The following is a 66,846-nucleotide window of genomic DNA, read 5'->3' as shown; positions in this document are numbered from 1 at the left end:
ATTGTTGCTAGTGCTGGATGACAGTTTTCGACGTGCTGCACCAAGAATCGAGACTTTAATTTTGTTCTATTGTTACTCGCAATGGTTGAAGGGATCTTGTCTCTGTAAATATGTTGCGAAAGGTCATGGGCAAAATTGGCCTTCGCTCATTCATGATATCAATGGAGATCTTGTACAAAAATTTTCTATTGCGAGCGTCCACTGTCTCTTTTTTATGGTGGAAATGATAAATTGTATATGCTAATGCTAACTACAATATTATTTACTAATTCTGATATCCCAACAAGTAATGTTCAAGAAAGTGCCATGAGTACGTGGGCAAACAATCCATTGGACTTGCCTTTGTCTGCACATTTTTATCTTGCATTACTTTTGTTAAATGTAAATATTATTCATTGCTATTATTTAAAAAAATTCATGTTCTGATAAAACTACCTATTCCGAAGTCCTAACCAGCCATAATTGTAACAGTGTATACTTTTGAGTATAAATCTTTAACGTCAATGAAATTGCAATTTAGTCTGTATACTGTATTATTAACAAAGCATGAAAAGGGAATACCTTGTACTAAGCAAATAATGCGTACTGGTTTTGCGAACCAAAATAACAAAGTACCTGCGAATTAGAAGCGTGCTAAATAATAATTTTTAGTAATCAACCACACGTTGGTTTAGCATGCGCATGCCTTTCATTATTGGCGGGAGTTGATTAAGGCAACTTATTTTTAATGTTAAATAGATTTGATTATACAGCTATTTTTTTTACCTAAAATAATTAGTTTTTCATTTTCATTCAAAATGTTTAGACATTTTATGATAGGTTTAGAATATAATAGAAAGTGTTACTGTATGAGAGTTGAGATGAACTGATATGAGACTGTTATAGACTTGTACTTGAACCAGCTTTAAAATTGTCTCCAGCGAGTATTAGTTACAGTCCCTAGTTTTTCGAGAAAAAGAAGAAATGAAGTGAGTTAGAAGGAGAAGGAATCAGCACTCGAACAGCCGCATATACCTTTGTGAATTGCCACTCAGCACCCTTCATACAAAGCCACATCAGAATTTGGACCCACAGTAATTCCCTTAAGTGGCTCTCTCCTCATTCCACCACTTCAAAATCGTTATCTCCAAACCTCATCCACTTCCTATCACCACCTCCACTCATTTCCCACTTGTAACTTCCATGGCAATTGAGAATCCTAACCCAACATAACACAAAACAACTCATTAACACAAGGAGAGGATAAGCCCCTCTCTCTCACTCAAAGAAACAAAACACAAGAAGGAAAAAAAATCTCAAAATAAAGCAACCAAACCCACACACCTAAACATCCTCAATCTCCTCAGAGACGAGATCAACAAACAATGTCTTGCTCCAATCTCACAATGCTTGTGTCCTCCAAACCTTCCCTCTCCGACCCCTCCAACCTCTCCTTCCGCTCCGTCCTCAACCCTTTTCAGCTCCCTTCACAAAACCCAACTTCATGCACCCCTTCACGCTCTTCCTCCACCCAAGTTCAGTGTGGTCTCCGAGAGCTCAGAACCCGAATTGATTCCGTCAAAAACACTCAGAAAATCACCGAGGCAATGAAGCTTGTGGCAGCTGCAAAAGTGAGAAGAGCTCAAGAAGCTGTGGTCAACGCAAGACCCTTCTCAGAGACCCTCGTTGAAGTCCTCTACAACATCAACGAGCAGCTACAAACCGAGGACGTAGACATTCCTCTAACAAAGGTGAGGCCAGTGAAGAAGGTTGCACTTGTCGTGTGCACCGGCGATCGCGGCCTCTGCGGTGGATTCAACAACGCAATCATTAAGAAAGCTGAGGCAAGAATCAAGGAGTTGACGGCACTTGGTTTGGAATACACTGTCATAAGTGTTGGCAAAAAGGGTAACTCTTATTTCCTTCGAAGGCCTTATATACCAGTTGACAGGTTTCTAGAAGGTGGTTCACTTCCAACTGCTAAGGAAGCTCAGGCTATAGCTGATGATGTTTTCTCACTGTTCGTGAGCGAAGAGGTTGACAAAGTGGAGCTTCTGTACACTAAGTTTGTGTCATTGGTGAAGTCAGATCCGGTGATTCACACTTTGCTTCCATTGTCACCAAAGGGAGAGATTTGCGATGTGAATGGTGTGTGTATTGATGCAGCTGAAGATGAGTTCTTCAGGTTGACCACCAAGGAGGGAAAGTTGACCGTGGAGAGAGATGTTGTGAGGACTAAGACTCCGGAATTCTCAGCAATTTTGCAGTTTGAGCAAGACCCGGTTCAGATCCTTGATGCTTTGTTGCCTTTGTATTTGAACAGCCAGATACTGAGGGCGTTGCAGGAGTCGCTGGCCAGTGAACTTGCTGCAAGAATGAGTGCTATGAGCAATGCATCGGACAATGCTTCAGACTTGAAGAAGAAATTGTCCACTGTCTACAATAGGGAGCGCCAGGCTAAGATCACTGGCGAAATTCTGGAAATCGTGGCTGGTGCCAATGCCTTGCAATAGTGCGATTTGTAGGTATTGTTATCATTATCATTATTATATATGGTGTGTTTCTCTAAGACTGAAGAGGAAACGTTTTTTTGTGTCGTTTTTATTTTTTTCCTGAATTATGTATGTAATGAATTAATGATAGATCTATATATAAAGATTCAGTGAGTTCCCTCTCTTGATTTGCTGCACCATGGACATCTCAGGAAGTGGTGTTTCACATACTTTTTGCAAAATGTTCCTCTGCAATGTGGTGATTGTGGGCTGCATAAGCCTATAAGGTGGCCTCTGAACCACGGTGGTCCTCCATAGATAGCTATTAATAAAATATTATATCACTGAATCCTGATTCGTGAATTGAAACTTAGTACTAAACAGATGGACACATAACATCGTATAGATGAAAACATCACACAAACAGAAAGATAAGCCATCTCGTGTTACCTGGACTTTGACATTGCATATCTGCATCCCACTTTCACCAATATTCTGACTCTTTATAGTTTTTCCGTTTTTGGCTTTCGGGAATCTATCCTCTGAAATAAGTGATTCTCAGAGTTTTTGTATTTTTGATTGATTAGAGAAAGGGAGAAAGTAACTTATATTAAATGTAGCAGTGCATATAATTTGTCTTGTACTAACATGTAATAAGTAAACATTCTATTCACATGTTTCCTTGCAATGCAGTTATGCAGCTGAAAATGTTTTCCGATTGATTGACCAACAACATATGTAGCTTAGAAAATGCACATGCAATTGTAAAAGGCCATCTTATATTCTTCCAGTTCTTGTTTCATCTCAGGAGATAAGCACCAAAAGCATAAGAGTGAAGAAATTGTTCTGGCGCTTTCCAAAGGAGGTCTTGTCTTCTCTTCAACTTGGTTCTGATTTCTAAAGCTGAAAAGTTTTTTGTTCTTCAATTCTATGATGGAGCTGTAGGGAAAAGGAATACGAGTACAGAGAACACCAAGTCTGAACAAATTACCTGCAAAAAAACATAACATGCACAATTTGTTATTTGTATAATAAATCATGTGAAAAGTAATATGAACCTTTTGTCATCCATTTGATGTTCGAATTTGTGGTGACATTATATACGCATAAACTTTCTCTTAAACACACTCAAACCAAATTAATCACGCTTTGTTGAATATCATTGGAATGAACACTTCTAAATACCGGAAATCAAAGCTTTAATTGCCACAGAAAAAAAGTATATAGCATTATTTATCTACAGCACCTAAACTGAAAATCTTCACTCAATTTATGGCAACAACTCTTATTGCTTCACGTATTCCTTCAATCAAATATATCTCTATTTCGTAGATATGGATTGCAGGTACTTTCTCCATATTCGCATGATTTTTGAGCGATTGATTAAGATTACAAGATTCACACTTCGGTGTTGGCAGTAAGAATTCTAATTCATCCTTGAGAATTATTAGTCAATGAATTTCTTAAGAATATCAAACCTTGTAAAATGGTTGCTTCTGGTGAATCTTTCTTCAAGATCCAATGCTCTCTTGCACTATCAATGAGGATGATCCCAAAAACTACCATATTATTTGTTAGGTTACTTTCAAGAATCAAATAAAGAAATGTTTTCTACAAGTTGAGCATGCTCTCATTGCTAAACTTAATTTTATTCTTAGAAGACAACATGTTTCACCACTTTACTCCACTTCTACTAATTGTTTCCATGAAAACAAAGCTCACAAGAAAAAAAAATTAACAGAGAATATTTGGATTCTTGAATGAATATACAGATTGTGTAGTAGTAGAAGTGGTGAAATCATCGACCATCTAGATAAAAAGTAAAACCTACCAAAATTAATTTAATAGAGTATTATTTGATAGGAGAAGAAAGAAACTTAGTTATGGTTTGAAAGCACTTTTATTTTGGATTAAAATATAGTTTTTAATAAAAAAACTCTTATAAATCTTTAATATTTTATTTTTATTAAAATGTTAACATTATCGAACTATATGATCAAATTGAAATATATAAAAGATATAATTTTAACAAATTAGGTTAAGTATAAAGATAAATTTTAAAGTATTGAGTCGATTCAGAATTTTTTTTTCATCCAACTTTTTCTGATCAGTAGTGTTCCCGTCTTCATCAGCTGACTCGTTAATCTAATATACTAATCACAAGCTATGACTATCTTATTATTATATATCAAATTAAAAAGAAAAACAATTCTATTATAAGGGTTATATGCGTACAATATTCTTTATTGACCGTTGAAAAAGCAAAAACAATATATTATTCGAAAAAATATTAATTAGCTATTGTTTTTATCAAGACGAAGTCGGTTAGATTTCGAGATCGTTTCTAGCAGTTTCTTTTAAGTTTGGGTGAATTAGCTTCAAAAGAGTAAAGAAACTTAATTTGCAAAAAAATATTTTGATGCTCAAATAAATAAATAATTTATTTATAAATCTTCATAAACTTAATCTTTAATATTGGTTTTTCCATAAATTAACATATCATATATGATATGTTCTTACAAGGACCTAGAAACAAACTGTCTTCGTCTTCCACCTGTTGACCTCTCGGCCTTCGCTTCCGGACTCCCTTCTCGGTGTGATCTTTCGGCTTACTCGTTCTTGGTTTGTATTTGGTTTGAAAATCTTTCACGTTTTATTGAATTGCTTGACTGACACTTCCCGGTCAACTTTAATTTACTCCATTCGATCTTTCAGTTTTTGGTCTCGGCATCCTCTCACAGATGGGTGTGCGTACCTGAAAGGTGCTCCGATGCCAAAGTTAGATTCAGTTTTACAGGATATTAAAATGAATTCAACCTCTCTTACCTCTCAGGATGACCCTCTATTTATACTACTCTTTTATTGGGCCCAGAAGTTATTTGGGCCTTTTCTTTTTGTATTAAACATTTACTATACATACCTACATATTTGGGCCCCGTTTCATGGGCTTTTGCTTAATAATAATTTCCATTCTATTTTATTTCTTTCGTTATTTAGTTTACTTTCGGTCGGCTTAGTACACCTTGCTTTCGGTCGGCTTAGTACACCTTGCTTTCGGTCGGCTTAATACACCTTGCTTTCGGTCGGCTTAGTACACCTTGCTTTCGGTCGGCTTAACACACCTTGCTTTCGGTCCAATCTCTTGGCCCAGTACACTAAGCCCCCCAGGCATAAGGAGGTGTAGACGACGAAATGTCTATTAGAAGATAAAATGCTACCTCTTGTATTTTTTGGAGGGAAAATCAATTTTGAAAGAAAAGAGAGAAAAACTTGAATGGTGTATTAACTATGAAAAGACAAGCTGATGAGACCGCTTGACAGGACAAGCTGGAAGTGCCAACCATCGAATGTAAATAAATCTGATGGTTACTACGCCATGACTCTTCAGATTTCACCACTCTTCCACCACTATAAATCTTCACTTCTATTCACCTTATTTCACAGTTTCTCCCTACATTATATATTAAAGTTGAAGCAAATATTCGCGGAAGGTATAATGTCCATATCAAGTTCTGTTTCCGTTTCTTCTGAGTTTACGGAATTTTCGAGCACGAGTAATGAATCTACTGGGAGAGTGATTGAGACCAATAAGAATGCCAACCCTGCTTTGTCACCTGAAACGGTTTCGTGTCTGAATTCGTCAAGCAAGGATGGCGTAGATGTTGAGGTCGAGGAAAAAGAAGTGGCCGAACAAAAATTAAGCCTTCGGCGCGGGTACGAATGGGTTAATCCAAAAGTTCGGGAATATTTCTCTCGGTACCAATTTACTTCAACCCTTCGTAACTTCCTTTCTAAAATTTATGTGTATTCTCCTGATGCCACTGAGGAAATCATTTCTTTTCGGCGAACTTGTGCCATTGATAATGTTTGTCATGGCCGTGAAGGCGACGAACACGAATTTTTTTATTTTTATGAATGTCTCTTTACTGATCTCCATATTCGGTTTCCGTTAAGTGAATTTCAGATGGGTGTTCTGCGTTTTCTTAATATTGCTCCTACTCAACTTCACCCCAACGGTTGGGCTTATATGCAAGCTTTTAGTATTTTGTGTAGATACCTTTCTTTAATTCCGAGTCCGAAAACCTTTTTATATTATTATAGCTCTCGGCCCGGTAAGAAGCCTAGTTGGTTGTCCCTGATCAGTAAGACAAAAGTGTGTTTCCTTTCTCCATTTACTTCTTCGTATAAAAATTTCAAAGGAGGCTTCTTTAAAATTCTAATTGAGGAAACCGGGAGAAAGTACTTCTTTGATGGTGATATTCCAAAATTCCCTTTTTACTGGACCCGTGCTCCTGTGAAATTCAACTCTTGTTCTTACCATTCGATGACTACCGAAGAGAAGCATAGTATTGCGGTTCTAAGTCACTTCTCCCATAAGATTCCAACTCGTGCTCTGCTTCGGCTATACGTTTCTCGTAAACCCCAAAAGGATGTCATGGGTATGTGATTCTTTCGGATTTTCTCTTTTAGTAATAAGAATTTTAACTTTGCTGAATCTATTGGTGATGTCCAGGTTTAATGGCGGCCACAAAACCGAAGGATCGTGCTTATTTCTCTAAGCTGTTTAATCAGGCTGGAGGTTCAACTCCGCGTTTTGAGAATGAAGCTCCAGGAACAGGAAATGAAGTTGTTGAGCCTACCCCTCGCTTAGAGGTTGAAATAGCCGCGGACGCCGGAATAGGACCTTCTAGAAAGAGTAGGAAACAAGACAAGAATAATAGAAGGTCACACTCCTCTAAAAAGCATCGTCATGGTTCTGGGAGTTCTTCTGAATCGCTTTTTGAAACAATGTTCACATCGTCCACACGCTTTTCAGACTTTGTTGATTGCAACCTTGATTCCTCTGCTCGGGATATGTTCAAAGTGGTTTCTGTTCCTTCTCTAGCTGATTCAATGTTTGAATTGACTAGCCGTGCTTTTTTGATTAGTGAAGCGATAAAAGAAAAAACAAAGAGCCATGTTACTTCTGCTGAATTTGAGAAATTGAAGAGGGAAGCAGCTGAATCGAATGAGAAAATCGCGTTACTAAATTCGCAAATTGATGAACTTTCTGCGGTTAATAACCGACAAGAAACTGAGAAAGAAAAATTGAAGAGTGAAAACGTCCAGCTCTCGGCCCAAACTTTGGCACTTAACTCGGAGAATCAAGAATTGAAGGTAGACGTTGCTAAACTCACTGCTGCGAAGAAAATCGATGCTGAAAGCATTTCTCAATTGGAAGCAGAAGTAAACAAGTTAAAGTTGAGAGTTGGTGAAGCTGAGAGTTTTGTTATCCAACAACACCAGTTGGGTTTTGAGAAAGCTCTTCAACAAGCCGAATATTTCTACAAGATCCCGTTAGATGCCGGTAACTTTGATGTCGGCAAAGACTTCTATAAGGGCAAATTAATTCCAGTTAGTGATATTCCTTATGACGGATCTCCAGAAGATGAGAGGGAAAATGAAGGATGAAAAATGAATGACGAGGCCGAATAGTAATCTAATTAGGATGTTTTTTGTTTTTTGTAATAGCTCCGAGTAAAAACTTTCGGACTTTTTAGGACGTTTTGTCTCTGTAGTAATAGGAATTTTGGATATACGGCATCAAATTATATGATAATATTTGATGTACTTCGTGTCTATCTTACGTGATCAGTTCCAGCTATTTATTATCTTAATTTCATACGATAAATGTATTCTATTTAATCGAACAAGAACGGGCGATCGGCCATTTAATTGTGATCTTTAAGCGAACAACTAAGGATAGGTGGCCAGCTTACTTGCGATGTTAATCAAGCAAATTTGGTAAGCGTTCGACCGGCACTTGAGATGTTACGTTCAGCCAATATTTGCGATGTTAATCAAGCAAATTTGGTGAGCGTTCGGCCGGCACTTGCGATGTTACGTTCAGCCAATATTTGCGATGTTAATCAAGCAAATTTGGTAAGCGTTCGACCGGCACTTGAGATGTTACGTTCAGCCAATATTTGCGATGTTAATCAAGCAAATTTGGTGAGCGTTCGGCCGGCACTTGCGATGTTACGTTCAGCCAATATTTGCGATGTTAATCAAGCAAATTTGGTGAGCGTTCGACCGGCACTTGAGATGTTACGTTCAACCAATATTTGCGATGTTAATCAAGCAAATTTGGTGAGCGTTCGGCCGGCACTTGCGATGTTACGTTCAGCCAATATTTGCGATGTTAATCAAGCAAATTTGGTGAGCGTTCGGCCGGCACTTGCGATGTTACGTTCAGTCAATATTTGCGATGTTAATCAAGCAAATTTGGTGAGCGTTCGGCCGGCATTTGCGATGTTACGTTCAGCCAATATTTGCGATGTTAATCAAGCAAATTTGGTGAGCGTTCGGCCGGCATTTGAGATGTTACGTTCAGCCAATATTTGCGATGTTAATCAAGCAAATTTGGTGAGCGTTCGGCCGGCACTTGAGATGTTACGTTCAGTCAATATTTGCGATGTTAATCAAGCAAATTTGGTGAGCGTTCGGCCGGCATTTGAGATGTTACGTTCAGCCAATATTTGCGATGTTAATCAAGCAAATTTGGTGAGCGTTCGGCCGGCACTTGAGATGTTACGTTCAGCCAATATTTGCGATGTTAATCAAGCAAATTTGGTGAGCGTTCGGCCGGCACTTGAGATGTTACGTTCAGCCAATATTTGCGATGTTAATCAAGCAAATTTGGTGAGCGTTCGGCCGGCACTTGAGATGTTACGTTCAGCCAATATTTGCGATGTTAATCAAGCAAATTTGGTGAGCGTTCGGCCGACATTTGAGATGTTACGTTCAGCCAATATTTGCGATGTTAATCAAGCAAATTTGGTGAGCGTTCGGCCGGCACTTGAGATGTTAATCAAGCAAGCGGGCAATCGTTCTTTCGGGAAGGATTTCACCTGGGGTGAAAGCGTCCAAGACCGAGAGTTTCTAGTTAACACTTAGAACTTTCAACAAAAGATCTTAATATACAATAGTTAGTGTTCTTAAATACAAGCCTTAACTGAAATAAAATTTTAAGTGACTCATATTCCAAGTTCTGGGTATTGGCTTTTCGTCTAACGTTTCCAACCTATAGGCTCCATTCTTCAAGTTTTCTTTTACTCTGAACGGTCCTTCCCAGTTTGGTGCTAACTTCCCTTGTGCTGGATCTTTTCTTGCATCAGTTCTCATTCTCCATACCAAATCTCCTTCACTAAAAGTTCTCGGTCTTACCTTCGCATTGAACCTCTTACATGCTCTTCTTTTCACTGCTTCTTCTCTGATTTTGGCTTTCTCTCGAAGTTCTTCAATCAAATCTAATTCTGCCTTTAAACATTCATTGTTAACACTCCAATCTTCTATTTGGCTTCGCAATGTTGGTTCAATGACCTCTATGGGCAACATAGCATCTGTTCCATATGTGAGATTAAATGGTGTTTCTCCAGTTGATGTCTGCAGTGTGCATCTATATGCCCACAATATTTCAGGTAACTTCTCGGCCCACAACCCTTTTGCACTTCCCAATCTTCTCTTCAGTTGACTGAGAATGACTTTGTTAGCTGATTCTGCTTGCCCATTTGTTTGCGGATGTTCAACTGAGGTAGTTGTAGACTTGATTCCCAAATCCGCATAGAATTCCAGAAGCTTTTTATCAATAAACTGTCGGCCATTGTCGGTTATAATAGAATGTGGAATGCTGAATCTACAAATTATATTCTTCCACACAAATGTTTGAACTTGTTGAGCTGTTATTTTTGTCAACGCTTCAGCTTCTATCCATTTTGTGAAATAATCAACCGCAACAATCATGAATTTTGTTTGTCCTCGGCCTAAAGGGAATGGGCCGAGGATATCCATTCCCCATTTAGCGAATGGCCAAGGAGAAGCAATGCTCTGCAACTCTTGTGATGGTATATGATTGAGGCTTCCAAATTCCTGACACTTCTTACAAGTTTTAACGTATTGATTGCAATCTTCACGTATTGTCGGCCAATAATATCCGGCACGACAGATTCGTGTTGCCATTGTTCGCGCACCACAGTGCAATCCACATAGTCCTTCATGAAGTTCTCGGATTACATGTTCAGCTTGCTCATGAGAAAGACACTTTAACAAAGGAGTTGAAAACCCTCTCTTGTACAGTTCATCCCCTATGAGGATAAAATTAGCGACTTTTCTAGCCATTCTAACATCAATTTCAATTCCTTGTTCTTGATTGTTAATCACTTCTTTGTATGATCGAATCCAATCATCTTTCTCTGTGGTAACAATCAAACATTCTTCCACTCCAACTGTCGGATTGTGCAAGGTTTGTTGTAAAATGGAGTTGTGCTGAGGTTGTCTTCGTTGACTTGCCAACTTGGATAGAGAATCTGCTTTTGTGTTTTGTTCTCTCGGAATGTGTATGATCTCGGCTGTGATAAAGTTTTCCATAATGCTTAAGACTTTGTGATAATACCTTAATAACAAAGGATCTCTTATCTGGTATTTACCTCTCATATGTCCCACCATTAATTGAGAATCACTTCGGCATATAACATTTTGTGCACCCATGTCTTTGGCTAAAACCAACCCTGCAATTAAAGCCTCATACTCGGCTTGGTTATTTGAAGTTTTGAATTCAAACTTCAGAGCCATTTCCAAATGAAAGTTCCCTGGTCCTTCTAGCACGATTCCTGCCCCACTCCCCTTCTTGCTGGATGATCCGTCAACAAATACAATCCACGCTTCATGATCAGCCTCCATTGTCGGCATTTGGATAATAAAGTCTGCTAATGCTTGTGCTTTGATTGCTCCTCGCGGCTCATATTTGATTCCAAATTCGGACAACTCTACTGACCATGCTACCATTCTTCCCGCAAGTTCAGGTTTTCTTAATACTTTGGCTATCGGGCAATCGGTTCGGACAATAACCTGATGATTCTGAAAGTATGGCCGAAGTCGCCTTGCTGTGTATACAAGTGTTAAAGCAATTTTTTCAACCCGTTGGTATCTAGTTTCGGCGCTTTGGAGAACTCTGCTCACGAAGTATATAGGCTTTTGTTCTGGATTTTCTTGTATCAAGGCTGCTCCTATGGCTTCGTGAGAAGTGGCAAGGTAGACAATGATAGGCAGAGTTGACATAGGTTTGACCAGGATGGGAGGTTTAGCTATCGTCTCTTTGATCGTTGCAAAAGCTTGCTCACATTGTTCATTCCACGTGAACGTTTCGGCCTTCCTCAACAACTTCACTATCGGTTTGGACTTCTCGGCCAGTATCGGCAAAAACCTTGCCAATGCATTTAACCTTCCTACTAACCTCTGAACTTCTTTCAAATTTATCGGATTCCTCATATTCATTATCGCTTCACATTTATCTGGGTTTGCCTCAATTCCTCTGTTAGTCAACATGAAGCCGAGAAACTTCCCACCTTTGACTCCAAAAACGCATTTTTCTGGATTCAATCGCAAGTTATACTTCCTTATCTGTGCAAATATTTCTTCAAGATCTTTCACATGGTTATCTACCGCATGAGACTTGACAATCATATCATCCACATACACTTCCATATTCTTTCCAATTTGTTTTTTAAACACCATATCCATCAATCTTTGATATGTTGCTCCGGCATTTTTCAAACCGAAGGGCATGACCTGATAGCAATAGTTTGCCATATCGGTAGTGAATGCAGTCTTCGGGATGTCAGGTTTATACATTTGTATTTGATTGTAACCGGAATAAGCATCCAAGAAACTCATCATGGCTTGACCAGATGCCCCATCAACCAACTTGTCAATACTCGGCAAAGGATAGGAATCTTTCGGACATGCCTTGTTCAAATCTGTATAATCAGTACACATTCGCCACTTTCCGTTTGCCTTCTTGACCAGAACTACATTTGCCAACCAAGTCGTATATTGGATTTCTTTAATGAAACCCGCCTGTAACAATTTTTCAGTTTCTTCAAGAGCAGCTTTTCGTTTTTCCTCTCCCAACTTCCTTCGTTTTTGAGCTATCGGTCTTGCTTCTCGGCAAACAGATAATTTGTGAGAAATGATGTTATGATCAATTCCCGGTATGTCTGATGCCTTCCAAGCGAACAAATCTTTGTTCATTCTTATCACTGCCACTAAGTCATCAATCATTTCTTCGGGCATACTACCCCCAACATATGTACATTGTGTTTCATCTTCGCCTAATTGAACTGATGTAATTTCTTCTCTTGGCTCTATCCTTTCATCATCATTCATTCTGGGATCCAAGTCCACCATTGCAACCATGTTTCTTGCTTCCATACTTCCGGTCGCCACTCTCGGCTCTCGGACCATCTTCAATCCGGTCGCATAACACTCTTTGGCTGCTTTTTGATCAACATATATGGTTGCTATGTCTCCCCGTTCAGTTGGAAATTTCATTGCCAAATGCGGCGTCGACACTATAGCTCCCAACTTATTCAACGAAGATCTTCCTAACAAGGCATTATAGGAAGTACGAGTATCTACCACCAGGTATCTGATTGTAATTGTTTTCGTTGCATTTCCTCTACCAAAGGTTGTCGGCAAATCAATATATCCCTTGGTGTCAACCTTTTCACCTAAAAACCCAATTATTTGCTCCTTCAAAAGAACCATGTCTTGTTCTTTCAAATGTAATTTTTTGAAGGTTTCCCAGAACAGAATATCGACTGAGCTCCCTTGATCTACTAGAGTTTTCATTACCGCGTACCTGGCAATTTCAATTGTTATCACCATTGGGTCTCGTTGATCAGGATCAATATCTTGGAAATCTTCATCAGTAAATAACATAGGTGGCAAACTTCTTCTTTTGAAAACATAATTCACGGTCATGGCACCTCTCAAATATTTCTTTCCTATCGTATTATATGTTTCCTTTTCCGGAAAACCTCCAGAGATGGTATTAATGAACCCCCTGACTGGCCTTCCCAAACTGCGTTGTCGGCTCCTCCTCTCTTGAGAATGGAGGTGGCTTCCTCCACTTCCTAGATCTCTTTTTTCGTCTCTTCCTCCTCTTCTCTCCTTTCGATCGTTTTGTATATCAGTCGTTCTTCCAAATTTTTCTCCTCTACTCCTGACATCTTGTTCTGGACTTTGACTAGCCTTCATTCTTCCGACTCTAACAAAGCGTTTTAATTGCCCTGTCTGAATCAACTCTTCAATTCGGTCTTTCAGCGCTATGCATTCTTCAGTGTGATGGCCATGATTTTTATGGTACTGGCAACGTCTGCTATGGTCAGCTCGATCTGGGGTTCGTGCTTTCCTTGGTGGCGGTATTACTGCGGTTGCCATCGCCTCTTGAAGTATTCGGGTCCGAGTTGTGCTCAATGGTGTGTATTGTTGAAACTTTCGGCCACGGGGTTCCTCTCTGAAACGTCTACTTTGATATCCTGCCTCTCTTTCATTTGTTTTCTTCTCGTTCTTCACATCCATCCTTGCCTGATTCCTGAAGTCCCTTAACTCCTCCATCTGCATGAACTTTGCTGCGCGCCGTCTTAATTCATCAAGGCTTACGGCTGGTTTTTTGCATAAGCTATCGGCAAATGGTCCCGGTCTCAAGGCAGTTATCATATGATGCATAGAAACTTCCGGACTGAGGTTTCTAATGCTTAAAGCCATCCTTCCAAAGCGTTCCATAAAAGCTCGCAGTGACTCATTCTGTTCTTGTCTTATGTTTACGAGAGCTATAGATGTTAAGTGATGTGGTCTACTTGTAGCGAATTGAGCTCCAAACTTTTCTATCAAAGTGTCAAAACAATCAACAGATAAGGGTGGTAGCCGGGTAAACCAGCTTAGAGCCGCTCCTTTCAAGGTAGTTGGGAAAACCCTACATAGAATGGCGTCGTTCCACGTGTACAGACTTATTTGAGTTGTGTATATTGCAACATGTTCATCTGGATCTGTGCTCCCATCATACTTCTCTATTGTTAAACTCTTCCAATTGTCAGGTAATGGGGTCTCTATTATAGTCTCAGAAAACGGGTGTCTTCTGACTGGCGTTTCCACAGCGACACCGGAAGTCTCAGGTATCTTCCTTTGTGTAACCCCGAAACTCTCTTCCTTGTTCTCTCTTTCATTAACAAAGTTTCTCGGGGAAGTATTTAACGCTGTTTCTCCATTCAATCTTTGTCTCAGGTAAGCATTCTCAGCTCTCAACATGCTCAACTCCTCTTCATTACTCTTCTTCAGTGTCTCAAATTCCTCTTGCAATTGCATTAACATGGCCATAGTCATGGCGTTCTGACAATCTTCTTGTTCTCTAGAATGTTCTCCTCTTTCGCTCATTTTGTTTCTCGACCCCACGGTGGGCGCCAAAATGTTTTTACAAGGACCTAGAAACAAACTGTCTTCGTCTTCCACCTGTTGACCTCTCGACCTTCGCTTCCGGACTCCCTTCTCGGTGTGATCTTTCGGCTTACTCGTTCTTGGTTTGTATTTGGTTTGAAAATCTTTCACGTTTTATTGAATTGCTTGACTGACACTTCCCGGTCAACTTTAATTTACTCCATTCGATCTTTCAGTTTTTGGTCTCGGCATCCTCTCACAGATGGGTGTGCGTACCTGAAAGGTGCTCCGATGCCAAAGTTAGATTCAGTTTTACAGGATATTAAAATGAATTCAACCTCTCTTACCTCTCAGGATGACCCTCTATTTATACTACTCTTTTATTGGGCCCAGAAGTTATTTGGGCCTTTTCTTTTTGTATTAAACATTTACTATACATACCTACATATTTGGGCCCCGTTTCATGGGCTTTTGCTTAATAATAATTTCCATTCTATTTTATTTCTTTCGTTATTTAGTTTACTTTCGGTCGGCTTAGTACACCTTGCTTTCGGTCGGCTTAACACACCTTGCTTTCGGTCCAATCTCTTGGCCCAGTACATGATATGTCATAAAATATAAATAAAATGTATATAACTCGAAGTATTTTACAATATAATCAGAATATTATATAAATAAATCAGTTGAAATATATATTATGTTTATGACTACAGATGTTATAAAATTCTGTACATTTAAGAAAATCGAGATATTGTGTTATAAAAACTGATGACGTGAAAATATATTAATTAATAATTGTTTTTATGATATATTTATTCAAATTAACGTTATTATTGATAATAATCACGAGGGGAATTCGTTAATAACATTCACAAAATTTTTGGTTAATTTCATTTAATTATGGATCACCTTTTGTGATTTGGGTTTAAACCCTATTCATCCTAATTGGACTGGATCGGTATCTGATTGACGTTTCAGGTATCATTTTGCACTAATGATTATTCTTTCAAAACCAACTGAAAAACAAATTCAAATAACCGCTTTAAATCACTCCATCACAGTAATCTCATGAGTAACTCCCTCATAATGTCGTATCATAAATTGTGTTTCAGAAGTTTTTAAACTCTCGCAATTATGATGCAATCTTAAATAATAATAAATATTTAATATAGTAATCCCTTTATTTTCTTCCCATATTATTATAATAATTAAAATAACTTAATTTTAAATGGATAATTAACATTTAATATTGAAATGGGTTTCAGTGGTTTTAAACGCTTACGAATATAATAAAATGAAGTAATTTTAACTAACAATAAACATTTAATATCACAGCTCCTTTATTTTCTTTCCATATTATTATAATAACTGAAATAACATAAATTAATCTTAAATAGAAATTAATATTTAATATTGAAAAAAAGGAAAAGCATAACTGGATAAAGAGAATAGATAAAACATAAAATTAACACATGATTAAAATAATAGGAAATCAACTCGGTTAAGGTGAATATTCTAATTGGAAGAAATCCTTCTTAATTAAGACATACATAAATAATCATATATTTTTTTTTATGTAAAGTAAATTATTTTAAGATAAAATACGCACACTGCATATAATATTTCCTACAATAACTAAGAAAGAAAATTTATTAATAGAAGACGTCGTTCCAATTTAGCAATAGTTAGCACCAATCAATATTATATTGAATATTTTTTCTTTTTTTTAATAAAAGTGTGTGATCCCACACCAATCAATCATCATTATTTAGTATTTTTTTTTCCTCTTACATACAAGTGTGGTGTTATCTTATGACCATTATCTAAAAACTCTTAAAATTGTTAAATTAGAATAATAACTTAATTAATTTTTTAATATCATGAAAAAGTAAAATATTAATAATAATAGTAAATCACATGATGCAAAATTAAACATGATTTATTTTATGTTCTAATCCTAATTTTGAGTAACAGAGGTTAAAATTTTTCATTTTAAATATGAGTTTTTAAATATTAGACATGTCTCTAATTTTTTTTCCAATAATTTTTTTTGGAGACAGCCACGGTGAGATTGTTTTTGCTATAAAAACTAATAGATTTTTATCTTATTTGTGATTATATATGTACTGTCTAGGCCGAAAGGTCAACTGAAAGTCTCGACCGACCGAAAGGTTGTACGGCCGAAAGGTCAACCGAAAGTCTCGACGCCGAAAGGTCAACTGAAAATCTCGACCGACCGTGAGGCTCTGACGCCGAAAGGTCAACTGAAAGTCTTGACCGACCGAGAGGTTGTGCGGCCGAAAGGTCAACCGAAAGTCTCGACCGACCGAAAGGTTGTGCGTAAAATTAAATTAGTGATTATAGCAAAGCCCATAAGATGGGCCCAAATATACAGGTGTGTGTTTTCAAAATGTTAGGTGCAAAAAGAAAAGACCTAAGTAACTCTTAAGCCCAATAAGAGAGCCTTATAAATAGAGGTTCAGCTCAAAAGGTAAGGAGAATTTCAATTGATCTGATAAGCAAAAAACTATATCTGACTTTGGCATCGGAGCGCCTTGCAGGTACACACACCCACCTGTGAGGAGAAGAAGCCGAGAGCCCAACCCGAGAAGAAGCCGAGATCACCTAGCTGAAGGAAAAGCCGAGAGCACCTAGGTGAAGGAGAAGCCGAGAGCTCTTAGCCGAAGGAGAAGCCGAGAGCTCTTAGCCGAAGGAGAAGCCGAGAGCTCTTAGCCGAAGGAGAAGCCGAGAGCACTTAGCCGAAGCCGAGAGCTCTTAGCCGAAGGAGAAGCCGAGAGCTCTTAGCCGAAGGAGAAGCCGAGAGCTCTTAGCCGAAGGAGAAGCCGAGAGCACTTAGCCGAAGCCGAGAGCTCTTAGCCGAAGGAGAAGCCGAGAGCTCTTAGCCGAAGGAGAAGCCGAGAGCTCTTAGCCGAAGGAGAAGCCGAGAGCTCTTAGCCGAAGGAGAAGCCGAGAGCTCTTAGCCGAAGGAGAAGCCGAGAGCTCTTAGCCGAAGGAGAAGCCGAGAGCTCTTAGCCGAAGGAGAAGCCGAGAGCTCTTAGCCGAAAGAGAAGCCGAGAGCTCTTAGCCGAAGGAGAAGCCGAGAGCACTTAGCCGAAAGAGAAGCCGAGAGCATCTACCTTGAGGAGAAGTCTAGAGCACCCAATGTGAGAAGAGACCGAGAGAGTCCAGCCCAAAGTTCGAAAGATTTGTATAAGAGTTAATCTTGTCAACCTAATTTTAGTGTTCTTGGTCCTTGTTGTAAGAACAATATATAAAAAATTGATTCATGAATGACAAAAACAAAGTTTATTGAACAGATAGAAACCCTTTATAAAAAAAACTCCTTTGAGATTTCTTCATAGATAGACAGAGAAAGCAAAGCTGGAAAACCGACTTCACTTTTTATTTTTTAGCTCACACTTTCACGTGATTTCTTTTAAAGTTAATATTATAAGTCTGTGAGTATGATTACAACTTCCCATAGATCAATGATCCAAACAAAGAATTTAACACAAACCTTCCCTACCAAGAAATTGTTCTAGCGTTCTCATCTGACATCTGCCACATTCTCATTGGCATGTATCTTCCACTCTACTACTTCGAATCAATCTCTTCTCACTTTAATTTAATTAACAAAAAAAATTCATTACTCAAACATTTCCCAGTTAGAATGTGTTTTCAGATGATTTTAAGTTTTCCAGTTGAAAACTTGAAAGTTTAGAATAGGAATAGCTGGTTACAACTTACAAGTATTAAATTAAGATTATACATGTAATTACAAGCTTTACATAATATTAAAAAATCTCACTTAGCCTTTGCCTAACCGTCCAAACAAAATGATAATAAGATACAGAAATTAAATAATCTGTGGAAACATAAGTGTTTTTTTTTTTTTAGTTGGCAGTGTTTGATAATTAACGTAAATGACAAAAAGACATGGAACACTGGACACCAACATTCGACAATACAATAACCACTCAAATATAAGTGAGTTTGCACCGTTGGATGAATCTTCGAAGTGTCGTTACTTCCATGAACGAGTTATGTGCATTGCGGGGAGCAAAAATAGTAAGAAATGTTATAAAAAAATAACAAGAAATAGGCACACAAACAACACCACTTGACTGTCATATATGTGGCTCAAACTCCGATACTGAAATCAATTGATACCATCGCCGAACTACTGCAAGTACATGTATCATCATCATCGTCATCTCATTTTCATTCTTTATGTTTTCGTAATTTGTTTCTCGTTTTGTATACAATAGACTAATATATATATTTTTTTTTTTTTGCTTTTTTTATGATTTGGCGCACAGATTCAATGGCATGTTGATTGATTTTGGGTCATTGGATTATTAGCACAATTGCATTGATCAAATGGTCGCACCACGGCGCGTATAAAAGAGGAACAAAGAACGAAACGTTGTTCTTGGAAGTGAGTGGTTATGGAGATGTCTTTGCAACTAAACTGCAAAACCGTGTTTCCCTACAGAAGCGGTTGTGTGAAGCCGAACTCGTTTCCTGGGGTGTTACCCCGTCGTTCTGTAACGTTTGGAATTGGTTACATGGTAATTACTAAGTTTTTTCAGTTTGCTCCTGTATATGTTTTATGTTTTCTGCTTTCTGCTTTCTGCCTTGTACTTTCTTTTTTTCTTAAATTGGATTAATATGGTGGTGAATATTAGAGTTTGTGTACCTTGTCTTTTGGATTTCAGTGTTCCCCGTGCAAAGCAGGTTGGGGTGCTTCTTTCGTCCGTGCCAGTGCAGGTTTTTCAGTTATCTTATTTTCTTTTTGTTATTTTGTTGTGTTAAGATTACGAATTTATGAATATGCTTTTCTATTAATTTTATGGTTTGGTAGATTTTTCTCGGAGGAGGCAACAGAAGAAGGTGTCAGTTACAAGGCCAAAAGGCACTGCTGCAAAGGGTTTTGTCCCAAGCAAAAGAAATGCAAGATTGAAGAAGGGGGATTCAGTAACTCCTGTAGTCAGTGAGGTTTCAGGGGGGGATAAGAAACAAACAGTTGATGTGAATCTTGATGATGATAAAGAAGGGGGGGTTGAATTTTCGGAAGACGTGAGGTTTGAGGTTATAGATAGAACTGATGAAATCGTTGGGGATGTGGGGGAATTATTGTTGTTAGATGAGACGGTGAATGTTATTGAGAACAGTCAACCTAACATCTCTATAATTGATGAGGATGTTGAGGTTCTTGAGTTAAAAGAGGATATTCCTTACAATGGAGGTGTTGGGATTGTTGAAGATTCAGAAGAAGGGTTGTTGGATCGTGCAGAAATTGATGAAAATGTTAAAGATACAAATACTGATACTCTTGATGAAATAACCGAGGAAGCTGTTGAGGAATCAAGAACTGCTAATGATGATAGAATAAAGGAGGAAGCTTCTCGGCTGTTGAAGTTAGAGTTGGAAGAAAATCAGCGCCAGCAGGAGATAGAGAGGATTGCAGAGGAAAAACTTTCTCAAGGTACCAAGCTGTTTGTATATCCTCCTGTTGTTAAACCTGATCAAGATATAGAAGTTTTCCTTAATAAGAGCCTTTCAGCACTAAGTGATGAGCCACAGATTCTAATCATGGGGGCATTCAATGATTGGAAGTGGAAATCTTTTTCCGTTAAGTTGAATAAGACACGTCTCAAGGGAGATTGGTGGTCGTGCCAATTATACGTGCCAAGGGAGGCCTACCAGGTAGACTTTGTGTTCTTCAACGGACAAAATGTCTATGACAATAATGACCAAAAAGACTTCCGCATAGCCATTGAGGGAGGAATGGATGCATCAGCATTTGAAAATTTCTTACTTGATGAGAAACGTAAAGAATTAGAAGAACTTGCTAGGGTGCAAGCTGAAAGGGAAAGACAAGCTGAAGAGCAAAGGCGAATTGAGGCAGACAGAGCTGCAAAGGCAGAGGACAGGTCACGGGCGAGGGTGGAAGTTCAGAGAATGCAAGAAACATTACCGCAATTGTTGAAGAATGCTGTAAAATCAATTGATAATGTTTGGTATATTGAACCTAGTGATTTTAAAGGCAAGGACTTGATCAGATTATATTATAACAGAAGCTCAGGTCCTCTTGTACATGCTAATGAAATATGGATTCATGGTGGGCACAATAATTGGAAGTATGGATTATCAATCATTGAAAGGCTTGTCAAATCTGTTTTAAAAGGAGGTGACTGGTGGTATGCTGATGGTATGCTCTTTTACATATCTATGCTTTGTCTTTGTAGTTATTTCATTTCCTCGAAAATAATCTTTTACTATATATTAAAAAAGATGATGAATAGAAAAAAAAGTGCTATTATGTGACTAGACGGAGGTGGAGTTTGCATCTCTTTATTTATAATGGCCACATGTTTGCCGTTTGAAGGAGGACTTACGCTATATATATTGTGGTATATGGTGATTGATTAGGTGAATGGTGTGACTTTGCAGATGAGATTTAGACACATGATTCTTATGTACCTTCTGTATCCACAAGAAAAACCCTAATGAAGTGAAATTAATTTATATATTTGTCATGTCCATCATATAATTTATAGATGAAAAGGTTGCATATTCAAGGGACAGGGATATTTGTGTTTATGGCCATTATTTTGCATAAAATCTTGATGAGAATTTTGAATCTTGAACATTTTAAGTTATACAACCATTTCTAAATTATAGGATTTCTACTATATCTTACATTTGGCTGAAATTTCATAGATTGATAGAAAGAAAGAGGCAGAGAGAGATGAATTTCTTTCACGAAGCATTAGATGTTTAGTCCTAGAATAGGATTTAGACATCAACTCTTTAAACTTTTTAGGTGTCAAGGACTGTTTGACAGTCAGTGAAAGAATTATGGTTCAGAAGACGGATAGAAGCTTGATATTATCTTTAGGATTAATTTGAAGAATGCAACACCTTTTCTTGATCAATTATTATATTTTATGCAGTTATTGTACCTGACCAAGCTCTTGTCTTGGATTGGGTCTTCGCTGATGGTGCACCTCAAAAGGCAGGTATTTATGATAACAATCGTAAACAAGATTTCCACGCTATTGTCCCTATGGTTACACCTGATGAACAGTATTGGGTTGAAGAAGAACAACTGCTATACAGAAAATTTCAGGAGGAGAGGAGGTTAAGAGACGAAGCTATGCGTCACAAGGTTAGTTCTGGCACGAGATGACATCCAGATGGTAACATTAAGGCGTGATCTAAGATGCTTCAATCATAAAAATAAGCTTTTCAGTTGTCTGTTCCTTCTTGTACCACTTCTTGTAAATCTATACAGAAAAAAGTATCGTATATTTCTATACTCTAATTTTGGGTATGAAGGATAAAGTTCACCTTTTGTTAAGAGTGTAGTTCTAGATTGATCCCTATAACTGTTTGCCTATATATGAAATCATTTTTTTTAACAGATATTCAAACTAATACTCATCTTGTTTATTTGTTCTTATCCTTTTTCGCAGGCTGAAAAAATAGCACAAATGAAAGCTGAAACAAAGGAAAAAACTTTGAAAAGATTTTTGCTTTCTCAAAAGCATATTGTATTCACGGACCCTCTTGATGTTCAAGCAGGGAGTACAGTGACAGTATTTTATAACCCCTCCAACACAAATCTGAATGGAAAGCCTGAGGTTTGGTTCAGATGTTCTTTTAATCATTGGACTCACTCTAATGGTTCATTGCCTCCTCAGAGAATGTTACCTGCAGAGAATGGCACTCATGTCAAAGCCTCTGGTGAGTCTCTCCCTTAGTTTACATTTGAAAGATGATTATAGTCTAGACCATATTATTCCCTCAGTTAGCAATATAAAGGATATAATGTCTCTTTGGTTGCTTAATTTTGATTTTCTATTTTTTTTAGATTTTGGTTAAAGGATGTTATTTATGAAATATGATTTTCCCTACAAATACCACACTTTTGATGCTTCAACATATATGACGTGCTATTCAAGTTATCAGATTACTTGTCTTTATATTGAGTGCATTGTTCTGCTATCAATCTCTGTGTTCACGGATACTACTACTTGAATAACACTACAGGACACAAGGAGAGGCAATGGGTTTCCTGAGCCAGTGGATTCAATTAAATATGGATTTATGCAAAAATAAATAAATTCAATATGCTACTGCGTATATCAGAGATAAATATAAGGATGCAGATATTTTTCTATTAAAAGTGATTTTTTTAGCACCATTACACTTTGTGTGTCCTAACGCCGAGTTTTTATTGTACTAAATTTTATAGAGAAAGCTGCTAGGAGTTTCTAATGTGTCACTTGTGGTTTGTGTTTAGATTCAATGTCCATGGATCTTGTGTCATAAGATTTTTAAGATGGAGAATTTCATTTGAGTTTTGTAAAGTTGGTATTATGCAACTTCATCAAGGGTATAATCACTTTGTTCTCTCCAGGGAAAAAGACATTGGCCCTGAAAAAGTTAAATGATTGTGTTTCTGCAGTTAAGGTTCCATTGGATGCATACAAGATGGACTTTGTATTCTCTGAGAGCGAACATGGTGGAGTTTTTGATAACAAATTAGGAATGGATTATCACATACCAGTTTTTGGAGGTATTGTAAAGGAACCACCTTTGCATATAGTCCATATTGCTGTGGAGATGGCCCCAATTGCAAAAGTGAGCTAACTCATTCCGTGTATATTTTCTTAAATTTATTGACATGTCTCTGCAGACACTTTTATTTCCAAGGCTGGAAAATTTCAGGAAATTAAAGTGAAGGAATTTTACTTTTTCTCATGTGTTATGGTATGGCCAGATTGAACTCTCCTGTGTTGAATGTTCACATGACTTTGTCTAATGGAAATTTTGGATATGTCAACCCTTATTATTAATATTTGTGAACTTTTATGAAGAGATAGACACAATTTCCACATGAAAAAGTCGTATGAAAATTTAACACTGGAGGATTCATTCCCAACATGGTAGCAGTTACTTTTTTGGTGTTGTTTTCATAAAATAAATTAAAAAAATCAGTTGCAATTTCTTTACGCTTTCAATATTGAAAGTGGAATTTGTAGGGCTGGAAAATTAGCATACTCTTTTTCATGGGTGAAGGGAAAAAAATGGTTTAATTTTTATCTGAACTATAGCAGGTTTAAGGGTAGCATTTAACATTCCTTAAATATATGGTTTGTTAGAAATATTTCTTGAGCGAATACCATAAAAAAGTTATGATTTATTAAGAACATTTATTTTTGGCATATACTAAAAAACATTTATTAAGAACAATTGTATTTGGCAGTCAGTACTTTTCTCTCTCTCTATTTAGTCTTTCCACTTTTGTAATCTTTATTGTCTTAAGTGTCATTGGGGGAAGTCTTGTTAATAATCAAACTTCTCTGATTATTTTCTTTTCCCCCTTCGTATCTTTGTAGAATAAAGAAAGAGGATTGTAAAATACCTCCCTAAGTGTATTATTTTATTAGCGATTGAAAAGAGAATTATTGAACATCTAGAAAAAAAAATGTTTCTCCTCTTTATTAAAATGTGTAAGCATTAGGATGTAGCTAGGGTACTTATGAAGGGTATCTGTTTCCATTAATCAGTTGTTATTGCAAATTTTGTTCAGAAAAAGATTGTTATTTATTACTATGTTATGCAGAGGATATTTGTGAATAAATTTAACACATTTGTCTGTTTCTGATGGTATTAATTTTTGGCAGGTTGGGGGCCTTGGTGATGTTGTTACTAGTCTATCCCGGGCTGTTCAGGATTTAAATCACAATGTGGACATCATTCTTCCAAAGTATGATTGCTTGAACCTTAGCAATGTAAGTTTTTTTTCTCTTCCTGTTGCTGTGGTACTTATTTTACATCTTATACTCTGCATTGGATAAATAATGTCTATTCCAACTTCATTCAAAAAAATTCTGTTATGTCCTCAAGTCCCTATGGACATGGCGTTATAATAATGCTTCCAATGATATAGTTTGCTATTCAATATGAAACTGATCGATAATAGAGAGAAGGCGGGACACCAATATTGTTTGGGTTCCTTCGGCTTCTTCCCATTGAGCATTTGCATCAGTGGATATCTTAGAAGACATATATGTCTAGGAAAATGTACTTTTTGTGTTTATGTATTTTAGTTACTGTTATTACTAGCTACTAAATGTGTGGCTTGTAATGCAGATAAAGGACTTTGAATGTCAGAAGAACTATTTATGGGCAGGGACTGACATAAAAGTATGGCATGGAAAAGTTGAAGGTCTCTCTGTCTATTTTTTGGAGCCTCAAAATGGGTAAATGTGCTGGTTCTCCAATTTGCTCTCTAATGTGTGTCAATTAACTGTTTCTTATATCTGAGCCTCCTATTTTATTTTGGAAAATACGATTTTCACATCAACTTTCTAGGTTAGAAAAATATGTCTGTTTAGATCGCAGGCAAAGTTTATGGTAGCTCTATTCACATAATTGAACTTCAACAGTATTATAATCAAATTTCTTGATGGCAATCTTAAAGGCTTTGATTCTTTCGGACACAATTTTGTTCAGGGATAAAAGAAAAACATAGTAAGAGAAGAAGAAAGAATTATTGGAAGTTTTTTTTTTTTAATTACAAACTAAGTACCTAAGGAGAAGATTCTCCTTCCACCTTCCCCTCTTCTACACTCTTCTCCTATTTAAACTAATTCCCTACACCTAATACATTAAATGCCCAATACTACTTTTTAAATTAAGTTCCTTTATTCTAACTCTCTGGACCCTATCAGTTGATTGGTCATCACCGGAGGTGGCTGAAAGGTATCAGAGTTTTTTAGGGCTTGAGAAGTAAAGGTGGTGGTCAGGCACATGTAATCAACTTTCTGGCTAGGTTTTCTACATGTTTATGAAGCACTTAGTACCAAACACGAGATCAAAGTATTTCTCAGTAGCATGAAGATGGGTTGGCTAAAGTTGTTAAACCCAAATTTGTACAATACTAGGATAAATTTGTAAAATCCAAGTTTTTCTCTTTCAAATCTTAACCCAAATTATATTTGAATGTCAACCACAGATTTATTTCTGTCAAACTGTTTTGATGAATTCAAATTAAGGATTAGATCAAATCTGTCACCACTTTGTCAAGAGAACAGAAAATCCTTTCTGTACCTTTAAAAGATATTGTATATTATTTGTAAAATAAGCCTTTGGACGAGACAGAAGAAAATCGCATAGGTGAAAGAAATTAGTTGATCTCTCCAGTTGTATATATCACGTTTATTAAGTATATAAATTCAACAGATTGAATTGATAGTTGTTAGCTGTATTATGTTTGACAGTGAGGGCTAAACTATATTTTCATTGTAATTATCTAAAGATATTTTTTCTTTTATTTTGGGTAACCTCATTTTTACTCTTTGCTGCAATTAAGCTGACCTGAAAACTTTCAAATGTTTCACAAATTGTAGCGAGCTTTACATATGAATATTCTTGGCTGCAGGTTCTTTCAGGTTGGCTGTGTTTATGGTCGTGGGAATGATGCAGAGAGATTTGGTTTCTTTTGTCATGCTGCTCTTGAGTTTCTACTCCAAAATGGATTTCATCCTGTAAGAAATATCGTACTAGTGACTAAACTTTTCATTTTATTTTATTTTATTTTATTTTTCATTAAAATATGTCAATTTCTTAACTTCCAATTAACATTTCCTTTCCTTTGTGTAAGAGTGAATGAAGAAGTGTCTATTATTCTTGGATGCTGTGTGCTAACTCATTTTCTCATAACCCACCTGAACCAAAAACATGATATGCAAGCAGTTTTTCATTTGAGACTTGAGAGTGGTTAAAACTAGAACAGTGGCAAGATATTCTTGTCCTTACTTCTTTTTTGGGTAAATGCAATTTGCATGCATTTGTGTAATCCCACTTGACCTAAAAACATTATATGCCTGCCTTGTGTAATTCCATGCATTTGTGTAATCGTAACTAAGGTTCTATGCATAAAACAACCAAAAATATTATCAGCACCTTTCCAAGTGATCAGATTTCCTATTTGGGATATATATTTCTCTTTCAAATTTATTTAACATACCATTTAAATAAAGCTAGTGACTCAGGTTTAACAATGTCACCAAGGATGTATTTTAATTGGCTCTAGTAAATGGGCAGGATATCATCCACTGTCATGATTGGTCAAGTGCTCCGGTTGCATGGATATTTAAAGACAATTATGCACATTATGGTCTTAGTAAAGCACGACTTGTCTTCACTATTCATAACCTTGAATTTGGAGCCCATTTCATTGGAAAAGCTATGCAATATGCTGACAAGGCTACAACTGTAAGTGCTGCCTTAAATTTGTCAATTTCTCTAACGTTCACCCTGTATTTGATTATTTTAGTAATCATTAACTAATCGTTCCAAACCTCAAGTTGTTAGATGAAAGTAGATAAATGGTTTTTCAAATTACATTTCTATCAAGCCCTTTTGAGGCTTGAAGCATGGACAGTGTACACACCACATATACCTTGTACTAAAATTTTCCACGTCATGAACTAGTTATCCTAAAAGCTTATTCAATAAAATTTTAATTATTACCATATATATAAGGGCAACAAGGTTTAAACTCCATACCACTTGGTTAAGAAACAGAGAACATATATACCATGTTGAGTGAACTCACTATCTTCCCCGGACATACTATTTTCAACAAGTGTATTTTTGAACTCTTTCCTAACATTAGTAACGACTCAAGATGATAATTTTATTTTGTAAAATGTAATATAGTCCTTTACTTTTAATAATTTTCTAATTTATTACTTTTTATGCTGTGTTTGAATTAAGATTTGATTAATAACTTGATAAATAATTTATTTAAAATCCATGTGTAAATTAAAAATGTAGGGATGGTATAAGAAGTTACCTGTGAGTTTGCTTGAATCCTCTTAAAGAAACTGAACTGATGAAATTTTATTAAATCGTAGTACGAATGATAATAGGAGTACAACAAGTATCTATAGACTCTGCACTGCTTGGCACTTGTGTGCTACCGGTTAGGACCGGACCGTTTCACTAGTGTAATGTAACTACTACTAAGCACCATTTAGCAATAGCTAACAGCTGCAACAGAATGACAGTTGTACAAACAGACAACTGGACAACTGTACAAACTAACTGACTTATTTCTGCTAACACCACCCTTCAAACTCAAGTAGAAGATTTTTCAGAAGAAAAATTCTTCACATTGAGTTTGCTTCGAAGAAAAGTAAATTGAGTTGAATATAGAGGCATCGTTAGTACATCCGGCCACTAATCAAGAGCAGGAATATGATAGATCCCGAGTTTCTTGGTCATAAGCTTTTCTCACACAAAGAAAGCATCAATCTCCATGTGTTTAGTGCGATTTTGAAAAACTAGATTGTGAGCAATGGTCATAACACTTGAATGTCACATAGAAGAACTAAAGTAGTGTAGGGATCTGCAGTTCTGTAAGCAGTGTAGAAAAACATGATAGTTCATTAGAAGTTTGAGCCAAACTTTTATATTCTTCCTCAATACTAGAGCGCATAGTAACTTGCTGTTTTTGAGATCACAAGATATCAAATTAGGACCAAGAAGAATGTCTGCTCTTGAAGTAGAACGTCTATCATCTAAATCTGATACCCAATCAACATCACAAAAGGCCTTTAAGGATAAAGGATGATCACGAGATGCAGGTCGAAAGTGCAATCCATGAAACAAAGTACCTTTTAGATACCGTAATATGCGTTTCACCATCGCCCAGTAAGAATCAAGTAGTTTGGCCATGAGTTGACAGACTTTGTTCCTAGTAAGTGTGACATATTGTAAAGCACCTACCACCTAGCGGTATAAGGTAGGATCATAGAACAAATCAACAATGTGCCTATGTTACCTCTCAACAACGCCATTTTGATGATGTGTATGAGGACAAATGAGTTTTTGATTTATACCATAAAGAGTTAAAAGATTTGTAAAAGGTCTATGTTCTCCACCCCAATCAAGTGGCAGAGCGTGATCTTTTCAAATGTTCTGAAGTGGTGACTAAGGGGCCTCTTTTGAGATCAAATGAACTTGGGACCCCTACTTTAGCCTAAACAGAGACTGGAGTGACATGCACAGCAGAGTCTCAATTAGCCTACTTTGACACCAACACAACATCAGATTTTAGGAGTGAAATGAGTAGACACCTATTATTCCTAAACACTTCTACAATAAAAAAGTAAAAGAAATTAAAATAAAACAATTGATATTATAAATAATGCATGACTCAGTTTTTTAGCCTTGTTTTCATATGACTTAACTATGGACCTTATTGAATAAACTTACGTAGCCAGCTTTGAACTTGCTGACTATATTGCCTCAAGTGGACTTAAGCTTTCCTCTGGGATCACGGAGAGGACCATATGCTGACTCTTTTTTTTTATAAAAAAATAATCGTAGCTTATACCAGATAGCTTTAATGGAGAGAAAAAGTTTTATGTATGTTATGGCAGCAAACAATTTGAAAATGTGCACTTACAAGGTAAATAATTTTCTGTCAAGAATTTGATTGGCTCTCATCTGTTTAAATATTTCCTCCTAATATAATTCTATATAATTGTGACATCAGATTCAATCTTGGAGTTTAAATTGAATTAGCAATTTGAAATCAAGAAGCTGGTTATGATTTTTACATCATGGTCATTCATATTTGGCAGGTCTCCCCCACATATTCAAGAGAGATTGCTGGTAATCCTGTAATTGCTCCTCATCTTCACAAGTTCCATGGTATAATAAATGGAATCGATCCAGATATATGGGACCCATATAATGATAAATTCATTCCTGTAAGTAGACATATATGCATTGATCTTTCTTATTCTTTTCTTACGTAGGTTCTAGAATGGCATCTAGTTATCAAAGTTATCCCCCAACAATGTGGCTTCTTGTAATGATAACTAACTAAAGTAAGAAAGTTACGCTAGAATAATGCTGATGATTTGTATTTATCTTCACCTTTTACTTCCTTTGGATAACTGTAATGACTGACTCGATTGGTTCTTACTAGTGCCTATGCAACTGATTCTGTGAACATACTTGCCTCATGTTTCTTGTGTAACGTAATGATTGTTAGTGTTTGGGATGAATCATCAATATGTAGAACATATGCATCATATGTTTCTCAACTGTTAAAGTTTCAACAGTGCACAATTGCATGCATTGCTCCGATGAGTTTAACGTAGACAAGTTTTAAGTAGGACTTCTTAAATGCAAATGGACTGAGGGGTTCTTTTTTATTCAGTGGAATTCATTAATGGCTACAATGATATCTTAAACTCAATTAATGCCTGTACTTATTATACAGAAGCTATTTTGTTTAGTTTACTAACTCAATTATGACTATTTCTGGTATCACATTATTCCAGGTATCTTACTCATCCGAAAATGTTGTTGAAGGAAAAAAAGCAGCTAAGGAAGCCTTGCAACAAAAGCTTGGTTTAAAAAGAGCTGATCTTCCTTTGGTAGGAATTATTACTCGATTGACTCATCAGAAAGGAATCCATCTCATCAAACATGCCATATGGCGCACCCTAGAACGCGGTGGACAGGTATTCCTCTTTTTCTGTTTTACAAAGGTGTACACCAGCAGTGCCATAGTTGCCTTCATAATAGCAACAATATGGGCTAGTAAAGTTATATACATTTTAACTGTTGTTTTTGTTATCATTTACCTGACAACTGATGCAGTATTAAATATTCTTTTATTAAGTTGTTGGACCTCAGTCTTCATCTCCCTTGGGTTAAAGATAGGTGGCCAGTTTTTAACCTCCACTTAGCAGTTTCAACTTTTAGTCGAATGATTTGGCAAAAATAAACATACAGGACGAAAGATATCTTAAACTTGGAACCTACTTTGACCCTTACCTTTCTTGAATAAGTTTTATACTTCAAATAGGTACTGATAATTTTCATTATAAGCCAAACGTAAATGTCAAAGTATGGCAATTAAATTTGTTATTAGATTTTCTTGTTCCATTTAGAAATTGTTCGCTAATGTTTCATTTAAGTAGACAAGTCCTGACTGTAAAATGATATGCAGGTTGTATTACTTGGTTCGGCCCCAGATCCTCGTATCCAAAATGATTTTGTGAATTTGAAAAATGAATTGCATTCCTCTCATAATGATCGTGCTAGACTTTGCCTTGCATATGACGAGCCTCTTTCACACTTGGTAACTTATGAAACTGAAAAACCTTTGGTAACACTTTAGCCATTATTATATGTACAGGTAAAACATTATGGGACGCCACTGACTCTTCTAGCTTTCTTTTGTTCTAGATATATGCTGGTGCTGATTTCATTCTTGTTCCTTCAATCTTTGAGCCATGTGGACTCACTCAACTCACTGCAATGAGATACGGTTCAATTCCCGTTGTTCGAAAAACTGGAGGTCTGTACATGCTATATACTTACTCTATTACACTATAGTCATTTAAATGGCATGGCTAGTATGCATACCCAAATAATACATTGACCATTTATCTCATGTATATTTATATATGAAATATATTTTATATTTTATTCCATTTGTTCATTCAACTGTTTTGGTTCAGTTGACATTCATCTAAAATAATTTTGCAGGACTTTTTGATTCTGTATTTGACGTTGATCATGATAAGGATAGAGCACAAGCACAAGGTCTTGAGACAAATGGATTTGGTTTTGATGGAACTGATGTTGGAGGAGTTGATTATGCTCTGAACAGGTGAGTTATTTGTCATATGATTATATCATGAAAAACTAAATTGGCCAATTACGTACTCCCGGCTATGTACTATGCTCTCAATAATAGTAGTGTCCCAATATTGTATGCTGAATTTATTGCATCAGAATTTTCATTGGGAAAGAAGGGATGAAAGTGGCTTTGACATGGACAGGGGAAACCAAAAGCATTTGGCATATTTTCATTACTACATATTGAACTTTTTTTGGGGGGTTGTGCTACGTTTTAGCCACACTCTTGTAAATGTTTATTACTGCAAAGCAAAATTAATTTTGTGGACATTTTTTCAGGGCAATAACAACATGGTTTGATAGCCGTGATTGGTTCAACAGTTTATGCAAAAGGGTGATGGAGCAAGACTGGTCTTGGAACCGGCCTGCTCTTGACTATTTGGAGCTTTACCATGCAGCATGCAAGTTACAATGAGATTTAAATGGACTGAGGAAGTAAGATGCAAATTAAGATTCATTCCTTCTGCACAGATTTAGTGATAAGCTTTTTAGTCTTAGAATAATTTGTTGCATATAGCAAATCTTAGTGAAAAGTAACAACTGCAAGGTGACATCTGTTGGAAGAGTCGAAACTCAAAAGGTTCATTATTTTGTTGGCACGCAATAATAATATGTAATTTATATGGTTTTAGTTTATGCTAGAGAGGGAATGTTTTTTAATAGCTAAGGTTGTGGAATGCAAAGCAGAATAAATTGAATTCTGCAAGTTTTTGTGTGCATTACATGGTTCAAAATCAATAATAGAAGAAAGTGCCAATACTTATGTCTTGGCAGCGACCAGCACATACTCCTACTACCAAGGTGATAGATAGCATTAATCTTTTATTTATTAAACACTAGTTGATGTTGACGTTATCACAGTTGTTTGTTTTCATTTTTTAAGTTAAAAAAGTAATTTATATTATTATTAAATATTATAATAAAAAGGTTATACAAAGTAATTTTTAAAATTATCTTTTCAATTTGTTTAATGTAAATGTAAAAGGTATTCAAAAATAGAAGTTAAGCGGAGAAAGTTGGTGGTTATATGTAGAGGAAATAGAAATAATTATACATAAGAATAGTTCTAAAAGAAGGTTGTGTATATAAGAAATTTTTATTTTTATTATATACTATTCATTAAATTTTATATACAAATTATCATAATATTACAACGAAGGTAATGTTAAGGTTACAATTTTATAACGCAAGCGTTTGAATTATACTTTTTTTAAATATTTTTATATAACAATTTTTTTTTATTTCAATAAAAAGAGTGACGGAACCGTGTTTCATTAAAAGAATCTATATGTGCCCGATATCATTTTTCCCCTTTGACTTTCATTTCAAATAGTCTTCTCTTCACCATTGGAAGAAGTTAGGTGAAGGAGAGAGACAAAAAGTAGGGTTCAAGTATAAAACATATAAGGGCCTTTTTCACTTTTCACATAAACTATGGGGATGCAGGTAGCCAATAAGGGGGTGCAGGAAGCAAAACCTCTCATTAAGATGTCTCTTAATAAGATCACTAGATGTCATATTTATATTTTTTAGCTTTTTAAATATATATATATATATATATATGTATTAGTTTTAATAAAATAATAGGTATATTTTTTAAAAGTTTGTAAACAATTATGTTCTCTTTTATATTTTAATAAATGAAGTTTATTTATTTTTATTTTTAATAATTGATTAAAATTTGAATAGAATTTATAATTTTTTTAAAATATATAAATAATTTTTAAATTACAAATAAAATAATATATATTATATATAATTTTTTATTAAAAATATAGAAGAAACAAATATTTTTTATTAAAAAGTAAAATAGAAAAATATTTATTTAAAAAATATAAGTTTAGTTTTATTGAAAATATAAGAGATATAAGTGTTTATTTTAAAATTAAAAATGCCAATATTATTTCTTATAACTTCAAGTAAGTACATTTTCTATTATAAATAATAAATAACTATTTTTAATATTTTAATATTTATCATTATTATTATTATTATAGTTAAATTTTTTTATGTATTTATAAGAACTAGGTACATTTTTATACTTATCTCTCCTTTTTTGAGATTCCACTTTACTCTATTGACTTACCAAGTACCAAGTTACCATGGAAGTTGCTTATTGCCTCCTCTAATGTGGACATTAAAGGTACATAATAAGGAGTGATAGATCTGTAGACGTCATGAGCTCAAATTTAAAGGAGGAATTATAATTGTTTTTTTCAATTTTAAAAAATATTTGCGGTGAACAAAACAATGTATAAAAATGAGAGAAAGGTTGATTTAAATTGAAAATATAAACTTAAATAAGTTTTTTCCTACTTACTCATTAACTAAATAAAAAGAAATATATCATTATCTATATTATTTTTCTTTCATCCAAACATATTACTTATATGTTAAAATACAATGATAACATAGATGAACTTGTGCTTGATTAAATATTTTGAATCAATAACTTAAAACATATAATTTAGATTACATTTAATTTGATTTGGTTAAGATTTTAAATTTTTATTTTAAAATTAGTTTAAAAATGAAACTTGAATTGATTTTTTTTAAAATTTTATAAAGTGAGAATTAAATCAATTTTAATTTTTTTATAGATAAAATCATGCATATGTATACTCACCGAAGTCTACTTGAAGGATAAGTAAAATATTTTTCTCATTAATTTATCAATTATATAAATTTTAAATACTCATAAATTTGAATGCGTGAATACTTACATTATATAGTCAAATTATCTATAAAAGTTTTATTTCATCTAAAATTATTTATATTTAAATCTGTATCCTTTATGGGGTTCAGATAGGAAATTTTAAAAGAGTAATTATGTTTTTAAAGAATTTGAAATACTTTATGATAAAGTATGTTGTTGGGTAGTTCTATAATTTATTAGAGTAATTGGATGGTTTAAAAAAAAAATTCTATCTATTTTTTTATATTTTGATATTCTAGTTTTTCTTGGATTTGATTGAAGTATCATTAAGACTGAAACATTGCTGGAATGATTACTTTGATTAGAGTTTTTTTATTTTTTTTTGTTTTAATAGAAGTTATTTTGCAATTTAAGTTGTTATAGTTATAGTTATTGTAAATATTCCTTAATATTAGTTAGAGTTTTCTCAACTAATGTGGTAGATATTTTTTTTATATGTAAATTAAATCATTTTATCGATGTCTACAATGATTTCTTCGTTATCAGCATATTATTTTTTATTAATAGTTTGCTATGATTTATTTTACTAATTTTAATTGAATTACTAATGTCAGTTTCAATAACTGATCTTTACCAAAAAAAATTAGGTATTCACTTTTACCTTTTTTTCCCTTCTCTCCATTGCTTTATTCATTCTAAACTATTCGAATCCAAAATCTTTACTTTTACGTTGTTCTTACTATTTTACACAGTTGTTATAAAATCAGAGAATAAATTAGTAAAAAGAGCAAAGTTTTAGAAAAAAAGTAAAAAATGAACAAGTCTCCTAGGAAGTCCTAACAGCAGCCAATGAAAAGAGTGTTTGAGTTGACTTGGCAAGCAGCCTCTCCTAGAAGAGAAGGCACTGACTCAGCCAAAATGGTGCTGATGGAGGGAGCTTCTGCATGTGCTAATGAATGAGTGAGCTTTCTTACAGAGTTGAGGATAAGGTTCAGGATTGCCAAAGTACGGTTACAGCTAATACTCACTTACAACCTCTCCAAATCAAGATGCAGATGCAGCTTTTTAAAAACAGATAACAAAAATGAAAACGAAAAAGAAAGAGAGTTTTGTTAATTGATGAAAATGTTACCATGGAACTTCCCCAATCCCACTTCATATGTCCCCTTTTGGTCTTTCATTTAATCACCTTACATTCATCATTTCCACGTAATTAATTCCATTCTTGATTATATATCATCATCTTCTTTTTGGAACCAAACAATAATACACGCTTATAGGTGTACATAAATGTGGTCACATAGATTTGCTGCTTTTGTTGCCTTTTTCTGCCACCCCATGTTTAAAAAAAATAATAATGTACTCTTCTGTGTTTCTGGACTCGGATTTTCAAGGCTTCTTCCTTTGTACCGGTTGGTATTTAACATGGGTTAATTACATTTACCATTTGTTGGTTTTTCCTTTTTGAAAACTTCTAGTTCCTTTTGGGGGATATTGAAACAAAAGCAAGCTAGATTCCTGATGTTATTCCCTCACACCTTTCTGCCTTCTGATTCCCAAGACGAGAAAAAAGTCCATTTTATCTCATTAGAAGCCACAACACCATTAGGTGGAGAAGTCTCACTTATCTATGTCTGTATATACTGAAAAAGGTAATTTTGGCATCACTGCTCATTACTCAATCTTCTTACACTCCTTTGTGTATTTAACAAACACCTCATCCATCTAGGGGTGGCACTATGGCAGACCTAACAACAATGGCAGATCTAGGTGTTTTTCTGAATCAAAGTTGGGGTGTTGGTGGAGGAGCAATGGAGGACAAAGATTTGGATGAAGATGTGTGGAGTGTAGAGTACCAGAAAGATGATTCTGCCCAAAAAACCACAAGGGCATGCAAGGAATCTTGTGGTTCTTCTTCTGCATGGCGCTTACCTGCTGCCACAAGAAAGATTGCAAGGGCTAATTCCAATACCCCACCTTCTTCTGATGCTCCATTGTTGAAAGGTTCCTCAGAACCTATGGATGTCCCTGACTGGTCTAAAATTTATGGGAAGAGTTGCACGAAGGGGTCAAGGGATGCTGGTGCATGCAACAAGGGTGGTGATGATGAGGATGATGACATGGTGCCTCCACATGAATGGATTGCAAGGAAGCTTGCAAGGAGCCAGATTTCATCTTTCTCTGTGTGTGAAGGGATGGGGAGGACTCTCAAAGGAAGAGATCTTAGCAAGGTGAGGAATGCTATTTTGGCAAAAACTGGCTTCATAGAGTAGTGCTTAGTCTTCAACCATGTCATGTGTCATCATATAAGCTTCAAATTTTGGTGTCATTAGTAGCTCTACCATAATCAAATGGTCTATTATTGTTAGATTCAGTTATCATGCACTTGTTTTTTTTATTATATAGTTTATTTTGGTATGGAATAGGGTGCCACTTCTTCTAGAGGAGGTTGCATTTGTTTCTTGTTCTAAGTTTTCTGGGAAAAGAAGGATTTATAGGGAAAGCAAAAGAATGAGTGGAAGTGAGCAGTGGCAGCCTCTGAAATTTTTGAGGGGATTTCTGATAGATTTTTGGTTTTAGGCTAATATGAGGTGCACCTTACTAATGGAAGAGTTGTTACTTCTCATTGTTTATTGTTTCATTCCAGGGTTTTATAATTATATGTTTTTAGACTGAAATATTATAATGTAATCGTCTTTTCCAACTAAAAATTATAAAACAAATAGTATGGAATTCAGGAATCACAAAATGGACATCTAAAAGATTGAAATAAGCAGCATTTCTCAAAATCACAGATTGCATTACAAATTTCTGTTATTTTAATTCTTTCAACCAATACACTAATGAGTTTTAAATTTCTAAGATGGCAATAGTTTTCGAACAAATTTAAAAGTTGAAACAAGAATAGATATTTCAAGCAAACATGGCTTATTTTTGTCATACATATCTAAATTACCTTTCGATATGATAAAAAAAATACCTGTATTAAATTATACCACTTTCTGATTAGAATGGTTTAAATTGAAATTTGATCTCGATAACTTATATACTTTGTTATTAATATGTATATTGTCAAACTTTTTAGAACTAAAGTTCCAAATTGGTGGATTTTCTGATTTGGCACTCCACTAACCTATATATTAGAACTTTGGTAGACCACTTTTTCTGTTCAAAAGTTTAATTTTTCCAATTATATCATTTTATTAAGAATTTAGAATAAATTAATTGAGAAAAATGTGTGAAATTCTCTTAGTAGTTATATACTTCTTTTCAAGTTTCTGTTATTATTCTCTTTTTAAATTATTGTATTTTATTCTATTTAGTATTTTTTTTATTACTCATTGATAGATTATTTTTCCTCTTTTATTTTAGCTGTAAATTAATATTTTGTTACAATTTTTTTACCTAAAAAACTGTTTTTGATCTACACAAATCCTTAGGAAACCAATATTTACACTAAAGTTCTGTTCCAAATATAATCTCCTCATCCTTTTGTTCTTGATTTTTTAAAACAATATTTACATTCAAATACATTGCTCCGGGTGTCTGGATTCATATTCAACAAAGCCTAGGTTTTATACATACATATTTGCTTTCTCAATGCAGAATAAGTTTTACTATAATATGGAATTACTAATTTATATTTTATAAAATAATTATATTCTATAATACTTATTCTTCATTGGAAAAAGATAAATGATAAATGCTTGTATTGCTTTTTAGAATGTCCTATCTTATATTCTTTATTTTGGTGTAAAGAAAGTATAAGTCCAACTAAAAGAACACAAAATCACTAAAAGAAAAAAAAATACTATAAAGCTACCAAGAATAAAACTTTCTGGAGATATGCTTCCATGGGAATATGAGTGTTATGAATTTGAAATAAGAGTTTTCACGTTTTTGACTTAAGTTGGTAAAAATATAAATAAAATTTTTAAGTTTACCTATACTTTGCTTCACGAAGAAAAACACACTCTTATTCGTTAGAATAGACTTTAAATGACTTTGATATCATATTACAAAGTGGACTTTAAGCCTAACTCAATCTCATAAAACTGATTCATGACGTGAGGTTTGCACCCACTTATATACAATGAAGTATTTTCATCTCGATGTGGAATCTTCAACAGTAATTCTTTGATTTTCTTTTAAGAAATAGTTAATTTTGAAAATTTTAGTGTGTTTAAATTATTTTTTAAATTAAATTTTGTTATTATTTTGATAAATAGTTATTTAAAAAATGTAATTTTTCATCATCAAACCTAAATAAATTAGAAAGGCAAAATTAGTACTAATTCATTTTTTTATTTTATTTTATCTTTTATAAAAAAATTGCATTCATATTTTTAAAAGAAATTGTCTCATGGGACAAAACTATTTTTTAATGGGGACAAAATAAAAACTATAATATTTATTTATGTAAAAAAGTTTGTGGAAACCATGTGGATCCGCCACTGATTATTAATAACTTTAAAAACATAAAACACTTTTCATTTTCATGATCGTAACCAAAAATAAATAATTTATTTATAAAATATAATTAATAAATCAATTATTTTGTATATCTTCTTCAAAATAATCACCAAATCTCTTACTTCACTAAACAATTTTCTCCCGACTTAATTTCTGTCTCCATTTATGTTAGAAAATTTCATGTCATTAGTCATTCGAGACAAGAACAAAAATGAAATCTTTGTTTTCTGTTTGATTTAATTTTTCAAAAATTAATGGCCAGTTTATTTAAACTTAAAAAAAATAAAAATTTAAAATAATCGATTCTTAAAAAAAAAAACAGAAGTTGGTAATAACTATTAAATATGCCCTTCTGTGTACTTTTAAAACAATTTTTCTCGTCAGATTATTTTAGAGTAGTTTAACTTTCATATCAGTTTACTTTAATAGGTATTATAGTAGCTTATTAAAAAATAAGTCATTTTTAGTTTTTTAAATCCTAACAAAACATTTTTAAAAAAATATTAACAGTTTTCTAAAACATCTCTTAAATAAATATTTTGAGAAAAACGTATAAACAACTAATTGGTTACAATTTTATTATAAATATAAAAATCTCTTTAATAAATATTATAAAGAGAAAACAATAATTGAGTTCACTCCGTGGATGTTTTCTTTACCCATGTTTCTCTCCCATTGCAGAAGGTATGAATATAAATTTTCTTTAGTAAAAAAATATTTCATTATAATATAAATATCGTATTAGTTATATTTCTGTTGTCAAGGTGTTGCACTAAAATATGTACGTAGACAGAAAAGAAATGTAGACGAGAAGATGAATAATTAGTTTTCTTTAATATTTTAAATGTTAGATTTTTTTTTCATCTTGTTTGGTATTTTTATTTTACTAATCGCGAACGTAAGAAGGAGGTGTTGAATTTGTGTTACTGTAATAATTTATTTTAAACTAGACAACTTTATTAATGTTTTAATTATTTCTAGAAATTGAGAAATGGATAATATATTTGGTTGAGAAGAAGTTGATGATTATTTACTTTTGTAAGCACATTAGCTATTGTTATGAGCTTTGAACAAAGTGGCATATGGTGTTTCTTGAGTGTGAGATTCTTATGGAAATGCTTGAATCACACAACTTGAGTTACATGTCAAACTTAAATAAGCATACATGATTGAGCCTACATGGTCTTAATTGTTGTAGCATTCTATATAGGTTATTCAAAATCAGCAAGGTCACCACCCTAGCTTTCAACTATCTCAACCCCTTTTTCAAAAAGCCAAGTTATATCTAGATCTTCATTTTCCACTTAAAAAAAAAACCTCTTCTGAAAATTCATAGGAGTTTGCATTAAGACATTCTATATTAGAATTAAAACATTTATATTTCAATGAAGCGTTAGTGTTAGTGTATGTGTCTTTTGTTAGTTAAAATTAAAATCAATGAATCTTATGTTGCCTCTTCAAGCTATCTATGTTAGAGCAAGCACAAACAAAGGGTCTTGCAAGAAACGGAAGAAATGTTTGAACAGTTATATGTTCTCAAAGAAAACACCAAGTTTCTATATTCTCAAGCTGCTGTCTATTAAAGGAAAAAAATGTATTCACTTTAATAGGAGAGCCTCAGCTGATGGACACAGGGACAATGCAAAACAAAACTGCTTTAGTCCTTCTGTGACATAACATAACCTTCTAGTATTCAGAGGAATTTTGTTTTTTTGGTACTATTTTGATACCTTTTACAATGCTTGGTGGGAATAATTTCATGATTTCCTGCTGGCTTGAAAATTTTAAGATATAGCTAAACCTTGAAGGTTCTGCTCTTCATCCCTGCGTATCTTCCTTAATTTAATACTTCTTGAATAAACACTTTTTAAGTTATTATTTGGGTATTTCTCCAATAGATTTCATGAATCTCAATCATTTCTTCTACATGTCATTTCTTCTACATGTATGCGATTGTTGACTGTGAAAGAAAGATCAATTGGATTGCGCTGACTAGACATCTTGTTTTAGTGAATGAACTTATTTATTGTATTATGTCATTTCTATAATTTTTATTTAAAATAATTTTGTGTTTATAATAAAATTGTAACAAATATAATGAAAACTTAATAAGTTATCCAGAGTAGGTTGGAGATTAACTACCGAATTACATTAAATTCTGTATTGTTTATTTTTTTAAAAAAATTTATAATTATGTATATTGTTTCCGTGATTTCATTTAGTCAATCTTTAATACAGCAGAGTTTGCGGTATCACCATTTTTCCGTGTTTAGCTTTACATATTCATGTTCCCATTTCCTATATATTTCACACAATCAGTTCAAGATGGAACCTTAGGCTAATAATCTCTTCTTAACATGAGTGAAGACCGACATAAAGAATCTTCAAGGCACATGTTATCTCAGTAAAAGAAAAAAAAAATTAAATGACCTACGCGTTGGAGATCTCACCTTTAATCTAAATAAATAAAAATATTTATATAAATAAATAGAAACCAAATTTATGTTCACTTTCTAATACTAAGTGCTAAACTTTATTTTTTAATCACATTAAATTTTTTAGTTATAGTATTAATATAATCTATTCATGGCTAGAAACATTAGAGACGTATAAAATGAGAATGTTCGTTTTAATACAATTTATGTTATATTCAAAATACTATCATCACAAATTAAACCTCTAACTAATTGACAAAGGAAATTTTAATTATTTAAAAATATTATAAAACTCCCAGTCACTTTTATCCAATGACGTGTATATAAGAAGCCAAAATCTTTTTTCATAATCTAATCATTATTGCTAACAACTAAACTACTTACCCTAGAACTGGACAAGTTATATTAAAATAGAATAATAAGAAAAGAAAATAGGAAATATTTGGTTTCACTAAAGATTTTAATTTTAATTTTAATTATAAAATATATTTCATTTTCATTTTATTTCTTCTTTTTAAAATAGAATAAAAGATAACATGAAAACTAGATGTAGAACCCATCTCTATTTGAGAGAGAGGGCTTATAGGGGAGTAGCCCACAGTAGAGCGTGCTTTGGGAAAAGGAAAAGTATGTTCTCTATCACCCCTTTTGTACCAGACTATAGCCTCATACTCTTAAATTGACAAATATTCCATATATTTTAAAAATTATTTATATAATTTTATTACTTTAATTTAATAACTATTTAGGAGGATAAAATCAATTAATTTAATATTTTTACCTTATTATTAGATCACCTAACACTTTATTCATATTTTTTCTTAATAAATATATCAATATTTTAACATTATAAATATTTAGAAATTTATCATTTTTTAAATATTTAAAATAAAACTTTACAACTACATTACTTGGTTCAGAAAATATTTTTTTTTAAAAAATGTTTTTATACACAATCAATGTTCAGAATTACACAATTGTAAAATTTTAAAATAGAAAACAAAGAAAAAATATATTTGTTCACAGTACAAAGAGCCTTACATTAGATTGTGTAAGGTTTAAGTCAATAAATTTTCAAATTGAATTATGTATTCAATAATTTGATATATGTATTCAGTAAAAATATGTTTTAAGATCTAAATTCACTTTTTTTAAAAGCTCATATTAACCCCCAAAAAAAAACAATTTAAAATAACCATTGACTAGCCTTATTTTCTACTGTTACAAGCTTTTTTAAGTGGACCTGTTGATCTTGTAGACTTTTTTAGTTTGGATTCAGCAGAGTTAGGATGGAGCAAGTGAGTTGACTCATTTCTTCAACTATAAGAAACATGTCAAAGAAAAACATTATAATATAGAGATGTCTAAAAAAATTATTCTATGAACTTATTAAAATTTGTTTGTGATATATTTGCAAAATAATTATTATAAAAGTAAAAAATATGAATTGATGTCAAATAACTTTTTTGATAAAAGAGAATGGAGTTTCAAAGTACCATCATAAAAATATTATAAACATGATTAATTAAACTATATTATAGTCTCATTAAATGTGCAAGTCTTGTTCTTCTTCCTAGAGTCAAACAAGTGAATTTAAAGAGAAATAATGTGTTAGAAAATGTAATGCTAGTATTTTTCTTTTTATTGAAATTTTGCGTTTTCCATGTGAAGCTAAAATATTGATTACATAAAGAAAGAAAGTGAGTTATAAATTGATGTATTTTGGACCACCAAATTACAATAATTTGAATTAAGGAAGGTTGTGATAGAGAAATATTTCCAAAAATGTGTATTACCTGGAAAGTGCTTTAATAATAATAATAAAAGGATGACGAAGCTCGGATCTTGTCACCTAGACACCTACTATAATACTAGATTGTCAAAAAAGAGATGAAGCTTTAAATAGAAGCAAACTAAACGTGAAAGATAGATTTATCTTGGTCACGTTAATTAAGTCCCTACCACCCAAAAAAGAAAAGAGAAAAATCAAAACCAATTCCAGCTACCTTACCATTTTCATTTCTTTCTCATCCCACTGCAACAAATTCATCATCACACATCATACTTCTCAGACATCTTCAAAAAACTTCCATAAGAAGGACTATGATCGAACCATGGTTGCTTCCTACACCAAATTAGAAGATCCCGAGACATCTGCAAAACAAAAACCTCAACTACTGGTATTCACTTTTTGTTTGTTTACCTCCTCAACTAAAATACTCATCACCATACACACAAAAGATAAAACATAGCCACACTTCTTAAGGTGTTTTTTGTATTGTTATTTAACTAAAATTAGAATTTCACCTCGTATTGACCTTAATATACCAATAGTTAGATATCATTTGAGATGAAAATTCAATTTTAATTGGAGAAGAATACTGGAAAGAAAGTAATATAGTTAGTGAAAAAACCTTCAATAGGATGCATGCCGATTGCTTCAAGCGATGCTCAAAGTTACATGTGATATTGGCACGGCTCAATCAAACAAAGAGAGCTTTAGAATCATAAAGCACTGCCTTCTGATTGAACCGTACCAATATCTCAGGCCCTTAATTGTATGTTTAAGACACCAATATCGTAGAGTCATCAAGTTCCTGCGCTTTCTGTCTGTCTGAAGAAACAAAACAACCTTAAACTCGTTAATGAAACATGTAACTAAGTTACAAGGAAAACATACACCCCAGATGGTAACTTAACTCCGACATGCATATGCATCAATCAGAAGAAACAACGCAGATAAAGAAGAAGGAAAAAAGCATAACAAGTAGTGATTAACGTGAGTGGGGGGTATGAAGAAAAGAAAATAGAAAGCGATGAAGAAGGAGGCATATTGTTTCGTAGGAGTAAGTGTGTTGTCCTGTGAGATTCTTAAAATTTAATGGATGAGACAGGAGGGACCAAGGCAGAGACACAAATGCAGAGCCTTAAATATAGTGGCATTAAATTTGCCAACAACCCAACAACGAATGGGAAGAGGGCACATTAAATTGTGAGGAAATGGAAGCAATTGGATAAAGGCATATTTTGAATTAGTAATATTTAACACAAGCAAGCAAGCAGAGAAGGTGCAGTTAGACAAGATGTCGAGTTTAGCTTCAAGGTTTCATATTTATGAACTCACAGGATAGATAGTTGGGTCTGCTGCCAATCACATGCATTTGAAATTCAAATACCTTTTAGCAAAAAGAAAGTGTGTGTGGTTGGTGTGTTGTGCTGTGCATAGAGTAGTGGTTTGGTTGTCTTGTGTTGTGTTAGGGATTTTGCATTGAACCAACTTAAATTGGAAGAAAATTGTGTTTGTCACAGCCTTTATATGTGCAAAGCCTGCATTCATGAATATCTATCAAACAGGTCACCACTTTCTTCCACATTCAAAGGCAGAGATACCTGTAAGTGGAGTTGGTTAAAAAAGACACAGTCTTTCGGCGTAAATCCATAAAAAGGAAGCTCGCATGAAAGTATATACATCATTCACGCAGCATTTCCTTTACTTGTTTTTTTTCTTCTTTTTCAAATCCATTTTATCTTCTTATTTTGTGCCTTCTTTCTCCAGAATTTAAAATGAAAATTGCCCAAAACTTGTCCACTGGCGTTATTTAAGGAAAACAGTTGATGTATTCTAAAAGTGTAGACATGTAAACATCTTGACAAATAGAAACAAATTACACAAAAGAAAAATCGCATAACGATGTTGATACATCATTACCCTTTACTTAATGCCACTAACATGTTGTAAAGGATTTCATAATACGGTTGTTCCTTGTCTAGTTTCTCGGATACATACAGCAGCAAGTTATTATTATGATTTGATCTAGACCTTACTATTTCAACCTGGTATAGTGGTATTTGGCCCGGAAATTCATTGGCACCTTGTGGTGGCCGTTTTACAACATCATAATGAAAAAGCACAAAGAATTATCTTTTACAAAATCATATGCTTGAGGCCTTTTAGAAAACAATAACTTTTGTATTTGATTCCTTATAAGTTTAGAATTTAGTTAAGTTTATGGGAGAAAATGAGGATGGTTGATTGGAAAAAGAAAAAGAAATGAAGATGGAAGTGAAAAGAATTAGTTGAAGGGGGGGTTGTTAAACATTAGTGATTTGATATAATTGTGGACCCACAAAGTTTCACATAAATTCCCTTAGGTGGTAGAACAACGGCAGACATAGTGTTAATTAGTTCCCATGCATGCCTGGGACCTCACCTGTCACAAGTTGCCTGTAGTCTCTCCGCGAGCAATGCCCATAAATGAGGGCCAGATTGGTACTCACAACACAACCCATTTCATTCATCTTTCACAAACCAATCATCCAATTATCTTTTATCTTAATTTCATCACAAACAAATCTCTGCATCTCGTTAACAATTCTATTTTCGTCGCCATACTTATTGCTTCCCACATTCTGTAAAACCTTTTACTTTAAAAACGTGTGTGCCTCAATTCTACTTTTTTTTTTCTCAATTCACGCTTTCTTTCTTTCTTTCATTCAGTCATAACCACCATTTATTAACCTTGTTTTCGCCAAATTTCATTGTAAATTATGATCATAGTAAAAACAATCGATGTTTGTTTGTTAAGATTACATTAAGCTTGGAAGAGGGAGGATGAAATCATTGTACCATAATCTATTATAGCAAAACACTGCAAAACCCAATTATAAAGTAGAATCATCATCTCAAAACTTTTACCCTCTCAACATTATTATATATTCTTTCTGGATATCATAATTCTATAACAATATAATGAGATTGAATGGCAATTTTTTTTCACTAAATTTTATGTTAATCTTTGAATGTTATTAGCTGTTAAATCCAATTCTTGCAAAATAAATGTGATCTTTGAATTTTTTGGACTTTGTAATAGTTTAGGATAAATTGTTTATGTTATAAAAGCTATCTCAATAAAATCTCAAAAAGTTCATGTAATTATTACCAGTTATTTATATGTATTCATTATATAATTTTTTTTATTGTTCTTAGTTTATCCTACAGGTTTGTGGAATATACTGGTTATTTTACCATTGTCCGGTCATCTGAATAATATATTAAAAATAAACTTAGGTAGAATTTTGAGCATGAAATAAATTAAAGTCCTAAGATTTTAAATTGGTTCTCTGTAATAAATACATATAAATTAAATAATTAATTTAATATTTAAGAGCAGGTGTATTACATCGTTATTTTTAATATATCCAACATAAAATATCTTCATTTAATTTATTGGCCACATAATCACATTGTAAATAAAGTAATTCAATTAACAAAATGTAAATATGTATAATTTTGAAATTCATATGGTAAAATTCACAAACTGAAAACTTAGCGGTAAAATTTACAAAATCAAAAGTTCAAGATAAATTTTATGAAATCCAAACAAAAATTATAAAAATTGGAAAGGTACAAAATTTCAGTGGTAAAATGTGTAATTTGCTGGAAGTAAAACATCACATTATCCATGTCAATACACTGTAAATAATTTGAAAGTCAGTTGATGAAATGGTAAAAAAAAAATATAATTTTTTAAATTTAAATAGTAAAATTGGTGAAATTTAAAGTTGTGGTAAAACTTCCAACAATTTAAAATTATAATAGTAAAATGTGAAATTAAAGCATGTTTAAAAAGTGAAAAAAAATGTTAATTTCAATTTAGTTCCTGTATATACCCACTAAAATGCAATTTAATCCTTAAAGTTTTCTTTATTACATTCAATTTATTCCACGCAAAATATACACGAAGATAATAAAGAAATTATGATAAAAGGAAGGGAAGAAGATGATGGAGGATCAAGAAAAAATAAAAAATAAAAGAGGGATAATAAAGAAGAAAGTTGAAAAAAAATGGATATTGTTAAGAAAAATAACATTAAAAGAACAATTAAAAGGATATTCATTCTTTTATGAATCACTTGTGTCTTTTTATATGGGTAAAATATATTTTAGGCCAACAACTATCACTAAATTTTATTTTTAATACAATAAAAAATGACGGTCTTCATACAATATGTATATCTTGTTGACAATGTGTTTCTAAAAGGCACTAAATTGTTTTGGCTTTGAAAATAATATATTTATTTAAATAAGAAAAATGTTTACATCCAAAGTTTACATTACTAAAATGTACTCTTCGATACATTTATAGATTAAAAAATTACAGGACAAAGGAAGTCCCCTATGAATTAATTTTTTTTTATGATTTGTGAACTTCATGCAACTTTGCAAATTTCATTAAAAAGCTTAGTATGCTCTTATTGCCTCATCAATGTTCATTGAATCTTCATTTTGCTTTTACGAGTATGCAATTACATAGTGACAATAAAGTAGTTAATCTTTAGTTATAGCTTAGAATAAAATCAAGAAAATCTTAAAGGGTGATTTTACCAAGTTTTTAGTCAAATCAATTCCATTTGAAGTTAACTTTTCCTTTACAATAATACAACCTTGTTTAGACTTAGTATGCAATATCAACTACAACAAGTATTTTTAAAAACTTTAATGAAGTGTATGCCATGATTAATTATGGGGAAGTAAATAGAAAATAACTCGCTGATCAAAAAATAAATAAATAAATAAAAAAAAATAACTCTCCTAAGTTTGATCACAAACTTCTATTAGCTTTGTTGGTTTTTTTTACTTGTGATAGTTAATCATTTGGTGCAAAATTTGATGGTACATTTGGTACAATACACCTAACATTTGCATTAAATGCATATTTGCACCAATCAATTCAATATGCTTCAACATTAGTTTGTTTTATTTCTCTCATTTTACCTTCCTATGCAAATACATAAGTTGTCTTGGTTGCTCACATCACAAAGTTTCTTGTCGAACTTCCACATCTTAATTTTTTCTTGAAATTATTATACAAATATTAAATATAAAATTAAATTTCATAATGGGGATAAGTTTATTCTATATATTCATAATACCCTAACCAAAACATAAATGAATTAAGCTTCTAATTAATTAATAAAAACATATGTCTTTGAAAAATAATAAATATAATGTGCCAAAAGTTTGTCTTGTCACTCATTTGGATTTTATTTTGTTCCAAAAAGCTGTTATAATTATATTTATCAATAAAAAAAATGGAATGTCTAACTCTTACCAACTTCTCTAGCATGTATTTTGTGCCAATGACCTTTGATTTCTTTACACTTAATACAACATGTTCCATTGTAGCATCCTTAAACATTCCTAGTAAACTAAAGTACATTCCTAGCTTGAACTTAAAACTTTATCTTGTTCCATTTGATTTGTATTTCTTTACTCTTTTTTTGTAATAGACCATCTTCTTATCCTCACTATAACGATCCAATTTTGTTGACGTATAGTTATATTCAATATCTTCTTTTACAAGGTCATCAAAACTTATACTATGCTAGCATTATTTTCATTCCACCAAAACTTAAACTTAAGCTCACTATATCGATATCCAACATCCTTCACGAGCTTCATTATTCAAATAAAAATAATTTTATCACTATCATAATCCTTCACTTCATTAATGTTTTCATCTCATATATAAAATAAGATTCTCCTAAAACCATAACAAATAAATAAATGATTTATTATCTATTATTATAATAATTATTATTATTATTCGTAAACTTTAACGCATAATTAAAATCAAGAGACAATGCAATAAATGGTTAGATCACATTAATCTCTGCTAAAAAAAGATACTTTTGCCTTTCATTAGACCCGTTCTACTTTATATGCTACTAACTCCAATCAACATAGTCCTTATAACTATTTTTAATAACACATGAAAACAGCACACGACACTTATAACTAAGTACCCCAAAAAAAATTGAATTTTATCTCGATCCAAACCAATATTCTCTTTTGCGCTTCTCAACAACACGGTATTTTTCTTCAATTTCTCATTTCCTCCAACTTCGTGATACAAACTTTTACGTCCCTTTTTTTTTAAATTTTAGCACACAAATTTATTAAATATTTTTATTATTTTAATAAATATTTAAGATATCTTTTGACACTCAAGATAACAGTGAATATATCTAGGTCATAAGTATTATATTATAGTTAAAAAATAATTATTTTTACTTTTGAAACTCTTATTTATGAAGATATTTTCGTGTTAGATGGAGATCTTTTCGTGTTAGATGGATTATCCCATATCTATTTAAATATAATACTCTCTTAATCTTATTTAGAGAGTGATCAGTTATTTTAATTATATTTTTATTATGGATTTATCTCAGAAGGTGAGTCATTTCTTAATGGATATCACGTTACTTTGTTTCAACTGAATGACTCGTATGCTGGAATGCTAAATGTCTTTCGGTATTCGAGACTACAATCTAGTTTTATACATAACTGCTATATAATTATAAGATAAAATAAAATGCTCAAAAATAAAATTAATATTTAAATAATAAAGGAATCCCTTATTCTCTCGTGTATCACCATTTTCTAGTTTATTTAAGTATATACAAATTATACTTTATCTAGTTTTAATTTGTTTAGTGCATATAAACTAATACTTTTTAATTTAGTGGGATCTATCTTAAACATGACGGAAGTCTTTGAAAAAAAAATGTAATTTGCGGTAAAATTCAGAAGGTATTTTTATATTTAGAAATATTTTTTAAATTGTATAATCTATAATATAATTTTAAAATATTTTTTAAATTGTATAATCTAGAATATAATTTTAAAATATTTTTTAAATTTGAAATATTTTTTAAATTATATAATCTAAAATATAATTTTAAAATATATTTTAATTTTTAATTTGAAGTACTTGTCTCAATCACCAACATTCATAACTACAAGTAAATACTATTATTTGAAAATGAAAAATAGCTTACTACACTCTTCACCATATTTTAAAAAAAAATATTGTTGGAATTAAAAAAAAAATTACAACTAAGATGTGAAGGTGCACTAAGAAATTGGCCTGGCATAAAAAGATAGCCCACAGCACATTCCCATTTTCACGACTGTGACTAGCCTAAATAATGGTATCTTTTAAACTTGTCCTATGTGAAATTGTTTTGTTACTACTAGTCATGTTATTGTTTATTGTTATTCTTGTTTACTTTTGTTACTATTCCTTCTTTTTTTAATTTTTTTTCTATTATATCTGGTTATTGGATATATCTATAATTTAGTACTCTCATTTTCTAATTATTTTTTTTGGAGAAAACTTTTTTCATCTCTCTAACTCATTTATCACTTGAATCAACTTTCAAACTATTTTTTAAAATATTATATTCAAATTTTAATAATAATATCATTATTATTCGCTATTTATTTATTTTTGTCAAGATTTAAACAAATGAAAAATTAAAGGGAAGTTGTTGATAACAAAAACACGAGTAACTAAATAAGTATTTCACAACGTAGTTTATTGATTTACTACATTTGTGGAATTAAAATTATTTTTAAATGAACTAATTTCATTTAAATAAATATTTTAGAGTACAATTTTTTTTAGAAAATAGAGTGCGGCTTATTTGAACATAGACAAATTAATTTTACAATATTTATACTTTAGATCTGCATTTTTTTTAATTTATATTTTCAAAGACTAGTTTTCAGATTATTTTGTTTGTAGATCACAATTTTTTTTTGGAAAAAAATGGATATCTATAAATATCCATAGATATAAAAAAAAATGCAAATAATTTGTAAATAAAAATGGAACAAGTAACAAAGTGGATAATGAAATGATTTTTTTAAATAGAAAAGGTGAGCATGGAAGATGTTAGATCAGTTCAATGATCTCACAAGGATAACAGTCTATTATTAATCAAATTAGATATTGTTATTCCTATTTATTAACTTCATTAACAAATATGCTAATGCTAACACAGTTTACTCCATGAAGTTAGGAATATTGTTTTTATTTATAACCATATTTATTTAATTTTATATTTATTGTTTATTTCCTTTTTTTAAAATAGATCTTGCTATTTTTATTAATTTAAGTTTGTTATAAACTGGAATTAAATATACCATAATTAAATAAATTTATTTTATTTATTTTTTTAATCACTGGGCAAGTGGTTAGTATGATATAAAAAAGTACTCTATAAAACTTAATAAATCAATTACAATAAAAAATCATAAAAATTTAACAATTCAATTTATTGGTTTAGTTAAAATTTATAAGTTTCTTAATTTTGCAAGTCATTAATCTAATTGTTTAAATTATAAATATCATATTAGTTATAATTAATATAATTATATGTTTCTTATCAATTAAAAAAATGTATCTCAGTAAAAAAACCCTCTTGTACAGATATTGCCTAAATTATTAGTTATATAATAACTGAGTTACGAAATCAAAATAACTTTTAACATATTTTTAAATTTAAATATTTTATATGCATTGATATAATATTTAAGTATACAATGAATTGATTTAATCCGATGTATATTAGTTATATTAATCTTAATTACTGTAACTTTATGAATTAAAAAAACAAATAACTAATTTCGACTACTTTTTTATGGTTTTCATATGGGTCCCTTGCTAGCTTCCTCTTAGCCTAAAATATATATTGTGTTCAACCATTAATAATGGAAATTGAATTTTGAAACTGTTTGCTGGTATATATATAATATAAAAACTAACATAAAACGAAAAAGATAATGCAAATTGGTTACGTGTCAATGTGCCATTTTGGAAGAAGGCAGCGAAGTTTACTTGTGAAAGAGACAATTGGAGGCGTATGCAGAAAGTATAAGTAGACTTTCCGTGTTGGACTCGAACAGAACATAACAAGCAACACAAAACCCTAATTTCATCTTCATCTTCTTCATCTCATTTCCACCCAGACAGAGACATACCCTCTTCCATTTCTTAGGTTTCGCATTTTCCTTTTCTTTTCTTCATTTCGACTTTATACTCCCGTTTTCGTTTCGGTTTCGGTGGTGGCCCAATTTTTTCTGTTTCGCTGTTTCAAATCTGCAGATACCAATTACTCTCCCCATTTCATCATGGCCAAAACCTCCTTCAAGCGTCAACATCCCTTGGGTACTTTTTTTTCGATTTCTTCAATTTCTTATAATCATTGGAATCCAAACACTTTTTTATTGGCCACGCCTTTTGTATTGTCAAAATTAAAAATTGAAGAATGAAACCCCTTGTTCATTCGACTTTACTAACATTTTGATGTTTTTACGCGTCAGAAAGAAGGCAGGCCGAAGCTTCTCGCATTAGAGAGAAATATCCCGATAGAATACCTGTAAGATTGTACTCAATGTTGATGCTCTGTTTATGTTTTATTCTTGCTGCGCTTTTTTTAATATGGCTATTATGTGCAGGTGATTGTGGAGAAAGCTGAAAGAACTGACTTTCCTGACATTGATAAGAAGAAGTAAATGATTTTCTAATACCCTCTTGATTAATAATCTTGTTATATTTATTTGTGGAGGGGGGCATATTGATACTTTAATGTTCATATAAAATAGTGGTACTGGATGGTGATCAAGATTTATTTATTTTGTATGCTTAAATATATGAAGCATGTTTGCTACGATGTTTTTGTCCGCCACCCCTAACTTCATGATCGAATGGTATTTGTAAAAGATTAACGAGCGATGCCAGAATGTACAAATGCAGTTCTTATTGGGAATCCGAAGTGAGTGTATTTGGCCAAGCCATAGGTTGTTGGTCACGATGGAGTGTTCTGATTCGCCTGTCATTGCAGCGATGGACTCTATTACTTGATCTTATTAAGGTTTAGTTTGAAGAACAATTAATAGAAGAAGTCGCTGTTTACGGATGTCTGGTAATTTGAGTTTTGAATGGGGCATTCTGCATATGCATGTGCAGAATGGCTATGACTAATGCCTTTGTTTTTTTTTTTCAAATTTCACAATCTCTTATTTGACGTTGAAATTACCTACGAGATACTAGTTCGATGGTTTTTTGTTTATTTTGAATATTGAAGCGTGTATGTAAACTAGAGAAGTTTGAAAGTTGGAGGACCAGACATAGTTTTTTTTTCAATATTCCTGCTACAAAGGATTAGACATATTAACCTTGTTGTGATGATGCAGATACCTTGTCCCTGCTGATTTGACTGTTGGCCAGTTTGTTTACGTTGTCCGCAAAAGGATTAAGCTCAGTGCAGAGAAGGCTATTTTTGTTTTCATCAATAACACGCTACCTTCAACTGGTGAGTATCATCCCAAATGATGTTTTTACCTTTTTTGCAATGATTATGTTCTAAATCCTTGTTCTTGCAGCTGCTCTGATGTCTTCTATTTATGAGGAAAATAAGGATCAAGATGGCTTTCTTTACATGACTTACAGTGGAGAGAACACCTTCGGATCCCACAAGGCATAATAATGCCTGTTAAGTTCTGTAAATAGCTCCCACAAGATGATGTTTCTCTGCACTCAATTATCAGTGCACGGCCTTTTTTAGTATTGTTATCCGACACTTTGATTAAGCTTTTTATCTTTAAATTATTATTTGATTACCACCCACCAATTGTCAATGCATGTCCTTTTGGAGAATTCTGTTACTCGAACATCTACTTTATGTTATCACTTTCCTACTCCAAATCGTCAGTGGATGAATTTAGATTTGGTTACCAAGCATTTGAATTGTGTTGCTGAGTTTCAGTAACGCTGATATAGTTTTTTATAGTAGGTTTTGGGTGAAAACTCTATAGAAGAGCACTATTGATACAAAGTTTTTGAGTAGGAAAGTGATGCACAAACACTCCGCACCAACTAGGGTGATAAAACGGACTAGTCTAATCCAATAGGCCATTAACTTGCCAAAAGTAAGACGAGACCGCTGCGGACGAGACGAACTGACCTATTAAGTTTGTGTTAAAATAGTAATTCATAGGGTGAGCTAATTATTGATATTATTTTAAAAAAATAAAAATACAAAACAATAAAATTAAATCAAATTTTAATATTGTAATAAAAAAAATTAATATCTAACAAAATAAATAATGAATCAATATGTATTAAAAAATAACGTAAATAAAATTTTCTATAAAACATTGATTATCATTAATTTTTATTTTAAAATATATAATTCTTTTTTAAAAGTATCAAAAATGAAAAAGAACGAATTGGCATACCAGTCTACCCCTCTAGGTGGTCTTTAGTTAACGAGTTAGACGAATACAAAATGACAGATCAAAAAGCTAATCCAAAACGGACCGGTGCATTCGGCCCATTTTGTGACCTCAAGCACCAACACAAGACTGTTTCTTCTTGCACCTCCACATCTTCTTCTGCCACCTCCATACACAACATGAAAATACATTTTTATCCTTCTAGTGTCACCTCCTATAAAGTAGTTTCCGAATTACGTAATTTAGAAACTCATTTGAAAAAAGACTTCTGAATTACATAATCCGAAAGCTAAATAAGAATTCCGAACTATGTAATCCGAAAACTAATTACAATTTTAAAAAATGACTTTCAGATTACATAATCCGAAATATTATAGAGTGGTATTTTTGGAAATTTAAAAATTATGGAGGTGAAAGAAGAAGATATGGAGGTACAGGAAGTAACAGTCCCAACACAATGGTGAGCTAGTACAAACTAATGGAAAGGTATATCCTGTCACTAGGTTTCTGGGTTGTCCGAACTTAGGCTATTTCTTTCTACATTTCGTTAATTTCGTAGGTTATCTTCCAATCATTTTTTATTCAGTTTTTTGAAATGCAAAATATATATTTCAGAATGAATGGAACATTGGACTAAAAAAATAAAGTTTATTCACTTATATTTATTAAACCGTAATTTTACATTTAAAGAAATATCAATCTTGATTAATTTTTTCTCTATGGAATCGATCTAGATTTTATTTTTAAATAACACACTTTATTTTTTTTTTATCTCAATAGTATACCTATCCAAATATCAAGAAAATGAAATTCTGAATATGAATGTGTAATTTTGCTAGAAAATCTGTTCAAATTTTTGTTTTTAAAAAATTGAATTTTGAGCTGTGTTTTACTTTTTTTATTTAAAAATAAGGGAAAGAAAAGTTTAAAATTATAAAATAAAAAATATGATCTTTAAAATAAGTATTTTAAAAAATAAATATTTTGCATAAAATTATACAAAATATATATTTTAAAAAATAAAGTTTAGATTATATTAAAAAATAATATTTTAGAAAATAAATATATTTAAAATAATAATTTAGGAAACTAATTACATTAAAAAATAATTATTTCAAAAATAATTATATAAAAATATAATTACTTTAAGAACTAATTAGTTAAAAAATTAAAACTGTGAATTTAATTTATTAGAAAATTAAATACTCAGAAGTGAATATTAGTTTTGTATTAAATTAAAAAAAATGTAATATTAATAGCTATTTATTTATGACGCGAATGTAAATGTAAAAATAAATCCTATATTAAAAAATAAATCCTATATTTATTTATGATGTGAATGTAAATGTAAAAAAAATTGTATTATAGATTGTGTAATTTGGAATATTGTACCATCCAAAAAATAATTTTTAACTTTTAGATTTTATAACCTCAAAAGTTTCTGAATTTCACATTCTATAATATTTACATATATCTTATTACGCATGTCTTGTGAGAATAATACTATGAGACCATTTACCTAATTTATCTAAAAAAAAAAAAATTAACTTCGTTTAAATTTATATTTTTTTTTCAATAATTTTTAAAAAATATATTGTTGTGTGAGTTGGCCCGTCTTATGCGAGACAGATCAAATGCGGGATGAGCCAACCCACATTGACATTCCTATAAAGTTGGCTTCTACTTAATTCCAAGCACTACTAGTTGACATAAAAAAAATGGCTTCATCCTAATTATTGATACTATTAATTGACAGAGAAAAGGTTTCAGCCTAATCCCTAACGTTGGCGGTTGACATAAAAATGTTTTGTCTAATTTCTAAAACTACTAATTAACATAAAAAGGGATTCCCCTAGTCATCAGTTTGGAGAAGATTGGTCTCTCAAGTCCCATATCGTCCAAAGAGTGATATCTAGTTATCGATTTTGGGGAGATTGGTTCCTCAAATTCCCTAGAGCCTGAAGAGTTATATCTAATCATTGATTTTGGGATAAAATAGCCCCTCAAATTCCTTAAGTACATTTTGAGAGGTCTGACCAAGAACAAAAATCATGGGAATCGACCAACTAATTCGCAATTTTTTGAAATTTGTTTTCTAGTACCATATATATGGAAAATTTATTCTCCTATAAAGAGGTGGAGCTTAATAAGAAAGGAGATCAAAGTTTTGTGATAGATTTGAAGAGAGAAAGGGATAGAAATTAATACACCACGGTAACCCACAAAAACCTTTGAACTATAAACCATAACAAGAGATATCATCCTCCTTAGCACCAATACCACTTGCCCCCCATTCACCATCAGCCCAACTTGGTGCTTCGCTCCCCGACTTTCACTATCCTATTTGTCGGTGCATACAATAAAAGAAGAATACATTAATTGTTAAAGCTTTGTTAGATTTGTTTAGGAACTCATTTTTCATTACTCGGAAACAATGGATCATTAAATGATTGCTACATCTTAACAAATTTCGTGAGGGAGGCCTCATAATGAACTTTTTCATTGATGAATCAAACACATAAGAAAGCATTTGCCTTGAAAAATATCGTATTTGCAACATCAATCGGGCACGTGCCGGTGAATCATATAGATCCAAGAATCATGCCGTACCTTATATAGTATGTTTGGTTACAAAGTCTACATTTTACATGTCATTTGTTATTTAATAAGTTATATTACAACATCTAACCAGATGTGATTTTTGGCAAACTATAATAGAATCAGATGTACAAGTTTTTCCCAGGTGTAAGAGTTGAAAACTAAGCAATAATGGTTAAAGACATGGGTGCTACCTAGTCTGACTCGATTGTCAGTGTTAGATTCGATTGTCAGTGACCGAAATGAGTAGGAAAAAAATCACAAATTTATTGTCTTAATATTCGTTAGAATGGTATTCTATTTTTAAGTTGATGTTTTAGGTCTGTTAAGTATATCTTGTTTCTATTTTATTTTACATTATATATTATACTGCTGTGACTCATTGAAATAGTGTGAGAATAAATCATTTTTCTTCTTCCACAATCATATTTATTCTCTCGTTTCTCTTCTTCTCAGATAACTACACTCGAGTAACCCAACAAATACATTCTTTATTCTTTTCCTAATACATGTTTTATGTTGTTGTTTTCGTAGCAACACTTGCAGATTCACCAAGTTGAATATTTCCGCCTTGTTAAGCAAACTTTGTGATGCCTTTCTTAATTTTTAATTCTCAACCTTGTCCCTCCAGACAATGTGAATTGGGTATTTGTCGTTTTATTATTATGTTGGCACCACCTTATAGTCCAGTTCTATCAATGCATGTATTTCCCTTGTTCCCGTCTCTTCTACTTAATTTATTATAATAGCACTCAATCATTGTGTTATCATACACCATTTGAAGGCAAAATAAGACGCATCAAAATCAGAGATTAAATTAAAGAGAACCCTGTTGTACTTTGTGGGTACAACATTAGCTTCTGGTCATAAAAACTTTGAACTGCTTCAAGCATCAACTTCGTTTAGTGGTATTTTTTTTGTTAAATTTGAAATTTAAAATCACATTTCCTGGGAAACTGCGAAGACCTCTTGTTGAGTGTTATCTTTAGGCCAACGATGTTAATGCTTCTAATTCACTCTTTCCTTTTAATTTTTTTGAGTAAAATCTGCATTTTTCATAAATGAAAGGAATAAAGAAGAAACTGGTGATATTTGTTGAAATAGCCTTGTGGGGTTATTGAGGGCCCGGGCTTTGTTAATTGGGATTAAAAATCTTGTTCAAGGTTACATTGAGAAATTTAAAGAAGGAAAGGGAAAAACTTAGTCCAAAGAGTGGGGTAAAAGGAATAAAGATTCCAGGAAATGTCTTGGTCTGTACTGATGTCTAGGGAGACTGAATCTTGAATGTGGCGACAGAGTAAAAGTGAGTGGAGCCTGATCCAAATGAATATACACAGTACATTTCAGAATAACTAAACTAACAGGGTAGGCGCTATTTGCAGTCAAAATAAAGAGGGTTACAATTCACAAACATCTTTACTCATTCTCCAATCTAACATCAAACATTTCCTGCTCTGTCTACTGCTTCAATGTATTGCACTTCCACAGAGAAATGTACGAAAATTGTTTTGGTCATTAGAGCAAAACATGAGCAATGTCTTTTATGTAACACTATACATTTGTACAACAATGCATTACATGCTAAATTGTGCTCTTGATTAAGGTTACTTTTGACAAAGTAAAGTGTTATATGCCTTTGAGTCTTTGACCATTTTCCTCCCTATCGTTGCTGGTTATTGTTGACCCTTAAAATTTTAAGGTAAGAGTCTTAGATCCTGTGGCAACGAGGACGGCGGTGTTTGGTAGAGGACATGATCAATATTTTCAATTTAGTCGTCAGTCATTCATATTCTTCTCCCCCCATTAATTACTCTGTCTTTACATCATTAGGGCATTGCACGTGCGTTTAAGACGATGTTACAACTTACAAGTAGCAGCTTTCACATCCATTACCAATCACTTGACGCCCAACAAGCATTCACAAAAGTAATGAAAAATAGTGACAAGTCGTGACAAAATAAGAACTAGTCTCGAGAGATTAGTTGAACAAAGTAAAGACAGAATTTCGTATATAAAATATTACAAGTTTAGTTTATCTCACATCTCTTTAGCACGAGTTAAAAATATTACTTCCCTCAGTGAACTCCAATAACCCTCTCAAATTTGCCCATAAGAAACAGAGATTAAGAACGGATTTTCTCAAAGGTCACGTGAAAATTTCTTTATAAATATTACTTTGCTTAAAAATTCATATATGTTAAGAATCATAAACTATATAACCTGTAAACTAATCAAACATGAGACAGCAAATGAGAATTGCCAATTCCACCAGGAAACTTGGCCACAACTTCAAGGCCAGGGCTGCATTGGCAAAAAACCATTTCAAAATGTACTCAACTAAAAACATGCACGAAAAATAAAATAATCTATTTCTCTGCCCCAGCACCCGATCCAAAAATGAAACACAACAAATTTCTATATAACTATGGTAGACAAAACAAAACTGAGTCAAGTAATTCAGTTCTTACTTTCTAAAAACTACTTGCTGAGGATCCTCTATATGAACACGGTTATCCCAAAGCCCCCAGTTGATTAATAAAAAACAATACGGGATATTTACACGATAATTGATGCAGCTTTTGGCACATTGCTACAATGGTTCACATCTCTCGTGGAATTCTCTCGTCTTAAAACTCTTCCCATTAATGCTGCATACTTGATACTTTGTTATGTGGTGAGTGTTCACTTTGATTTTCTCACAGAGTTGGACTTCTTCATTTTGCGTGACGAATCATCCCCACTATTGGTCCACGTATATCCAGCAGGAATAGAAAAAGGATCCGAATCCAGAGCCCCGGAAGAACATCGTTGTTGGTGCTTACTCCACGATTGGCTACTACTAGTACTTCGTCTCAGCCACGTGGAGGCCCCAGAAGATGATGAACTCTGTCTTGTTAATTTCTGCCGATTATGATCACCATCAAGATCATCATCATCATCATCTGCACTGAGCAAATGTGAAGGACTCGAGAACGGCGTGTAGAACTGCTCCACAGGTTGCAGCTCCACGAACTTCGTAAACGTGACCACCACCCTCACCGTGGGGACCACCGGGATCGCCACCTGCCCCACAAAAAAACAAGACATCAAAAAACACAATCTTTTTCACTTTCAATTACCACCGTCCGATCACAAATCAAATCATTCACGATCTTTCGCAAAGCCCACACAGCACACCCATCAATCAAATCAAACCAATTATCAAATTAATCATTTTCAGTTCATGCGGTCCCACACACTCACACAGTACAGACAACAACGGTCAATAGTCAACCACCGCACATACCTTCACCGGAAAACTCCCCGCTGGAAACTTTGTCGTGAGCAACTCCCGAAGACGCCGCACTGCCTTCACCTTGTTCGCCAGAATGTCCAACAACGGCAACAGCTCTTCCGTCTTCAACGGAAACTGCTCCGTCAACCACACCGCCGGCCGCAAACTTCTCAAATATTCTTTCTCCTTCGTAGGTGGCTCCGCCTTAGGCGGCGCCACTGCCGAAGATTTCCTAGGCGGCGCCAACGAAATGGAAGGCAAATCCACGCTTTTTCTGCCCACCGGGACCCACTCTCGTTCTTCTCGAACAAAACTACTATGTCTTCTCTTATCGGCATTGCAATTATTCGCCGCTGGGATTCCAAAACTCGGATTCTCTGCAACGAGAAAACCGTCTTCATCTTCATCCAGCTCCAATGGCAAAACCTGCTCGCTCCCTGCCACGTCAGATTCACCGGCAGCAACTTTTCGTGACCGGAAACTGAAAACAACGTTATGCACTTCGTAAACCCTAGCTTTCCACTCTCCCACGTTCTCCATCTTCTCTTGTCTTCTCCAATTGGTTCTACCTACTAACTCTGCTTTTGTTACATCCATCCCCGGCCGGTAGACGCTGCTCTGTGAGCAGAACCCCGCCGCGTCAGAATCGCTCATCGGAGCTCCGGCATTCTCGAACGCGTCTAGGATTTTTCTATCGTCGCGGTTGAGCACGAGGAGAGACCCGGCGGGGATGTTGCCTTTGCCATCGCCGTCGCCGAGGAAAAGGAAGCTCTGGTCGGCGCGGTGGATTTTGAGGCCGTCGAAGCCAGCGAGGGTGGTGTCAGCGCGGAGGTTGCCGTCGCGTTTCCAGATTTTGTACGTGTCGGAGGGAGCGATTTTTCCGACGAAGGGGATCACGGAGCTCTCGAAGTGAAACGAGATCTCCATGTAGAAGTCGCGCATACGGCGGAGGGCGGCGACGAGCCGCGGCAGGCGTCGCCGCCACTTCGCCCATGCGGCGCGGTGGTGGAGGCGAACGAGGAGCTGTGCGACATCGGAGGCGCGCCGACAAAGCGCTTCCTGGAGCGGGTTCCAGCCAGCACCATTGTGGAGGGAGATGTCAGCTCCGGCGGAAGCGAGGGCTCTCGCGGCGACGATGTCGTTGAGGCGGACGGCGAGGTGGAGGGGCGTCTCGCGGAGCGGCACGTCGCGACGGTCAAGCACGGCGGAGATTTTTTCCGCGAGTCGCTCGTGAGCGAGGGAGTCGGACTCTGTGATGACTCGGGCAGGGTCGGGAAGTCGGGGAAGAGAAGAAATTATTCTAGAAAGTTTAGCGTGGTCACGAATCGCCACCGCGTAGTGAACCGGGCTGTTTAAGTATTGGTCTGCCTTTATCGGTGGATACGTCGGATCTTTGCTCGATTTCGCCATTTGTATTGGCAAATTGTGATGAAACTCAGATGAACAAAAACACTAACTCACCCACAATAAAAGAGTTGAGAGCAATGTGTTTTTCTTTTCTTACTGTAACGCTTTGCCCTGACTTCCTTATTTTGGTTCTCTCTACTATTAAACCGTAAAAGTGTGGGTGGTGGCTGCGTGAGATGTTACTAAACGTTATGTCTATTAATTAATGATGTTTAATTGTTATTTTGAATTTATTCACCTGTATCAGTTACTCTTTTTTGCCTTTTTCAAGTGTTGCTACCTATTGTTTGATTTGATGAATTGAAAGCAGGACAATATTCTATGTTTTTTTAAGATGTAAAATAGGTGATGGGGAATAATTGAATTTAAAAAGCTTGAGTGAGTTTTGGGATAAGTTTAATTGGTAAATGGTAATTTCTATGTTAAGGTAATGTGAAAATTATAATTACAAGAGAATGGATGGATGAAGAAACAAAGCAAAGACGGAAAGGATCTCTTTTTTGTTATTTAAGCCCACATCACACTTAATCACGTAACCAATCGCTGCTCTCCTATTCTTTGCATTTGTCTCTTAATATTAAAATACTATCTGGGCACTATATCCTGCAAAACATTCCTTCTTGAGTTCGTCCCTCTACACATGTATATATCATGTATTAAATATTATTTGTTAAAACGTATATTATTATTATTATTGATTAATATTTAAAATTCTAAACAGTACTAATGCAAATTAAAATTATGCGATTCTTTCTTATCTACCTTAGCACTCTAATTTGTATGCGTATATCAATCACCATCTACTTGTGACAGTTTTAGTTTCTGTTCTTCCTTAATTTGAGACAATAGCTCTGTACTCTGTAGGTGCTTCACAAACCTTTCATCATGTCTTCAGTCTTTACACATCCCACTGAATGAGTTTCACCATAATAGCGGTTCATCATGCCTTTACATTTAGACAAAAAAAAAATGAAAAAAAAAGTATTAGTAACAATTAAAGTTTTACAAACTATGAGTATAATTATCACCAAGACACATTGGAATCCACCGTCTTAAAAAACAATTTGCCAAAATAAAAAAAAAAAAAGGAACAAAACCACATATAAAAATGCAAAGACGGAATCTTGCAAAGACAAATCAATATTCAATAATATTAAGAGATCTTAGTTTTAAGAATGATTTTGATGGAAACGTTGATGTCCTATAAGGGTTCTTTGTGGCTAAGAATGGAGACTTCATTCATCTTTACTGATTCATTATATTAAGCTAATAAATCTGTTTAGTTAGTAAGGGTGTTTTTTTTTATTAAGGAGAAGATTTGTGAGAATTTGAAGAAGTGGATGTGTGAGGATTTGAGAGGATGTAATATGTGAGATTGTTTGAATAGAAAGATGTTATGGTGAATTTTTATGATAATTATTTATTGAAATTTGAGTGATGTGATAGTTAGGAAGAAATAATAAATTTTGTTTAAATATGTAAAATGTAAGTTTACAAATTTATTCTTGTATTTTAAAATATTTGAATAATAAAATATGAGTTATTTTTTTTATATTTGAGTTTCAATTAAAAAAATAAAATGATAATATTCATAATTGTAATAATTTTTAGATGAAAAATAATGAATATATGTAAAAATAATTAATATATTATTACATAGAAATAAATTATTGAAATAATCATAATTTTAAAAAATAAAATATAAAATAATTTTGCATTAAATTTAAATAGTGATTTTCGATTGTTGTTCTACTTGAGGAGGCTTTCGATTGTTGTTCTGCTTGAGGAGGCCATATGTTTTCCGGTACATTATTGTTCCTCTTTCATTTTGTCCTAATCTGATCTATGTCCCCAATTAATTGCAATCCTGCCTATTCAATTAATTTTCACAATTATCATCTTCAATTACAAAGTAAAAAAACACTTTTCATCATTTTCATAGTATTTTCACCTATTATTGAGTCCGACTCAAAACCATCGTATTACTGGTTCGACCCCGACATCACATAAAAAAGTGTCATATGCCCAATCTTGATTAATTATTTCTAAAAAAGATAAAATAGTAACACAGTAGAAAACTATCTTTAATTAGTTGAGTATCAAATTACCCTAACACTAATATAGAAAACTATGCTGTTTTTATATTAATCAGACATTTTGCATATATGCCTGCAAAATATAATATAAAAAAAATCAATTCTTGTGACATTCTAAAGTAACTATAATTTCATTTTGAGAAAAATATTAAACCAAAATTTGAAGTATTTTTAAAATTTTGATTAGTTAATTTAATAACATAAACGTGATTACATTTTAATATTTTATATTTATTACTTCCCTTATATTTTTATTTACAACTAGTATTGGATTTTAAAAGAATAAAATATAGGACACATATTGACCTGTTGATAAGTTATCAATCAAATTTTTATTTCTTAAATTTTATTATTTAATGAGTATATTAGAGATTTTACTAAATATATAGTTAATAAATGGAAATCTTCTAATTCTTAAGAATGTATTTAACTATTTTGATAAGTTGCTATCACTATATTAAAATGATATTGTTTTATTTTATTTTTTTAAATATCATTATAAAAAAATTATTAAATAATAAATAATTTTAAAAATAAAACATAATTAATTATTATATTGATTAAATTAAATATTATTTTAAAATTACACAAATTATTGTTATCTAAAATAATTTTTATTATTAATAAAATTTATAAATCATTTTTAAATTAATATTTAATTATTTGTGAATATTTTAACTATCTATTATTTTAGATTATAAAATTAATAATTAAAACGTTGGTAACTAATTAGATATCAATTAAATAAATAGATATTAATTTAAAAAATAGTTTATAAATTTAAAAAATATTTTAAATATTAATAATTTTTCAAATTATAAAATATTATTTAATTTAATTAATATAATAATTATTCTTTTAAAATTAAATTTTTATTTAATGATTTTTATAATATTGTTTTAACTTTGTTTTATTTCTTAAATTATTTGTTATCTTTCCTCATTTAACAAATAACACTATAGATTGATAACCCATCAATCACTTCAAAACTAATTATATAAATATTTTAGTTATATATCTCTCAAATTTTAATTAAATTATTAATATATTATTACATTATTAAAATAAATTTGTCAAATAGATATTTATTTAATAAAGTGTATCAGAATATATTTTAAAAGCTTAATTGGTTCGTGTGTCTTTTCCTATATGCAGATTAAAAAATGTTATTATTATTTTTAATTTTTACCTTATTATATAGTATGTTTCAATTAAAAGTTAAGAGTTGATTTTTTAGATAAAATATTCATATAAAAGGCTATTTTCTCTTAATAAATATTTGTTTATATGTTGTGATGTGGGATTAACATCGAGAGATGGTTGTTAAACAATATTAGGTGTATTTTGATATTTAACTAATACCAAAATGAAATAAAACCCACTAAAAAGCCAACTCTCTAGTTTAAAAGCAAAAGAGAAAGGAAATGTAGAATATGTTTTTGATTTTACAAGCAGTTGAATGATAAGAGTTGGTTTAGTTTTAAATAGGTTGAAGATTTGGTCTAAAGTTGAAATTGAAAGACAGAAAGCAGTGTCTTATAAATTCTACCATACTGTTGGGTCGGGGAAATTTGGGACCTTCTTGATCCTCGTGTTCCCATCTCACCAACACACTCTCCTCCCTTTTCATTCTGTATAATAACTGTGACAATAAATTTAAGTTGGTGTTAATAGTTGGGTAAAATTCTCTTTCTAAAGCCACAATTCTACAAATTGAATCTCATGTCACAAATCAAATTCACCTACACACTTTACCTATGACCAATCACTGACCAGTTAAAAGGCTGCCTCCATTTGAAAATTACTATGTAAAAGCCTAAGGGGACCCAATGATTCATTCGCACAGCTCTGAACATTTCAGTTCTCTTTTTGATTTTACCTAATCTCAATTTTCTGCACAGTATCTTGTAGTTTCTTGAGTCTTTCTTTCTAAAGATGTTTTTATCCATAATTAAAACCCAGTTTCTTTATTAGAAGAAAATTTGGTCTCATAACAAATTGTGTTTACATAAATCTAAAATGAAACACTAGTTGGTATTTTTCATGAGTATTTATTTGATCTTCAGCCTGGAACCAAAATGTGATGATCATGCATAATTCATGTGGTATAATGGGTGAGTCAGGAAGCAAAGGGATGCATGATGCATCGAACTAAAGTGCATCTTTCATGTGGCACTGTAAAACTGTTTTGATTACATGAAATCAGCTTTATCAGCCTTTCATTTTTATATATGAAAAACAAATCTTAATTTGTTTATTTATTTAATGTGTGTGTGATGGGGAGAGAGAAAGAGAGACAAAAAGTAAAGGAATCAAAGTCTTACATTCTTAGCTTTACTTGTATGTACTAGCTACATGACTTTTTATTAAAACTTGTTTGAATGCTTTTTTAAATTTTTTGCTGTGAAGATGGTATGCTATTAAAACCGTAGGATTGAAGGACAGAGAAACAGATCAAATCAAAGAAAGGTTGTAGGTAGTATTTCCAACTTGTACAGTGTCCCTGCTTTTTAGGAGATCTATCGGAACCTTCTTTTCCCTATCAATTGTTTTACACATGCAACTAGGTGGGGGTAGGTACTTCTTTGAAGGACGATAGATAGTGTTAATTAATGTTGGAGTTATAGTGGAAGTTAATAAATCCTATTATTTAGTACATGTAGGTAGAGTCTGACTATTTCCTTAGCCATTTACCATGTCATTAGGACTAGTAAAACGTGGACTGTTTGTTTCCTATTTTATCTCATTGTAAGGCTTATATAAGCCAACAGCATATTTCAAATTATAAGAAGATTGTTTGTTCAGATATTTCTGTAACGTAATTTGTGCTTAGTGGTTACAACAATCTGGTATCAGAGCCCTATCACAGGGCCTGATTGTGAGAGAAAAGAAACTGCAGTTTCTTAAGAAGAGAAAAGAGTGAGAAGAGAGAGACTCAAAGTATGGCAACTGAAAATAACTTCGTTCAACCTGCAATTCCTAAGTTTGATGGCCATTACGATCATTGGTCCATGCTTATGGAAAATTTTCTTCGCTCAAAGGAGTACTGGAGTTTGGTGGAGACTGGAGTCCCTGCTGCAACAGAAGGAGTAGTGCTTACTGAAGCACAACAAAAATCACTTGCAGACCAGAAGTTGAAAGACTTGAAGGCCAAGAATTATTTGTTTCAAGCCATTGATCGAACCATTATGGAGACGATTCTCAACAAAGACACTGCCAAGCACATCTGGGACTCTATGAAGCAGAAGTACCAGGGTTCCACCAGAATCAAAAGAGCACAGCTCCAAGCTCTTCGGAAGGAGTTTGAGGTTCTACAGATGAAAGAGGGTGAGTGGGTTGATGCATACTTCG

The 66,846-nt window shown here is 33.0% G+C and overlaps 7 protein-coding genes and 1 pseudogene across 14 annotated transcripts in view; 5 read left to right on the top strand and 3 right to left on the bottom strand.

Moving 5' to 3' along the window:
• DUO3 (Homeodomain-like superfamily protein) overlaps positions 1-351 on the top strand; it is a 12,377-nt gene extending 12,026 nt beyond the window's left edge. Inside the window, exon 9 of the mRNA XM_068640283.1 lies at positions 1-351. This exon is cut by the window's left edge and continues 676 nt beyond it. The gene's annotated coding sequence lies outside the window, so the exon portion shown is untranslated.
• Positions 352-1,331: 980 nt separating this feature from the next.
• LOC137832234 (ATP synthase gamma chain, chloroplastic) lies at positions 1,332-3,542 on the top strand. 6 transcript variants are annotated; one of them, XM_068640285.2, is made up of 2 exons: positions 1,332-2,500; positions 3,280-3,542. In XM_068640285.2, exon 1 carries the CDS (start codon positions 1,365-1,367, stop codon positions 2,490-2,492), a length of 1,128 nt encoding a protein of 375 aa, XP_068496386.1. In that variant the 5' UTR covers positions 1,332-1,364; the 3' UTR covers positions 2,493-2,500; positions 3,280-3,542. The 6 variants fall into 6 exon arrangements, with proteins under 6 accessions (XP_068496386.1, XP_068496389.1, XP_068496390.1 ...); XM_068640288.2 differs by having other exon boundaries at positions 3,263-3,542; XM_068640289.2 differs by having other exon boundaries at positions 3,165-3,542.
• A 9,335-nt stretch (positions 3,543-12,877) lies between these two features.
• LOC150027367 (uncharacterized) lies at positions 12,878-14,723 on the bottom strand. The gene is made up of 2 exons (XM_090303947.1): positions 13,011-14,723; positions 12,878-12,892 (listed from the first exon to the last, which is right to left on the bottom strand). Exons 1-2 carry the CDS (start codon positions 14,721-14,723, stop codon positions 12,878-12,880), a joined length of 1,728 nt encoding a protein of 575 aa, XP_090160073.1.
• Positions 14,724-18,718: 3,995 nt separating this feature from the next.
• On the top strand, positions 18,719-32,255 carry LOC137832228 (starch synthase 3, chloroplastic/amyloplastic). 2 transcript variants are annotated; one of them, XM_068640277.1, is made up of 17 exons: positions 18,719-18,918; positions 19,043-19,294; positions 19,442-19,493; positions 19,588-20,937; positions 21,683-21,897; positions 22,205-22,475; positions 23,200-23,375; positions 24,422-24,529; positions 24,891-25,000; positions 26,182-26,287; positions 26,847-27,017; positions 29,396-29,524; positions 30,104-30,286; positions 30,778-30,909; positions 31,017-31,128; positions 31,320-31,443; positions 31,752-32,255. In XM_068640277.1, exons 2-17 carry the CDS (start codon positions 19,172-19,174, stop codon positions 31,885-31,887), a joined length of 3,498 nt encoding a protein of 1,165 aa, XP_068496378.1. In that variant the 5' UTR covers positions 18,719-18,918; positions 19,043-19,171; the 3' UTR covers positions 31,888-32,255. The 2 variants fall into 2 exon arrangements, with proteins under 2 accessions (XP_068496378.1, XP_068496379.1); XM_068640278.1 differs by having other exon boundaries at positions 18,773-18,912.
• A 3,533-nt stretch (positions 32,256-35,788) lies between these two features.
• LOC137833157 (protein S40-6) lies at positions 35,789-36,788 on the top strand. The gene has a single exon (XM_068641518.2). It carries the CDS (start codon positions 35,868-35,870, stop codon positions 36,399-36,401), a length of 534 nt encoding a protein of 177 aa, XP_068497619.1. The 5' UTR covers positions 35,789-35,867; the 3' UTR covers positions 36,402-36,788.
• A 6,175-nt stretch (positions 36,789-42,963) lies between these two features.
• Positions 42,964-43,772, bottom strand: LOC137833156 (uncharacterized; annotated as a pseudogene).
• Positions 43,773-51,750: 7,978 nt separating this feature from the next.
• On the top strand, positions 51,751-53,590 carry LOC137832227 (autophagy-related protein 8C). 2 transcript variants are annotated; one of them, XM_068640275.2, is made up of 6 exons: positions 51,751-51,881; positions 51,989-52,051; positions 52,207-52,262; positions 52,342-52,394; positions 53,080-53,198; positions 53,269-53,590. In XM_068640275.2, exons 2-6 carry the CDS (start codon positions 52,015-52,017, stop codon positions 53,367-53,369), a joined length of 366 nt encoding a protein of 121 aa, XP_068496376.1. In that variant the 5' UTR covers positions 51,751-51,881; positions 51,989-52,014; the 3' UTR covers positions 53,370-53,590. The 2 variants fall into 2 exon arrangements, with proteins under 2 accessions (XP_068496376.1, XP_068496377.1); XM_068640276.2 differs by having other exon boundaries at positions 51,819-52,051.
• A 5,474-nt stretch (positions 53,591-59,064) lies between these two features.
• Positions 59,065-61,572, bottom strand: LOC137832226 (uncharacterized). Its single transcript, XM_068640274.1, has 2 exons — positions 60,005-61,572; positions 59,065-59,781 (listed from the first exon to the last, which is right to left on the bottom strand). The coding sequence occupies exons 1-2, from the start codon at positions 61,400-61,402 to the stop codon at positions 59,401-59,403; spliced, it is 1,779 nt and encodes a 592-aa protein (XP_068496375.1). The 5' UTR covers positions 61,403-61,572; the 3' UTR covers positions 59,065-59,400.
• Between the last annotated feature and the right edge of the window lie 5,274 nt (positions 61,573-66,846).

This window comes from Phaseolus vulgaris, chromosome 6 (assembly GCF_051622355.1).
Source record: "Phaseolus vulgaris cultivar YP4 chromosome 6, ASM5162235v1, whole genome shotgun sequence".
Taxonomy (NCBI): Eukaryota; Viridiplantae; Streptophyta; class Magnoliopsida; order Fabales; family Fabaceae; genus Phaseolus; species Phaseolus vulgaris.
Note: the sequence above shows the minus strand (reverse complement) of the source record. Positions and strands in the feature narration are given on the sequence as shown.

Excerpts from the sequence above, each read along its gene's own strand:
- LOC137832234 (XM_068640285.2), top strand. The coding sequence starts at position 1,365 with ATGTCTTGCTCCAATCTCACAATGCTTGTGTCCTCCAAACCTTCCCTC.
- LOC150027367 (XM_090303947.1), bottom strand. The coding sequence starts at position 14,723 with ATGAGCGAAAGAGGAGAACATTCTAGAGAACAAGAAGATTGTCAGAAC.
- LOC137832228 (XM_068640277.1), top strand. The coding sequence starts at position 19,172 with ATGGAGATGTCTTTGCAACTAAACTGCAAAACCGTGTTTCCCTACAGA. Across the intron at positions 19,494-19,587 it reads TTTCGTCCGTGCCAGTGCAG|ATTTTTCTCGGAGGAGGCAA; the intron begins GTTTTTCAGTTA and ends ATGGTTTGGTAG. Across the intron at positions 22,476-23,199 it reads CACTCATGTCAAAGCCTCTG|TTAAGGTTCCATTGGATGCA; the intron begins GTGAGTCTCTCC and ends GTGTTTCTGCAG.
- LOC137833157 (XM_068641518.2), top strand. The coding sequence starts at position 35,868 with ATGGCAGACCTAACAACAATGGCAGATCTAGGTGTTTTTCTGAATCAA.
- LOC137832227 (XM_068640275.2), top strand. The coding sequence starts at position 52,015 with ATGGCCAAAACCTCCTTCAAGCGTCAACATCCCTTGG. Across the intron at positions 52,052-52,206 it reads CAAGCGTCAACATCCCTTGG|AAAGAAGGCAGGCCGAAGCT; the intron begins GTACTTTTTTTT and ends TTTACGCGTCAG. Across the intron at positions 53,199-53,268 it reads TAACACGCTACCTTCAACTG|CTGCTCTGATGTCTTCTATT; the intron begins GTGAGTATCATC and ends TTGTTCTTGCAG.
- LOC137832226 (XM_068640274.1), bottom strand. The coding sequence starts at position 61,402 with ATGGCGAAATCGAGCAAAGATCCGACGTATCCACCGATAAAGGCAGAC. Across the intron at positions 59,782-60,004 it reads CGGGGAGTTTTCCGGTGAAG|GTGGCGATCCCGGTGGTCCC; the intron begins GTATGTGCGGTG and ends TTTGTGGGGCAG.